Genomic DNA, 68,346 nt, shown 5'->3' with positions numbered 1-68,346 from the left:
GCCAGACAAGCGCGCTACCGCCAGAGCCACATTCCCAGCCCCAACTGGAAATATTCTTGATAAAAATATCTTTTATTGCCATCCTGTCACCTTTGTGACATTCCAAAAATATTCTTAGGATTCTGGTGAGAAGATGAGGTGTCTCATGTTTGGAACAGAACTTTGCACTCACGTTTGGATTTTTTTTTTTTAATTGTAGATGGACACAATACCTTTATTTTACTTTATTATTTATTTATTTGCAGTGCTGAGGATTGAACCCAGTGCCTTACACCTGCTAGGCAAACACTCTACCTCTGAGCTACAAACACAGTCCCTCATGTTTGGAATTTTCCAAGTGCTACTTCAGAGGCAAAGTCCCTAGGCATGGGCTGACATGGAGTTCTTTTAAGGACACTCATTTCTCACCTGAGACTTTTAAGTCTTGCTAAAATCAGCCAGGTCAGGCAGACTTGGTGGGTGGGTGGAGTGGTGTTGTGTAATTTAAAATTTTTGGTCTGCAAGGAAGATATTACAGAATGACAAGCCAGTCCCCTGTGGGGATGTTGCTTCTCTGTATGAAAACTTTTCCTCCCTCTTGTTTGCAAACAGTGAGCTGCACGGGATCTTGTGATTTCTGAGATCGCAGAAACAGACTTGCCATTTACGTCTGGGATTTTCTTTTTTTTGGGTGGTGTTATTCTCCATTTAAACTGATGCTCTATACCCTCAGTACACTGATCCACTTATTTTCCCCCTTTAATCCCTGTTTCATAACATTGGTAATGTTTTAAGATGCACTTTTGAAATTCATTAATGAACAACTGGGAGCTTGCTTTGCAATGACAAGAGTCAGACAAGGCAAGGGCTAAACCAGTGTGGGGAAAGCCCCTGTGGTTCACGTGTGGGGCACTGGTCCAAGAGTCTGGCACAGTTCAGCTCAGAGAGGGAAAAGGTCTGGCCTCCTGCGCTTCCTTTACTCTCCAAGCCGTTAGCAGGGCCTACTTCACTTTCCTTAGGGCTGCGCCTCCCAGGTGGCCCTTTGGCTGCCTCGAGGCCCGGGGCCCAGTCTCGCCAGGGACATCAAGAAGTTTCCTTTGTCAGCGGCGACCACGTGGCGCCATGGCGACCGCTGGAAAGTGAGGAGCAGCATGCCCACCACCGGGCACAGGCTCGGATTTACGCCGGCCCTGCCAAAGCCGGCTCGGGAAAACGCGGGCGCCGCGGGACAGCGAAGGGAGGCGTCCCACACCGGCCCGACCGGGGTGCGGGCGGAACCCGTGGAGGAGGGTGGGTCTGGAGGGCCGGGGTGGGGCCGCGCTCCGGGCGGAGACAGAGTGCTGGCCCAGGGGGCGGCGCTCCGGACAGGGCGGGGACTCAGCGCGGGTTCAGGGGGCGGTGCTCCGGGCTGGGAGGGTCCCCGAGCGGGCCCAGGGGGCGGTGCTCCGGCGGGGCGGTGACCCAGCGCGGGTCCGGGGGGCGGCGGGCGCTGGGCGGCGCTCCGGGCGGGGCGCGGCGCGGCGCGGCGGGCCGGGCATGGCGTCCATGGCGGCTGCGATCGCGGCCTCGCGCTCCGCGGTCATGAGCGGGAACCGGCCGCTGGACGAACGGGAGCGGAAACGCTTCACCTACTTCTCGTCGCTGAGCCCCATGGCCAGGAAGATCATGCAGGACAAGGAGAAGATCCGCGAGAAGTACGGGCCCGAGTGGGCGCGGCTGCCGCCCGCGCAGCAGGACGCGATCATCGACCGCTGCCTGGTGGGGCCGCGCGCCTCGGCGCCCGCGGACCCGGGGTACTCCGGCGACCCCGAAGACCCCGTGCGCTTCCCCGGCCTGCGCGGGCCCACGGGCCAGAAGGTGGTGCGCTTCGGCGACGAGGTGGGGCGCCGGACACGCCCCGCGCGAAGGGGAGTGGGTGGCGAGAGGGGCCCAGCGGGGACCGGGGCTCCAAGACACCCGCCCCGCGCGAGGGACGTGGGCAGCGCCGGGGCTGGGGGTGCCTCGGGGAGAAGGGAAGGGGGCTTTAAAAGCCACCCACTGAGCAAAGCGGACCAAAGTGGCGACAGCGGGAATTCGAAGGCCGGCTGACCTGGGTTCTGACCCAGCTCTGTCCCTTGGCAGCTGTGTGGCCCAGAGAGAGTCTTAGAGCCTCAGTTTCCTCGAATGAAACGGGTATGGAGCCCACCCGCGAGGCACTCGGCTCGCGGTGTCTGTTAACATTTGTGCCCGGCCGCGAGCTCCGTGGGGAATGAGCTTGAGAGGCGGGTCTCCGGGAGGAGGAGGCGCCTTCCAAGACAGGGGCCCACAGTCCCGAGCCCACCGTCCCGAGGTGCGACTGGGGGGCACGATGCGCCATGTGCGACCCTGTTTTTCTATGGAAAGACCCTGGGAGAGGAGTTTAGTTGCGCTCCACAGCCTCGCCCCTTCGGAGGGGAGGACAGGCTCAGCCGCAGATCTACCCCTGCTGTGCGCAGGGAGGACGGGTAGGGAGGCCCGGAGTCTGTGCGCTGGGAAGCTTGGTGCCCTTGGGAGTGAGTGTCCCAGAAGCCTTCCGTGCCCTGGGACCTCGCCGTGGCGGTTGCAGGCTGACTTCTGCTTGGAGGGGCGAAGTGAGAAGGAGCAGCAGTGGGGTCCACTCCGCTGAGGCTGCTGCTTAGGCTGCTGAGGGGAGGGGCCAGGGGAGGTTTTCCCTGGAAGTTGGGGACTGTGAAGGGACTCAAGTTCAGAATGAGGCTTAGAGCACACTTTCAGGCTTAGGTATGTGGAAATGTTCGTTAAAGCAGAATGTTTGTGGCCATAAACTCACTCTGACGTCAGGTCAGAAGTGTGAAGTATAGGACTGTGTTGCCAGCAGCGCCTGGATTCTCATGGAATTAATAGAAAATTCCCCCCTTGGACTTTCAACTCGAAGGCTTGCCAGGAAAAACAAGGGCGTGGTAAGCTGGGGAGAGAAAAATATAGGTTTTTAAAATGTCTTCCAGAGCCGAAACAGCCCAGGGGGAAGATGTGCACTTTTGTAGATGTGTAGGTTTGGGTGCCAGGTGGCCCTTGGAAGGCATAAGTAAATAAACCTGAGGGCAGTAAGCCTGTAATTCCTTGCAGATGTTGAAGAGTGGCTGGCCCTAGACCTGGTCTTGGGTTTGTCCAGCTGAGAGCAGTGGCATGACTGCTTGTCATCAAAAAAGCCAGGCCACGTTGTAGCTCAGGGTCGCTGGCAGGGACAGCCTTCCACTAGGCTGAAGTTCTACTCTGGGTCCCTATCTGTAGCTAGACTGATCTCTTTCTGGACTTGCAGACCCAGTGTGACATAAAAGCAAGGGAACTGTTGTGGCGGCCTGGGAGCTTCCCAGAGCCACCAGCCCTGTCTTTCAGAATTGAATCTCAGCCTCTCACACATGCTGAGAGTTTGCCCATGCCCTGGATTACCTCTGACAACCTCAGCACAGGTGGCCGTGGCAGGCAGAGCCTTGGTTTTAGGAGGGGTCTGCAGGAACATTGCCAGGGTGGCTGGGTGGTTTAAATGCCATCAGATGAGGCAAGGAGTTGGCACTGAAGTGGAGTTTGCATTCTTGTTGTTGCTCACAGGAGATCATTTGTGGAGGAGAGCAAGCTTCTGGGCATAAGGGATGATGGATAGGACAGAATGGGAGATGACCCCCAGCTTGGCGGCCCCAGGTTTGAGCAAAGGACTAGCTTGAGTAGGGCTGTCCCTTCCCATTTGACCTGTCTTCTCCTGTGGTCACAGGGGCCCCCGTGCCCTGTCAGCTTCCCTGAAGGGTGCTGCCTACTTCTTTGATACTCCCTCATTGCCAGTGACATTTTTGTGTCCCACATAGCAATATCCTAAGTCAGAGAATGCAGACATAATGACCATCATCTAGTTATTTGTATGTGTTACTGGAATAAATAGAAGTTTGATTACATGATGGTGGCCACAGATCTCAGTGGCTCTGAGTGTGGTCAGGGGCTCAGTTCATGCACTGAAGTTGCCTTGTGCAGGTGCAGCATATTATGTGTGTGTGTTTGTTTCCATGCCTGGTGAGGTGGAAAACTTGGGTTGGCTCAGGTCCCCATGCTCTGATGACTTAATCTGGCCCCTTGAAGAGAAGAAGGTGGCTATCCTTGTTGTTGAGGCCTTGAGGAACTTGCCAGGTTTTACATTCTTCCTTGGGAATCAATTGAGCAAGTATTCCTCACGTCCTATTGTATTTAGGAAGTAGTGGCATCTTAGCTTAGTCTTTACCAGCTCCTTTAAAAATCTGGCTCATAACCTCAGTAAATGTCTACAGAGTGGAATGTTGCCCAGGGCTGCCAGCTTTCCTGCCTCCCTGAGGCCCCAGGCCCTCCCGTAAATCTCGGCTGGTGCTGGAGGAAAGCTCAACACAAAGGAGGGGCCCCCACATCTGGGACCCAGGTCCTCACCACAGTCAGCAGCAGGTACTGCCTTCTGAGGGCCCTTAGCCCCCTGGAGTCGGCCTGGCTTGGAGCCGGCACACACAGCGTGCTCCCTCCTGGTTGAGGATCTCAGTGAGAAAGGCAAAGCCTGTCTGCAGGTGGAGGCTCTTCAAGGTCTGGCTTGTCCGCACTCCTGATGGCTGTGAGTGCTGGGAATGGCTGACCTGGGGAGAGGAAAGGTTCTTGCTTTTCAAGGGTTTAGGGAACACCCTGCATGCTTCTCCTGCTTCCTGTTATCGATAGAAAATTGAACTCTTGGGTTTGTGTTGCCTTCTGCTTCCTGTCCCCACCCCCAAACTCCGTGCCATCCATCCAGCAGGATCTGAGTAGGTGTGGGAGGCTGCAGAGTTGCTCACCCAGTGCCGCCCTCTTGGCTACAACAGGCCAGCAGATGACCAGGAGGCCTGAGCCCGGGCAGCTCCTTTGTGTGGATCTGCATGCTGCATCTACCTCTCCATGAAGCAGGCGGGGCTGGGCAGGAGTGGCGTTTCCTCGAACCCATCCTCAGAGACCTAATCTGGGTTTTGCATGGGCAGTGCCCCCACCCCCAGGACTGCGGTGAACCCAGGGTGCTCTACCACTGAGCTATATCACCACTCCTTTTTACTTTATTTTGGGACAAGGTCTAAGTTATCAAGGTAGGGCTTGAACTTGTTTTCTTCCTGCCTCAGCCTCCTGAGTGCTGGGATTCAGACCTGCAGTGTTGCTCCTGGCCATACCTGAGTTTTAAGACCCTAGGACTAGTTAGCTCTGCCTTTCCTCAGCAGCTGAGCATGATGCTGCTATCCTTGGACCCACATCCCTCTCCTGCTGCAGCCCTCTCCCTAGGGCTTTGCTGGCCACTCCTCATGGCTTTAGCCTCCTTTTCTGAGGCTAAGTCTTGGTCTCCTGGGCTCCCAGACATCTTTTGCACTATCCTAGGCCCTTTAAGGCCTGGTGGCTTTCCTAGTCCACAGCGGGAGGACCTGTAGGTGTCACAGGGGTGGAGTATCTGTCAGCAGGCCGCGCTCAGGGGCTGCCTGCCCAGGGCCTGCCTTGCCCGCTTTTGAGGGTCCAGGTTCTGGAGGGCCTGTGGGCCTGAGTCGTATACAGCCTAGATATTTGGTCAAGTAAACAGATTTATTATAACAAGTTACATAGTATGGTAGTTGTCTCAAGCCCCGCAGAAGCAGCCTTTGCTGGGGAGAGCAGGCAGCTGCAGGACCTGCGGCTCCTGAGGTCTCCCTTCTCATCTACTTTGGCACTTTGGCCTTTTCTTTTTTTTTTTTTTCTTTCAGATTTTGGTTAAAATTAAAAAGAAGGTAATTTGAGAGTTGCTGTCTCAGTATTTTGGACTTGCTTTTTCAGGAGGTGGAATGTGTGAATTGATCCCCTCTCTGTCTGGCCCACCCGTGCATGATCTTGAAAAGACAACAGGGTGGGTGTGGCTTTTTGTATCTCTGGCTGGGGCTCTGTATGGTCACTGGGCAGGTATTGAGAAATGCCAAAGCCAGTTCTGCAGCCTCTGCTAGGCACAAACTGTAGGCTGCCTGAAAGCACGTTGAGGGTTCTCCACCCTGATGAGCACCTGGCTGCATGCCCTGGTTGCACAGGCAGAGTGGCCTCCCTGCCTAGGTGCCTTTGCCTGCTGGTTCCAGTGACACCTGGGCACAGGTTTTGCAAAGAAATGAAATGACTTGTTCACAGTCATGCAGGGCAGGAGGAAGCGGAAGAAGCAGGCAGGTGACTAGAAATCGCTCACACCCTGACCAAGACATTCCCATAGTACTGAAAAAAACAGTTTCTTCAAAATAAATAAATAAGGATTGGGTGAGTGCAGGCCAGACCTGTCTCCTTAGACTCCTGCCCATGTTCTGTTCCTTCCTTGAAGCATGCTCCACCCACTCTGCACTCTGCCTGTTACCATAGTGGAGGCTCTTGGTGCTGTTTTTGCTGTGATCTGCTATGGAGCTGTCTCTGGATCCGCGTGCACAGTGGACGCACCCGGGACTACATCACAGCTGCTTTCTGTCTTCAGAGCTGCACTCATACCTCCAGTTATGGAAAGGCCCATTTCAGCAGAGTTAAATATATTCCAGTCAAAGGGAACAAACAGCCAGATACCATAAATGTGTACAGTAACTGTGAATAGGCATTGGGCAAAAAACATATTTTTATCATTCTTTGCTCCTCCTCTTTTTAATAGATTTAATTTTTTAGAGCAGTTTTAGATTTACAGCAAAACTGAGTGGAAAGTTCGGAGTTCCCACGTACCCTTGGTTCACAGGCAGCCTCGCTTACCTAGTGCACCCCAACGGGCAGTCCGTGGTCATGGCGGTCCGTGGTCACCACCCTGTGCTGATGTCTCATCACCCTAGGTCAGAGTTCATGTTTGGGTTCACTATGGCTGCTGCATGGTCTGTGGACCTCACCCAGTGTGCAAAGACAGGATCCACCACGATGTATCACACAGACCAGGTTCACTACTTGAGAACTCCCTGCCCACCCCCCTACTCACCCCTCTCTGCTCCATCCTGGCCCCTGGTCTCGCTGCCTTCTCCCAGCTCCTCCTTTCCCAGGGTGTCACAGCCAGGGTCGCTCAGGCTGTGGCCTCTTCAAAGGGGCTTCTTGCATTGGTGCTGTGTGTGAGGTCCCTCTGTGCCTCTCCTGGCTTAGTGCCAGGATGGGCCACAGCTTGTCCACTCCCTGCTGAGGATGCTTTGATGGCCTCCACTATTTGGCCGTTATGAGTAAAACTGCTGTAGACATCCTGGGTGCAGGTCTTTGTGCGGAGTAGGTTTTTAACTTCCAACACCAAGAAACAAGATTGCCTTAAAGACCTTGGTCTTTAGCAGGAGAAGTCAACACAAGTGTAGGTGTATTTGCCTGGAACTATGTGTTTTCAGTTGATTGACAGGCCCAGGGTGCTGTGCCGTTCAGTGGAGTCTGCAGAAGGATTCTTCTGTCTCTGCAGCTCAGACAACTCACCTGCATCCTTGTGCTCTGCCTGGTTGGGCTGAGAAGCACCTGGCCACCTGATATCTCCAGCCATGCCTGGGACCTGTCTTTCCCTTTCCTGCAGGTTCTGCTCTCTTGAGTCTCATCTCTCTAGCTTATAGCATTTCCCAGCTTAAGCCAAAATGCCATTGTGTACCTGCCAGAAGCTCAGAAGCTCCTCTAGTGTGAAAACTTGGGGAGGAAAGTAGCCATTCCTGGTCCCATGAGCTCCTTGCAGCCTTCTGAATGCTGCTTCTGAATCTCCCAAGACACCTTAGTCTGTGTGGGGCATTGGAAGTTGGGATTCTGATTCTTAGGAAGTTGGCACTCCTGGTAAGAGGTGGTGGTTGATAGTCTGTGCTGTTCCGCTTCTGGGCGAGGGCGAGCAGATAGTGAAACATTGTTGTTAAACGGGCACTTGCAGTTCTTTGTATGGAGTCTGCAAATGCCAGTTGGAACAGAAGCCTTTAGGAGGTGGCCTGAGTCCTGCGGCTCCTTGGGCGCTAGTTGGTGGCCTGAGTCCTGCGGCTCCTTGGGCGCCGTTATGCTGCCCTAGTTAGTTATTAGGATGTACAGCCGTAATTCTGCCTCAGAGGATGGTCAAGGCCTGGCCTGGACCCACATGAACCAGGGGTTTCAAGGGAGTCCACTGGAGGATTGTGAGAGCCTTGTGCAGGCTGTGGCTAGTATAGCTGGCCAGACAGATGTCCTCTGGGCACCAGCAGCTGTGCCGCGGCATGGCCAGGAGCTCCTGAGCTAAGGGTGTGGTCAGGGTCCATGGGTCCTGTGAGTGACTGAACCAGAGGGCTCCCTGGGGAGTAGCTGCACCAGAAACAGTTTCCTAGGAAGCTTCATTTTCCAAGTGGTGCTGGGGATAGAACCCAGGGCCTTGCTTGTGCAAAGCGTGTGCTCCACCACTGAGCTCCTTCCCCAGCCCCTGTTGTTGGTGTGATTGAGTTGGTTGGGACACAGAGATTCTGCTTATGAAAACGGCACCCTTGGTGGCTCTGATTTGTAGCCAAATCTGGGAACTGTGGGGCTAGGCCTCTCAGAGTCTTGAGTTCAGTGGGAACTTAGGGCTCTGGGGTCTTGGGGGTCATTCCTACTAGATCCCATGAGAGGTGGCTGGTTGCTGGCTGCTGGCTGTCGGGCCGTGTGCAGAGGTCAACAAGGAAGCCCCTTGCTCCTGCCCTGCTGCCTTTCTTGGAGCAGCTTGAGCAGGGGGCCTGGGGGACTTGTCCATTCTACAAGTTGGAAGCCCAGACATACTGGTCCTAAAATCAGAGAGAACATTACCAAAGACTAAATGCATAATGGTTTCTCATTAACTTCAATTAGAGGAAATGTTAATATTTATAAAATTTCACCACATTTGAAATGAATTTGAAGTCTAGAGTTTCCCATTCTAGAATAATTTTGCAACAGTCATGACTTTTACAGAGAAATCACAACCAACTCTAATTGAGTGTAGCTAGATAATCTCAAAAGCAATATTACCGGAGTCATTTTCAATTTTAATAGCAGAAATCACATTCACCATAGCCTGTGATGGACTTCAGTCGTTTGCTGCTGGGTGCAGCTATGGTGTGCGGGTAGATGTTTGACACCTGGCTCTGAGAGAGGCAGGGCCGACCCTGGTGTCTGGCATAGGCCCTTTGCACGTCAGCAGCTGTGGCAGAGTCTGCACAGCAGTACTGTGAGGCAGCTTGCAGGAGCCAGAGGCACAGCAGGCTCAAGAGCAGATGGTGGCACCGTGTGCTGACGTACCTGGGAAACAAGAGCCTGAGCATAGCCCTTTATGGAGGAGAAACACCTTTAAAAGTTAGGCTGTTTTTCAGTCCAGTTTTAGTTTCCCAGCAGAAATGAGCACACAGCCTTCCGCCCAGACCCCCTGGAGCAGACGTGCCTTCTCCATCATTAGCCTCCCCAATTAGCCTGCTGCGCTCATCAGAGAACCTGCAGGACGTGGTCAGCGTCTCCCCATGTCCCGCTCACCACAGGGCTGTGTTTTAGGGTCATGTGTGCTGGGCTCGCTGTCCCAGGCCCTCTGCACCCGCCTGTCCCCAGCCCCGACAGCTGCTGACCTTTCTGGCACCCCCCACACACACTGTCTCCCCAGGATGTGGTCAGTGGAGCCAGGCAGGCTTTTCAAAGGCTCCTCTCCCATGGCCACTGGTTCTTAAAATCCCTTCAGGTCTTCCCGTGGCCTTATTCTGACGAAGCACACAACCTTCAGCTGTGACTTTAACCATTCCTGGGTGTGCAGGGGCCTGTGTGCTCAGTGCCCGTGGCCATCACTGCCACCCATTTCCAGAGGTTGCCATTTTATGATGGAACTCTGCGCCCTGTAAAGAACAAAGCCCTGAGCGCCTTAGGCAGCAAGAGCTCATCCCCTGCCCCTAGAAGCTGGCTCTGCCTCTGCTTTCCTGCTGCTGTCTCATGAAGTAGTGCTGTGGTGTCCGCCTCTTGCCTGGCTCTCCTCTGGGCTCAGTGTCCTCAGGATCCATCCACCTTGGAGTGTGCACCAGCATTTCCTCCCTTTCTCAGACTGAACACTGTGCTGCTGCACCGAGGGACCATGCCGGTCAATCCTGCAGCTGTGACCATGGTGTGGAATTGCCCATGTGAGCCCCTGCTTTCAGCTCTTTGGGGGCACACACCTTGGGATGGAATTGCTGGGTGAATTGCTCACTCTGTGTCCCATGAGGTCCACGTTTCTGGTCGACACAGGCGTGTTGAGATAGGCTGATGTTGTCCTCCAGAGGTTAGGTGGTGTAATGCTTGTTACAACGTGATTATTGCATCGTTCCACTTCATACACTGTATTTAAGTTTTGTGGTGTGCCACCTCTGGGACAGTGGGACAGAAAGGTCATCTCCTTCAGGACGCCATCCTGTTTCATCTCCAGGGCGCTGTTCCTCTGCTCCGGCAGAGCCCCAGGCTTCATGGGCCTGCTGGGGTTCGCTGTTTCCCGTTTTGCGATGGTGGCCACCCTCACAGGCGTGGAGCATCTCACCTCTGTCTTAATGTGTTCAGCTGTGAGTGTGGATGGCTCAGCCTTTAATGACGGCTGTGCGGAACCACAGGAAGGAGAAGTGCCTCATGATCAGCTCTTGCAGGATGGGTGAGCCTGTGGCTGTTGTTTGTTTTCCCCCTTGGAGTTTGGTGACCTGAGCATGCTTCTGGACTGAGTTGGCCTGTGGAGTGGACGTCTTTCACAGAGAGGAATTGGACTCTGAGGATGACGCTTTCCAGAGCGAAGCCCACGGATCTTGTCCGTGGTCTGAGTAGCAGATGTCCCTCAGTGCAGTGTCAGCCCTGGGGCCCAGGGTACGTCCCTGAGCAGCCTGGGGGGGATGTGGACTGCACCACAGTGACAGGTCACTATTGTTAGGTATCCATCGGAAGTAAGAACGTGAGGAGCACAGGACAAGGGACAGCATTGCGCTGTGGTATGTGTCGGAGTGTGTGTCTGTGAGAGCACACACATGTGCACGTGAGGGTGGACATATGATGGGTGCTGTTCCTTTGGGAGTGGGCGCCATATTCATGTGGAGCCTGGGAGCCCATTCCTCCCGCCGGCGCTCCTGTGGCTGGAGTGTGCAGCTGGTGACTGACGTCACAGCCCCTGTCACATTTTTGTTTGGTGAATTTATTTTTGTTAAGTACTTTACTGTTTTCTTTTATGGACTCAGAATTGCAGAAATCCAAGGAATCTGCCCCTTGACTTAGTTTCTTGCTGGAGTAAACAAAATACTACTGACACCAAGCTGGGGAAAAATCTCAGCGTGACATGTCTCCGTCTGTGACCCCCATGGAATTTCACCTGGCCTGGTCTGCGACCACTGGGACCTGACCTCCCAAGCTCCGAGCTCCGGCTGACCCTGTGCTCCCCAGGGATCAGTCACATTCCAGAACCAAAAGCCTTCCTGGTCTAATCTTTCTAAGTCTCAAGGGACTTGAGTTACGTGACTTGTGAGAGTCCAGCTCCCACATGCACCGTCCTGTGCTGGTGGTCCCGCGTTGCCTCCACCCTGTACACCCCACATGCTTCTGTTCTTGGAGGCAGTGAGGCTGGCGGCCCAGTGCAAAAGGCTTTGTTTAGATGGTTCCTGTGCCGTCCCCAGGGTGACGTCCAGAAGGCAAGGCATCAGGGCTCTCTGTCTCTCCCTAAGAACAAAGATCTTGTTATGCTGTTACTTCTAAGAGGATTGCAGGGTCGCAACAGCACAGAATTTCAGAGACTTTCAGATCATTTAACGCATGATCCCCTCCCTCGACAGGCACCCAGAGACGTGGAAGGAACTCAGAGGCAGGCTGGCCCTGGACTCTGCCTGGAGCCTCTGTTCCAGGGTGTGGCAGCACACATCCCTCCAGATTGCCATTGGCATGTTTGGAGAAGCAGCAGGGCACTGGGAAGCAGTTTGGGTTGAGCTGAAATTCCAAAGGGGATGGCAGTGACCCTGTTCTTCTCATCTTGAAAGTCTTTGCTGGTGGCCAGGAGGCAAACAGACAGCGCAAGCCAGCTCTGAAGCCAGAACCACCCCCGAATGTGCTACGTGTGGTGACACTCCACTGTGGGGACCTGCCCTGGGCTCTAATGGGTCAGGCCTCAGGTGCACTCCTGCTGCTGGGGTCTGGTTCTCACGGCTTGCGCCTGGGCCAGAGCTTGTGCTCGTGGCTGTGCGATCCTTGTCCTGGCACACTTGTGGCTGGCTAAAGGCCTGAATGTGGAATCTCCCCATAGCTCCTCCTTGCCCTTGTCCCCAGGGTCCACAGAGGGGCCTAGTGCAGGGGACATGTCACTCCTAGGCCAGAGGCAAGAAGAGCTGGGCTCTATGTCCCACATTGGGATGAGATGTGGGAGGCTGTGGCTTGACCAGAGCTAGCATCACTGGGTGTGGACCCCATTGGGCAAGCACTGGGGCTACCGGAGGAACAGCCTTTGTGATCCTGGGAGGCCCAGTGCTAGCCACAGGTGGGGCCCGGGGACCATCACGGCTCCCCCTGCTGCTTCTAGGAGAGCAGACCTTCTATTGCTCAGGCCCAGCAGAGCCTTCATCATTGCAGTTCAGCAGTGGACCCTGCGCCGTTCATCTCAGAGAAGGCTAGCTGCAGGGACCCACCTGGGCATGGCATAGTGGCTGTGTTGAAGGCTCTGCCTGTGGGCCCTGGGGTTTGCCCCAGTCCCTGCCATGCGGGAGGCCAGGCTGGGATGTGGTGGGCTCTGCTGGAGGCTGAGTGGAGGGCCTTGGCAGGACCACGGAGGGGGGGCAGGTCCCTGGTGGCAGCGTAGGACTGCTCTGCGTGGAAGGAGACAGAATACACTGGGTTCTTCATGGAAAGACATAGTTACTTGGGTTTTTTTGGGGTGGTGAGATATGGATATAATTTTAATACCAGTTTCAATTAAAATTCCTTAACCTATTTTCAGTCTGTGTCAACCGTGGTGACCCACATTGGTCCAGAACCTGGGGCCCTAAATAGCAGGGTGCAGATAAGGCCTTTGTTAGCTCAGGAATGCTGCAGGGAGCAGAGGGGAGCCCAGGTGCCCCGCCTAGCTGTGGATTCAGGCCAGTGGACAAAACCTGCAGGTCCAAGGTCAGATCCCAAGGATCTGCCCTGTCCCCCCTGTCCTTGGCCCCAAGGCCAGATCCCAGGGACTGCCCGGGGGCTCTTCCTGCTTGTGAGGCCTGGGAGTGGTGCCAGAGACCTTGGAAGGAAGCCTTGCGTCTCAGGGCGTTCTCCACTTCCTTCTGACCCAGGCCTGCCTTCTCTGCTGGCCCTCGGGGAGAAGGGAGCCCCACTGTGCTGGTGCTGCTAGCAGGTTGTGCCTGGCATGATTTCCGTAGGTCGGTTAACGGGGGTGCGATTCTTCCTTCACTGGAGGAAACTGAGGCTGGGCAGTCTAAGGCATGGTCCATGAGTAGGCAGCTCCGTGCTGGTAGCCGAGACTGAAGGGCCAGCTCCTTTCCCAGCCAGCTTCCCTGCTCCTGGAAGTGGCTCAGCGTTTGGAGGTGTGGCAGCCCGGGTGGGAAAGGTGAGGGAGGAGCCCCAGGGAGGGGCTTCACCCTCCAGGGCAGGCTGGAGACCTGGGCTGCTCAGCAGAGTGGGGCTGTGCCTGGGTTGTGCCTGTCCCGGCTCCCAGAGTCCTGGGTAGCGTTTGTACAGGGGTGGCCCAGGTCTCAATTCATTCTTAAATTTCTGTTCCAGGACATCACCTGGCAGGACGAGCACTCTGCTCCTTTCTCCTGGGAAACTCGGGTAAGTTGGCTAAACTTAGATCGGTCCCTTGAAGCAGAACTGAGTAAGTTTACCTTTTTCTGCAACCTTGGATGGACAGGGGTAGCGGGGCCCACGCCGGCTGCAGGCGGCAGCCCATTGTGGTAGGGAGGAGGGGTTGTGGGAAGTCGGACATGTGTGCAGTGGCAGAGTGGTAGTCGGTCTGACAGCCTGAGCCCACGAGGCCTTGTGATACCCCTGATGCCCAGGCTCGGGTTGCCCTGTGGGGGCCCTTCTCTGCCCATCTCTCTGCCCACCAGCACTTGGCACCACAGTGGGGGGCTAGTGACATAGCTTTGAACCCGTGGTGGGGTGAACTTAGCCAGTTGGTGCGTGGCTGATAGAACCCAGTGTGGGAAGGGGCCTGGCCTCCAGGCACCGGGGTCTCCATTGTCAGAGTAGCTCAGGAGCAGGGGTCCAGATAGTCTCTGTGCCTTGCCTTCAGCTGTCTCGCTGCCCCGGAGGGACAGGGGTACAATGATTATGGGAACTGCCTTCATGCCAGGAAAAGAAGCGGCAGACAGGACTTGGCTGTGTGCCAGCAGGTAGTGGCCACAGCAGCATGTATGAGCAGAGGTGGCTGGGCCTGGGCAGGTCCCAGCTCATATTAGGGTTTTCAAGTGCTGCTACTTCAAGGGGCCTGTGTCACTTGTCCCCACAGCTTCTGATCAGAGCCTTGCCCTGGCATCCAGGAACAGCTGGGAGAATAGGTGGGGAGAAAGGAATGAGGAGTCCTCGAGCAGACTGCGAGGCTTCTGCTGGGAACTGTCCTGAAATGAAGCATTTCCCCAGGTGCTAGGGAGCTGGCAGTACACTGGTCAGTGTTTAGTGAGCAGCTGCTGACTGCTACAAATGCTGGCTGACCAGACCGTGCAAGCTGGGTGCCGCTGAGGTGGGTTTGCACTGAGTCACATCCCCAGCCCTTTACTTTTTAAATTTTGAGATAGAGTTTTACTAAGTTGCTGAGGCTGGCCTCAAAGTTGGGATCCTCCTGCCTCAGCCTCCTGAGTTGCTGGGATTATAGGTATGCGCCATGGTGTCCAGCCAACTGAGATTATTTTTAAACCTTAGAGATAGGTTTCGGGGTTGTATGACATGCACTCACTGGAGCATGTTCATTTGGAAAGTATAGATTCCCTATGCCATTGATACTACCGTACCAGGCCCCAAGCATCCTAAAGTTGCTGGCATCTGCACCCTGCGCATCTTTTTCAAAATTTCATTGCAGAGTAGTGTGGAACGTAGGTCTGTGCAGAGGGCAAGGAGTAGGAGCAGTCTGATGGGAGCCAGAGCCTGCGTAGGGACTGGGCACTGGTGGAGGGTGACCAGATTTGGGCTGGGTATCAGGGAGCAGCCTGGAATGACAGTAGCTGCCACCCACGTGGACCTGCCTCCCGAGGCCACAGAGCAGGCCGGGTGGCCAGGCAGCCCTTCCTCACCCAGGTACTCAGCCAGGCCCCCTTCTTCCTCTTCTGTGGCCACCAGAGTGGCAGAAGCATCTGCAGGGGAAGCCATTCTGGGCCCTCGGTCTGGTGACACCACAGGGTGAGGCAGACGAGGCCAAGCATCTAGAGGTGCTGGCCAAGGCCTCGTGGTCCTGTGGAGTCCTCCGCTGTGTGTCCTGGAGTCATCCGGGGGACAGCCACCTTCATTGCCCAGAATGACAGACATCCTAGGGCGCAGCGGCCGCTGACCTGGGCTATGCAGAGCTCTCCCCAGCCATCAGCCTGCTAGGTGAGCAGCCACCCCGCCGTCCACCTCTGGGACGTCTTATTGTAAACTGCATGTGTTGTGGGGTGCAGCGTGGGGTCCTGTGCCTTGTGGAGTGAGTTGAGCTAGTGGACATCCCCAGAGCTCTCCACCTTGCACAGCTGACACTGCCCTTTAAACAGCAAGTCCCCAGCTCCTCTCATCCCCACGGCCCCCTGGAAGGGTCATCTTTTCCTCCCGTCCATCGGCCTGGCCTGGCGGAGGGCTGGGGCGGCACCCCACCCGTGCATTCCTCTCTCATGCTACTGAAGTTTCAAGAGGGAAAAAAAAACAGCACCCAGTGCTCCTGGAGGAGGCCCCAGTGCAGGGGATTCCTTGCATTCCCAGGCCGTCTGGCCTGGAGGGTCTGGAGATGCCTTCGGGGGCTGGGCAGGCAGAGCTAGCCCCAGGTCCCTCAGCTCACCCAGGCTGCCTGGCTTCTTTGTGTCTGCCTGGGTGCTCAGCTCTCTTTCTGGGAGTGGTAAGCGGGCTGGGTGGGGATCCATTCCTTCATTCTGAGGGCCAGTTAGGGCATCCAGAGTAGGGAAGCCTTCCAGGGTCTCCGTGGGGCTGCAGGCTCATGTCCTCCATGATGTGTCCCAGCACAGGGATGTGTAGGCTGGGTTCAGTCACCTGTTCCTGCCGCAGTTAGCGCCACAGTTTAGGGGAGGCAGACAGGGTCTGTCTGAGGCTTGTGCCATCTGCTGCTGGCGGGGAGGGGGCCTTCCCTCCAGAGAGCAGGTTCCCTTGCTTTCCGGGGTCAGGAATACCCAGGTGCCACACATACTCAGAAGTTGTACTTCTGCAGAAGATGTCCCCAAAGGCAACCCGTGAGCAGGCACACCTGGGTGGGCAGTCCCCCAGAGTTTGTCCCTAACAAGCCTCTGCCCCTCGCTCTGACAGGAAGGGCTCAGGGATGGTCTATACAGTTAGCTGTGTATGGAAGGGTGGGTATGGAAGAGGGCCACAGCTGGGACTGGCTTGCGCCTATGAGGTTCCCACACAAGCTGGCAGAGGAGCCTGTGTCCTGTTGCAGGGTCAGCTTCAATAGGAGAGGTGATCTTGCACAGGTGGTGGCTTTGTTTGGCTGCACACCCCACCCCACCCCCTGTGGTGTGACCTTTTTCACCAACAGTTCCCATCTCTGCCCTACAGTCCTCTCCTCTGCCTGTCCCTCCCTCCTTCCGTCTGGGCTCTCCCTAATCCCTTCCTGAGGCCAGGGCCGAGCTCCCAGCTCCCAGCTCCCAGCTCCCAGCTCCCAGCTCCCAGCTCCCAGCTCCCAGCTCCCAGCCTGCGACCTCTCCCCAGGCTTCCTGGCCCCAGTGGTTCCACCTGCCCTCTAGCCCCAGAAACCACTGGTCTGTCCTGCAGCCCTCAGCCTGTGCTGCCCTCCTGTAGGCCAGTTCCTCCTTACCTGCCCCCAGTGCTGCCCAAATCTTGATCCTGGTCTCCGTGCTGGGGCTCCCCTGCCGTCCATCACCTGTGCTGACTCTCAGAGTCCCACCCTGCTCTGCCTGTTGAGCCCTGTGGGTGCGTGCCCAAGGCCCATGGACAAGGACAGGCAGTGCTCCTCCAGGGCTGTGTGCCCACCTACTGTGGCCCCCGCTGCCCCTCCTCCTGTTACCCCAGGAAGTGCCCAGGAGGGAGGCCAGGGCTGATGTGCCTCTGTCCCCGTGAGGCTCAGCCCCCAGGTGGGCACACTGTGCCCCAAGTTTAGCAGAGCTGTGTGGCCCCCAGTGAGGGCCTCTTCTGCCCTCTTGCACCCGCTTCCACACACCCCAGAAGCCTGTGCCCTTTGCCTGGTAAATACACAGGCATATGGTATTTACACCTGGACCCTGCCAGTCCCTGCCCGCCTGGGTCTGGCCTTGCTGGCCTGTCCCTGTTGGGCTGTGATTCTGAAGGTTTTCCTATGTGCCTCCTGTTCCTCCCGTCCTTCCTATGTAGAGAGGAGGTAGGAAGAATAACAGCTCAGTGAGGTTATAGGATCTGTCCAGTGCTGTGATACTGTCCAGCCGTACCCCTGTAACTTTGTCCCTATGAGCGAGGCCTGTCGGAGGCTGCCAAGCCCACTAGTTAGTTTTGGCAGTGGGCACACCCCTTGCTGGAATATCATGCATTCCTCTCCAGTGAGTGGGATGTAAAAATAGACACAGCGCTCTCTTGTGCCCTCGCTGTTTTTAGAAGGGACGTGGCCTGCTGAGCCCTGGTCCCCACATGGGCTGACTGCCGCCCTGCCCAGCTTGGCCAGACTCCTCAGGGTGTGGAAGGTGGGCTAAGAGTGGAGGGGCCTCCTGTTCACTCTCCCATCTCCCTGTGTGGAGGTAACAGGACCACTGTGTTGAGTCCCACCCTGCTCTGCCTGTAGCAGGTGCCATTGACCAGTGGTGTCCACTGGCCGCCAGCTCCTGCCGTTTTCCATGCAGTGTTGCCCATGCTGGAAGAGGCCGTCATGACCTCCTTTCCCCAGAGCCCAGCTCTTTTTCTTTGTCTGGAAAGGGACTTTTTCCAGAGATGAAGAACTTGTCTGTGGCTTCACGGTCTTCCCATTTCCCACCTCCTCTCCCAGCCTTGCGCTTGCCAGGGGCCTGTGGGTCCTCAGATGAGTGAGGGGCTGTTGCTCCAGCCCTACTTAAGTGAGTTAGAGTGGTGGTCCTGCTCCCTCCGTGTGAGTCAGTGTGTCTGGAGGCTCTACCTGTGCCTGGCACACAGTAGGTTCTCACTAAGCTGCTACCTGGGCTGTTCTTCACAGGTGTGCTTGGTCTGAGGTCAGCCAACCTCCCCCTCGGACCCCAAGTTGTGGGACAGCCCCCAGATCCCCACGGATCCCCATCAGGCCCTGGCTCCTCTCAGGCCTCACTCTGGTCCCCTGGGGGTGGTGCCTGTTGCCCCAAGCTGGCTTGGTGACCATAGGAGTGGGGAGGGGAGGGTGATCAGGGCCATGCAGGGACAGGGTAGGGTGCTGTGGGGTATACAGCCTCCTGAGGAGGAGCAGCTGGGTCTGGACTGGAGAGGGCGAGTTGCCTCGGCTCCTTGGTCGGCTCTGGGAGGCACTAAGATGGCAGCCCAGGATGGGCCTGGGTCTGGGAGGGAAGGGCACGCCCACACCCAGAGTCACAGAGCAAAAGCCCATGGGACTTGCTCTGAGATGGCTGGGGGGCTGCGTTCACCTGGCTGACGGCTACACTGCCTGCCTGGGTGTGAGGGCTGCTGTGGGTGTCCCCATGAGCAGGCCCCCAGGGGATCCTGGGCTGGGAGGGGCTGGAACGTGGCAGCCCAGAAGAGGGGACAGTGCCATGCATGCAGTGTCCCTGGCCCCCAACTCCTGGGGTGAGGACGCAGGAAAGCGTTGTCTGAGTGGGAAGTGCTGACTATGTGGCAGGCAGCTGGAGGGAAAGCTGGCAGCATGGAGGGCAATGGCAGGTGCACGGCAGCGTGGGTGGTGCCCAAGACTGAGAGAAACTACAGGCGGGAAGTCCCCTCCTAGCACATGTTACAGAGGGGCAGCATGCCCAAAGGTGTGGGAGGGCAGGGGCTACGAAGGAGTCTTCTGTTTTCCCTGCTCTCTGTGACATCGTTTTATTGCTTCTTTATTTATTCAGTCTTTTGCAGAACTGGGGATTGAACCCAGGGGCTCTCCACAATGAACCGCTATCCCCAGCCTTTTTTTTTTTTGAGACAAGGTCTTGCTTAGGTCCTCGCTAAATTGCTGAGGCTGGTTTTGAAACTCGTGATCCTCCTGCCTCAGCTTCCCGAGTTGCTGGGATCACAGGTGTGGGCCACTGCGCCTGGCTTGCCTACTTATGAAAGGGCAGGTACGAGGAAGTGGAGATGGGGGCAAGGGGAATTTTCAGAATTGATTTCAGAAATGATGGGATAGCAGGTGCCCTGTTCTGCAGAGCTAGGGACGTGATGGCCTCCAGTGGGCTCCCCTGGAGTGGCGGCCACTGAACATTTCTCTGGAGTGAAACACAGTCAACTCTGCTCAGCAGCACGTCCCAGGTGGCTCTGGTCAGTGGGAGGTTGGGTCTCAGATGTGGCTGGTGCCTACCCTGCCCCTTCCTCCCCTATAGTCACCATTGGAGGCTGGGTGGCAATATTCAACCTGGCCCTCTGCAGGCCGCATCCTTGCTCCTCATGTTCCTGGGACCTCACCTATGGGCAGCAACTCACGGGGCCTACAGGAGGCTTGTGCACTGCTGGCCCAGCAGAGAGCCCAGTCCTCAGCCAGATTCAGACTCGGGGTCTTGGAGCTGCTGGCAGGGCCGGACGTAGTAAGACTGTGCCTCGAGGTGGCTGTGTCTTGGATATGCAAGCACGGTCCTGCAGCCACTCAGGACACCGGCAGCGCACAGCCAGCAGCTCCTGAAGCATCTCTCCAGAGCAGGGGGCGGTGAGGAGCTGACCGCCTGCTCCTCGCTGAGCTTCCTCCTTCCTTCTCTTTGCAGAGCCAGATGGAGTTCAGCCTTTCCTCCTTGAGCATCCAGGAGCCAAGCAGCGGCGCTTCCACCAGTGAGCTGAGGCCACTGCCCAAGGCCTCCCAGGGCCCACAGGCCCTCAAGACCACCCAGGGCAGTAGGTCATCCAGCCTGGACGCCCTGGGTCCAGCCAGGAAGGAAGATGAGGCGCCCTTCTGGAAAATCAATGCAGAGAGATCCCGGGAGGGGCCTGAGGACGGATTCCAGTCTCTGACCCCCAGCCAGATCAAGTCCATGGAGAAGGGGGAGAAGGTCCTGCCTGCCTGTTACCGGCAGGAGCAGTGGGGTCTTCCCAGTGTGAGTGTGGACCGGGAGAGACCCCCGCCTGCTCAAGCCACCTCTGGCATGCTGCCCGAGGACCAACTCTCTGAGCCCTTGGGGAAGCCACTGTCCCTGGATACCTCACAGGACGAGGACAGCGCTCTGGGTTCAGAGCCCACGCCTGCACAGGTGGGCAGCCCGTGCCAAGGCCTCTTCTGGCCAGGCGCCTCTTCCAGAGGCAGCCAAGCGGAACCCCACAGGACGGCTGCCTGGTATCCACGTGGCCTTCCTCGCCCTGCTTGCCCTCTCGCTTGCCTTCACAGTGGGCTCCACCCCAGCCTGGTACCCTGACTGGTTTGCTGGCCGTGTGGCTCCAGCCCTCCCTGTGTGGACAGGTGGGGAGGGGCTAGGGGAGTCTGGGAGGAAGGGTCAGTGTGGGGAAGCTGGGAGGCCGTGGGGCCTGTGGCATTGGGAACAGCATCTCGAGGCTGGGAGAAGCAAGTAGGGAGGCTCCATGAGTGGCCTGGAGGCTTGTGGACCTGGGATAGGGACCAAGGTCACTGCCCTCCTGCCTGCAGCACAGGCTGGGATGTCCAGAGGAGGGATGGAAGAGGAGCTCTCCAGGGCATAGACAGATGCCAGGTCTGCTAAGCCCTCGGGGTGAGGTGCTTGGTATTGGAGAGGGATGAGTGGCTGATGGCTGGAGTGTCCCTGGCTCCTGGTAGGAGTGGCCCCTGTCATCTTCCCCGGGCAGTCGGTGTCACAAAGTGGAGACAGCAAAGAGAAGACGGAGCGTTTGTGGCAACTCTAAATGGCACTAGTGTTGGAGGGTTGCTCACAAAAGCAAGGAGCTAGGACACAGGAACAGGGGAGCCTTTCTCTCCAGAGGAGGCTGGCTTTGGGGCATTGTCTCACAAACAGCACTGTGTTGTGAGCGTCTGGGAGCTGGCTCTGGGCACCGGGGCGGCTGAGGACCCAACAGGGCTCTGTCGTCCCTCCTCGAGATGGCCCTGCTCACCCCCTGGTGCTGTGCTGCATAGTGATGTCTCCCTGGCTGTGACCTGCAGAGCCTCACTGGAAGAGTCCTGAGGGAGGGCGGGAACAGGTGGGCATGGCCAGAGCAGGAAACGAGGGTCCTGGCCTCCCAGGAGTGTCCACCCGTTGGTGCTGGCCGTACAATAGAACCTTATGGTGATGAGAAATGTCCTCAAATAGGTCAGCACTCCTGCACACTCTTCTTCGTGATCAGGCCTTTTCTCTGCGGCTGCCGACCAGCTGTCTGATGTACCTGTTGGTCAGGACGCAGGCACATGGAGAAGTCCACTGCACCCCAGCTGCTTTGCTGTGTGCCCCAAGGTGTGGTTGTTAGCAGTCAGGCCTCCTGGTCTTTGGGACCCTGTGGCCATCTGACGGTCACACTTCCTTTGGTTTTAAACATCTTTAAAACTTAAAACTCACACTGAAGTACACAGGACATGAGCACGTCATTCCTGCCCTTTCTGGGTGTAGGGTTCAGTGGCGCTAAGCAGTGTCAGCATCGTGCAAGCCCCTCCTCCTCTGCACCAGAGCTTTCCTCAGTGCCCTAGGCCAGCTCACAACCAGACAGACTTGCCATGACGCCCCCACACCCCTGGAGACGCGGGCTGGCATTGAGAAGCTGCCCGGCTAGGCGACCGGCTTGCTTCACTTAGCAAATGACATGGCCAGTAATGCCCTGCCGCTCTGGTCGCCGGGCATTTGTGGGCAAATGCTTGCTTCTTCCCTTTGCTGTTGTGACATGGGTGGGCAGATCTTTCTGAGCCCCTGTTCTGTGGGTGCCTCCCAGACGCAGAATGACTGTACCGAGGATTGAACCCGGGGCACTCAGCTACTGAGCCACATCCCCAGACCTTTCTTTTTCCTGACCCAGGGCCTTGCTAGTTGGCTAGGGTCTTGTTAAATTTCTGAGGCTGGCTTCAAGATTTTGATGCTCCTGCCTCATCCTCCTGAGGGCACTGCCTGGGCTATCAGTGGTATTTTTTTTTTTAATATTTTAGTTGCAGTTGGACACAATATCTTTATTTGTTTATTTTTATGTGGTGCTGAGGATCGAACCCAGGGCCTCACACATGCTAGGTGAGCGCTCTACCACTGAGCCGCGGCCCCAGCCCGCTATCAGTGTTTTTGAGGAGCCTCTCTGCTCTTTCCCACGGTGGATACACTGTCCCACTGTTCCCCCAGCACTTGTGAGGTTCTGCATCTGCCCTTCCTGACTGGCATGCGGCTCTCATCCCGGCCACTAACGTGTGAGTGTATTTCCTGAGCTTGGTGGCCGTCTCCTTGAAGAACACTAAGTTCCCTTGCTCACTTTTTACTTGGGTGTTTGTGGTTTGCTGTTGGATCAAGGTGGTCTCTGGTTACTCTGGGTTTCCTGGAGGAATCCCTGATCCTTTGTGCCTCTTGAGGAGGGGGAGCCCATGGTTCCAGCATCTTCTCCCTCCCACGGCTCCACAGCCACCTCTGCAGGCTGCTGTTCTCAGCCTGCCCCACCTGGTCCCTGTCTCCAGTCCTGCGGGCTTTGCAGGAATTGTTTGTGCCAAATGCCAACAGTTGGCTCTGAAGTAGGATGGCTCCATGAGTGGCCTGGAAGCTTGTGGACCTGGGACGGGGACCAAGGCACAAACTGTGGTGTACCACATCTAGGAGGCGGGAGGGAAGGGAGGTGATGGACCACACTGCTCCCTCCATGGCATCTCAGGTGAGCATACCTGGCCTGAGACACGTCCAGGAAGCCACCGACCTTGCCCAACCTTTCCTGTGTGCCGTAGCACATCAGGGTCACTGCCCAGCAGGCAGCTCCCTGCTGGCCTGAACTGGCCCTGAGAACGGCACAGTGGGGGCCTGGTCTGCTTGCCCAGGGGCCGCCCATGCAGTGCCGCATCCCTGGATTGTCCCTGCTCTTGGAGACCCACTCCATGACCTTCCACATACCCCACTCGCGCACGCTGGCCTTCACAGAGTTCTTGCCATCCTCTCTGTATGTGTAAGCGTCTCTGTTCTTGCCGAGTGATGCAGAGGATCATGTCATGCTGGTTGGCTCTGCGTACCTGTGCTGCACAGCCGCATGGGGCGCAGGTGCGAGGGCGGGGGGGGGGGTGGGCACTGGCACTGGACTTGCTGTGCTGTTCTCAATTCGAGGTCAGAGCCCAAGAGGGAAGCAGGCAGCAGCATCTGGGCCACTGTAAATGAGGTGCTGTTTTTAGCCCCATGTCCGGGGGCTGCGTCTCACTGTGCTCCTGTCTCTGCAGGCCGGCTCCAGTGTCATCCTGAAGACGGGCTTCGACTTTCTGGACAACTGGTAAACGGTGTTGGGCGCGGCGCAGCCGGGAGCCGAGGTGTCCAGGGTGCTGTGCCCAGGGAGGGCTTGTGGCCTGTTTCCTGGTTTCTCTACTATTGATTTTTTGGAAGCTGGTAAATTTGCCAGATTTTTTTTTCTCTTTGATAAAACCAGATATATATGCTATTTTCAACAATTTGCTAATGGAAGTTTTACATCTGGAATTTTTAAGGACCATTAGGAATTTAGTGGATCTTGTTAGTAAGCCCTTCCAGCTCTGCCCTTGACCCTCCTCTCAGGAGGCCTCCTCGCTGACGTCACCAAGTCACCACCAAATCCTGTCTCCTGTTTGTGCCCTCCCTATGCAGCTGGCCTCCTTGGTGGTGGCTGCCATGTCTTCAGTCCTGCACATTGGCCACTGCTGTTCCCACAGGAAGATCTGCCCTCAGGAACTCCCAGTGCTCACAGCCCCTTGCTGAAGGCACACCTGCACCGTGTGCCACCCGCCACCTCAGGTGGCTTCCAGGAAACAGACTGTCAGCATGCGGTGGACATGCGGTGAGCTGCCCCATGGTCACTGAAGTATCTATCCTATTTAACAAGAGCTGCGTGTCTGGAGTTGTGCGCCAACCTCCTGTTATCCATACCTAGCTTCAGCAGCTGTGGGCTACCACATTGCCTGGTTTTGTACCAGTTTCTTTTGGGAAGCTCCCAGCACTTATGTGACCTGTTGCTTGTCCCCGTGCTGCGCATGAGTGGTCGGGGTGGCAGTGCTGCTGGGGCAGAGGCCCCTCTGATTCACTATTGCTGCTTTCCAGAGGAGATGGGCTATGGCTGCCCACCCCCAACTCCTCAGGCTGCATCAAGATGGGCCCGCCCAGCCCTGACCACAGCAGAGTGGAAGAGGTGGCCAGTGGGCCCCAGCAGTACCCTGGGGGCCCCACAGCACCCCAGGAGGGCTTGTCTGGGGCTGGAGCAGATTCCCAGGCTGTGTGGCAGGAGGGTGGACCTCAGCTGGAGGCCACTGCCCTCACTGTGCCCTGCCCTGTGCTCTGGCAGGAGGCGCCTTCTCCTCTGCCGTGCACACACCACTGCCACTGTGTCCCCTCACCTGAGGCCTTATTCCCTCGGAGCCCTGCCAACAAGCTTCAGGACCAAAGGGTGGCTTTTTTAAAAAACACGCTTCTTAGGCCCTTCTGAAGTACTCTCCAGGACATCATCTGACTCCAACCGCCTCCACCCCCAGGAAAATCTTTGCCAAAGCCATGGCTAGCAACTCTGCTGGTCCCCACCCTTGCTGGGTGCCCCAGGGTGTGGGCTTCACCTCCCTCCTCTGGTCCCTCACTGCAGTGTGGCAGGTAGACATCCCTCTGTAACACGTGAGCATTCTTTTTTTTTTTTTAATATTTTTTTAGTGGTAGATGGGCACAGTATCTTTATTTTATTTCTTTATTTTTATGTAGTGCTGAGGATTGAACCCAGTGCCTCACACATGCTAGGCAAACGCTCTACCACTGAGCTACAATCCCAGCCCCCACATGAGCATTCTTGAAGCGTCCATGCCAGTTCATCCCAGCTGGGCGCCAGCCCCCCAGGGGCCAGCGCTGTCACACAGGGAATCCAGGGCCTCCCCGCTTGCCTGTATCTCCGCCTTAGGGTGGTGGCTGAGCTGGAGGCCAGGGTGCTCCTTGCCATGGGTTGGGCTCACTGGTGTGGGCAGCAGAGAGAGGGCTCCTGCTGGCACGCCTGGTCGGCAATCCCTCTCTCTCCTTGCCAGAAGTCCCCCTTTCTTTCCCACTTTCCTGTGAATCTCGACATTCCCTTCAGGTCGTTCTCAGAACTGAGGGGTGGAGCCACTGAGGACTCCATGCTCTTGATCCCTTTGTCCCAGCCTTGCAACCTCTAGTTACTCTTGGGGGCAGCCCCCCAGGAGTGAGTGGAAGCCAGAGCGGGGAGTCCTGAGGGGTCTCGCGCTGTTGGCTCTGCCTTCGGGAGAAGTGCAGTCCCCATCCTGCCTGATTGGTGACTGTCCCCCACATGGGTGGTTGGTGCAGAGGCGACTTTCCCTCCCCCGGGTTGAAGCTCCCCGTTTCCACGTGCTTCTCCCCCAGACTCCAGGTGGGTCTGTCAAAGCAGGAGCTTGTGAGCACACTCCCCAGTACACTGGCCCCACACCCGGGGCTCGGCTGAGGACCAGCGTCCTGCTCTCACTACTTCTGCAGAAGTCCTCCAGGACATCAGAACCAGGGTCAGTGTCATGGGCCTGCTCCTGGCCCTCCGACCTGGGTGTTGCCTGTGGAGCGGCCTCCCTTTGGTCCTCCTTCCTTTGATACACATTTTCAGAGATGATGAGTTCTTATAATGTGTAACTTGGTTATATTTTATACTAATTGCCTTTAATAAAGCCTTTTTAAAAATGCCAGCCTGTCTGTTTTGGCTTTTGCTGGATCCTGGAGGCCTGTTGGGGTGATGGCACTTGAACACAGGTAGGAGCCCAGAGCACAGTCTGGACACGGCCTCTGCAGCCTGCTAGAGCCAGGCGACGGCCACAGGGTGCCTGCCCGACAGGAGGGCAGCTCTGCCTGGGGGGCTCCGGCGCAGCCCTGGGTGATGTGGGAGCCACAGCAGGGCTCCCAGGACAAGCCCAGCGTATAGAGTCCCTGGGCCCCTGCAGAGCAAAGGCTGCCCCAGAAGCTTTCACCTGAGGGAGTCAAATCTGAGGGTGTTTGTTTAGCTTCATGGTTGAGGAGCTTCACCACCAAGCCTGGCCCCTCATCCTGTCCCATTCATTAGAGTGCAAGCGTGAAGTTTTCGCCACACATGAGAGAGAAGTGTAGATGTCACTTTCCTCTATCAAATCAACCTTGGAGTCAGAATGTGTAAGCGTGTTGGTGGGGTTGGCAGGCCTCTCCTGACCTCCTGGGGTTAGGGAGTGCCCTGCATTTGGAGAGAGGCTTCAGGGAGCCACCTGAGTGCTAGGGCTCTGTGCGGCCCCAAACCCGGGGCCTCTTTCCACTATCGCCAGGCCTCCTGGGCGGCTCCTGGGTTTGGGGCTTTGGGTCGCTCGGTGGGTGTGTGAGGTTAACATGCTCAACACATGTTGCTGTCCAGGGCGTCCTCCACATGGAGATAGCACCTGGCTTACCAGGCACTCTGCAGCCAGGGAGAGAGACCACACCTGAGGGACGTTGCTGCCTTTTGGAGGCACCTGAGGAGGTTCCTGGTGAGTTCTTTGTTCTGAATGATGTTCTAACCATCCTCTGATGAGCTGGCCAGTTCTCCAGGTGCCCTGATGCTGAGAGGGAGCCCCTCAGGATCCCGTGGTTCTGTGTCCACCCACACTCAGGCAGAGAGCAAGCAGTCCTGGGCATACACTTGCCCCTCCAGGAGCAGGGAGTTGTTTGCCACAGTAAAGCACACACCTCGGGGCCCAACTGGAAGTCTGTTCTGTCCCAGCCCTGGAGCTAAGGCCCCAGCTCAGTGTGCTCCAGCCTGGTCCCCAGCCCTCTCCTGGCTTGCAGACGCCCTCCTCCTGCTGTGTCCTCACATGGCCATCCCTTTGCATGTGTATCAGGACACCAGTCACTGGATCAGGGACCCCAACTTTACATCTTAATTACCCTTCAAAAAGCCCATCAGCGGTAGACGCCTAGCATGAGGGAGTGGTGGGGGCCGGGTTCGATCCTCAGCACCACATAAAAAAAGAAAATAAAGGAATTGTGTCCATCTACACCTAAAAAATAAATATTAAAAAAAAAAAGCCCATCTCTGCAGTCGCATTCTGAAGTCCTGGGAATCAGGGCTTCGACATGAATTTTGGGGCGGGGCATTTGATTGGCATCAAACAAAAAGTTATGTCTCATAACGGCAACCAAAAGTACAGGATTTCGAGGAGCCAACTTAAGCTAAGTATGCAAAGACTGGAACGTTCCAGATGAGTGTTTGGAGGGATTTGACAAGTTTACTTTGAACTGTGAACAGAACTCACTGAAGAAGCAATACGGTGGGGATCATACTGTTGGTTGTGAGAGGACCTTCCAGGCCCCAGAGGCCTGGCTTGTGGAAGGAGCGCAGGACAGACAACGTCATGATGGGGTCAGAGGTCAGGACAACCCAATAGAAAGGTGGGGAGGGTCTCTGGTATAGAAACGAAACTGTGGGTTCCTCCTTGGTGCTGGGGAGGGGGCTGTGCACACTTGAAGACCAGGTTGGAAAGGCCAAAGTGAGCAGGGAGGAGGACAGCCTGGGCCCCGAGTGAGGGGAACCTCAGGGAAGCCTCGGGGCCAAGTCGGAAGCAAAGCAGTGCCTGACACCCCTGCTGAAGGACGCATGGAGAACATCTAAAGACCAACGTGCCCTGGGCAGTGTGCTGGAGTCCCCACGTGGACATCTCCCGCAGGTCAGAGCTGCCCCCGGGAGGTTCTTGCCCTGCCTCCCCAGCCCAGCTCTGCCCCATGTGGCCACTGAGTTTAGGACAGGCCTGCGGCTGACGAAAAAGTGCCAGGAGCAAGAGACACACAGGGGATGTTGAAGACTTCACACAAAAATAAGGGAAGAGACTGGGCTGGGGCTCAGCGGGCGAGCGCTCGCCTGACACTTGCAAGGCACCAGGTTTGATTCTCGGCACAACATAAAAATGAATAAATAAAATAAAGATGTTGTGCCCAACTATAACTAAAAAAATATATATTAAAAAAATAAGGGAAGATATTTCCTGGATAATCTTGCCGTGTTGGTCACATGTTGAAGTAATAGTTTGGGTACATAAGGTTAAATAAAATGAAATATTAATTGAGATCAACTTTGCTTATTTCTTTTAAAATATGACCATCTGAAAAGTAAAAACCACCGAGTGGCTGGCCTTGTCTCTTGGGGGGGCAGCTTCAGCGTAGTCTGCTCACACGGGCCTTCCCTGCACTTTCCTGCCAGACTTGTGCACAGCACTGCTGGGGTCAGGGTGTGCGCTGGTCAGTGTGAGGCATGTGGACAGAAGGCTGAGTCCTCCTGGCTGACCCTGGCACTGTGAGCAGGAAGACAGTACCTGCCTGCCAGCACCACGCAGCTCTGGTAAAACAGACCCATGCTCGTGGCTGATGGGCCAGAGGGTTCTCACGGCCAGAGGAACGGCCTTTCCAGACAGGACCTGGGACCCAGGGGTCCTGCACATCATCCATCTCCTCTTCTGTTGGATTCCACCACTCACCTCAGGGGACACGCTCCCCGCCAACCCACGAACTCCAGTGAGTTGTCACATTGATATGACAGGAAGGACCCCTGGAAAGGGCAGGTCTGCCCTGTGGTCCAGCCCAGCCTTTGAGGCTGGTGAGCCAGAGGGATGAATACCGACCCGGAGCACATGCCAGGTCAGGCTTACACAGCAAGAAACAGTGGCCACAGCTTTTCTCCCAAGTCGCCCATGGATGGAGCTCCCTGGGCCATCACTGGGGGTGAGGGGCCCAGGAAGACAGAGACCACGGTTCTGTTTTCCTGTGGAAGAAGCAGAAGGACAGAGGCTGACTGCACATTCCTTCTACCACACGGTGGGGCCAAGAGCAGCCTCCAGGGCCGGGGAGCAGGTGAGGAGGCAGGAAGGGCCATCCCAGGCCTGGTGATGGTGGGCTTGGGCTGGCCACTGGGCCCAGTGCCCCCTTGGAGACCGTGTGCGTGGATGAGGGGCCGTGGCGGTTCAGACCAAGGTGTCTTCTAACTCCAAGGTGGCCATTCTATTTTGCTGGGAGCAGAAGTCTTTGTATTGGGTGAGGTCACTTCCCTTTCCTACCTCTGCTCTAGGGCATGTGGACCAGGGAGGGGGACTCCATTTGACTTTGGCTTGGCAGCTGGAGCTGCTGGAGCAGGTCTGCCCTGTGGTCCAGCCCAGCCTTTGAGGCTGGTGAGCCAGAGGGATGAATACCGACCTGGATGGGTGGCTCCAGCTGCCAACCCTGCTCATGGCGGGGTGTCGTTAGGGGGCAAAGCATCCTGAATCCCAACACTGCCCCCTGCAGCCTTGGCACAGCATGTCCACCCACAGTGGGCTCCTGCTCTTCTGGCCCACAGGGTCACCAACACGGAGTCTTTGGTCTTCAGCTCTGGACACCACCTGCAGTCTCAGTTCAGGGGTGAGCAAGCTGGAGGAAGCCGTGTGAGGTGGTGTCCCTCGCTTAAGGACAGGCGGCCTCACAGGGTCTCCGAGAAGGCTGACCCACCGCTGCAGACACACCCAAGGCACCGAGCAGCATGGATGCCGCATCCATAGCTGGTGTTGTCCTGCCGTCACACATGGCCGGGAGGCACCTGGAGAGGGTAGAGGTGCCCATGTGCTAGTGCCCAGTGAGTTCTACATAGCCGGTCACTTTCTTTCTGAGGTCCTCGCCTGTCTCCAAACCCATGCCATCCCTCACTAGGCCATGATGTCCTTTTATGAGTGTTCCCATTTCCAGTCCCTGGTGGCCCTGTCGCCTCTTGCCCCTGTGCCACCTTGCCCTGTGCCACCTTACCCCTATGCCACTTTGTCCCTATGCCACCTTGCTTGATGGCCTCTCTGCAGGAGGGGGCTGCCCCTTCCTGTTTGTGCTCCCCGAGCCTGATGTGCAGAGGGGTGTCTGGTGCTGGCTCTAGGCCTCACCAGGTCCCACCAAGTACCAGCTCCCAGCCTCCCATCCCTGGTCTGCCCAGCTCCTCCTCCAGGGTGTTCAGTGCCTGGCAGCACCTGGGTGGTACGAGTGTGTGTTGGTGGCCGAGAAGTCCAGATGACCTCAAGCAGCTGGAGGGCCCCAGCCTTACACCCAGCTCTGCTCAGCTGCTCCCTGGCTCTCTTGCTTCTGTTGTGCCAGGCAGACTGGGAGGCGCCATGGTCCCACGGGAGGAAGGTGAAGTAGCCGGTTCCTTGTGGAACCACTTACGTGGCATATGCTGCATCCAGCCCCAGAGCTGACTCTGCATTCTGCCTTCAGGGGGCTCTACAGTCTCCCTCCCCTTCCCCTCTGCCAGCGTCCCAGGTCCCATAGGACTCTGCAATGTCACTTAGGAGTGTGTGCCGTTCCACGACAACCTGCTTCTAGAACCAGACCCCACACAGAAAGCAAAGGACCCTCTTGGTGTGCAGGGCTGAGTCACTCCAGCCACCCTGCAGAGTTTCAGCACCCAGTTCCTTCTTGTCTCTGCTGCTCCCCAGGTTCCTGTCTGTGACCTGGGTGAAACAGTGACTCTGAGATGCAGGGCTGGGCGGGATGAGAGGAGCAAAGCTGGACACACTCACAGGACCCAGCCTAAGCACTACCCCAGGGGGGGGCACTCTGGACTCCATGAGCCCCCAAAACTTTGACTTCTTCATGAACAGCTTGGAGAGTCGTGTCGTCTCTGCCTTGAAGCTATCATCTGCAGCAGATGTGGGTGGACACATAGGTCCATGTCCAGGACACTGTGAGGTGCCCTGGGCTTGTGAGGTGCCCCTCCTAGCCCTGGGCCCTTGCTCAGCAAGTTGCTCTCTGTCCTGAAACACAACTCTGATGGTGACTCATGTGGCTATTTCTGAACACTCTGGATTCAGCTTTAACGGAAATCGACAGGAATAACGTTCTCTGCTCTCTGGGGTCTCAATGATCACGCCATATCACAATGCTGGGATGGGACAGGGCCAGGGCCAGTGAAAAGCCCCTTGGCTTGCAAGTCCACCTCCATGTGGGCTCCTGGGTGCTCTGTCAGCCCCTGGAGCAGTGCCCAGCATGGTGGGCATCTGTCCTCATGGTCTGGTCACTAACATGCTTCTCTAGCAACTCCTGTCCAACAGTGGGAGGGGGCTGTCTGGGGCCATGGCCCCCGATTCCACTGCCTGGGGTGAGAAGATGTGCAGGCTTCCCCAGCTTAGGGGAACATGCTGAAGCAGTTTGGCTGTGCTGGACATTCATGTCAGAGTGCCAGTCACTGCCCTTCCCCAGACCTTGGGAGATGGGTTGCATCCAGAGGGTACAGGTTCCATGTCAGTGGCCAGGGGGCACAATGATGTCTCCCGAGGGTTCCCAGGGAACTCGGTGACTTAATGACCAGGTGAGTCAGTCAGTTAGGCTACACTCGGGGCCTGGAAACACCTCACTCTTCACCTTGGGACTTCCTTAGGGCCTTGGGACCTGGCCTCACTGAGACCTAGGGGGTGAGCCCTGCCCTCCCTGCATGCCCAGCACGTGGGTGGAAGTCCAGCTGTCAGAGGAGTCTGCTCAGTTGATCTTCAGGGACTCTGAACACACACCACCAATGGAACACTGGAGCCGTGCTGGGGCTCCAGACCCAGGTTCTAGTAGGAGACACGGGGAGGTGGCAGTCCTCCATGGAAGACGCTGAACCACCAAGCAGCTAGGGACAGTGGGGGCTGGGAACACCGAAGTCCAGCCCTGCCCTGCAAACTGTCAGTAACAGCCCTGTCCACAGCTTGCACACAGGAGGCGGGGTCCCGAAGGCAGGGCCTATGGGCTGTGATACCAGCCAGTCTGCACTTCCCCATGGAAGGACCCGGTTCCCAAAGCGCCCCAACTCCATCACTCTGCAGGGGAGTCGCGGCCTGGCCAGGCTCTGAGTCACAGGCGCCTCAGGCCTCAGGTGTGTCTGTCTTGCCTGCCCTGGCAGAGTGACCCAGAGGGAAGCTTCCAGGAGGTCTGCAGCCCCACCCCCGTGTGCCACCCTGGCGTGGGAGGAAAGGCACATCCATGTTGCTCCTGGGTGATTGGACCATCTTCCTCCTTAGCACCATGTCCTTTGGCTCCTTGTCCACAGATCAGGAAGGTCACTGATGGGCCTCACAGGGAGAGAGCCCTGTCCAGCATGGCCAGTGTCCTGGTTCTGAGTGGGTCTGGCCTAGCCGTGGCATCACCCGGGCTGGTCTCACTGTCCACAGTTCCTAGATGCCCACAGATGGCCGCCTCAGTTTCCTTTAGGTCCTGCCTTTCCATGCTGCCTGCAGACCAGGTCAGAGGTCATGGTAGGCTACTGGGAATTCAGCCTCCCAAATGGGGCAGAGACAGCCAACTTCAGAATGGAATACTGTGCATCTCGTGGCCTCTTTTCTAAGTCTCTCTAGGCCTCTGGCTACAGGTTGCCACTGGGGCCTGGAATACAATACAGAGAAGCTGGACTCTGAGGGGCAGTGGGGTGGAGAAGAGCCCAGGGCTGGCTGGCCTGGCCCAGATTCTGGAGCCCAGGCAAGTGGGCCCTGGTCCCAGGCTGTGGCTGGCTGCCCAGGAAAGGAGCTCCTCAGGACGCACTGGGCCTCTCACTTTGGATGCACGTCTGCATTTTCCATGGAAGACGCTGAGCCAATGAGATGTGGACTGGCTTTTGTCCAGATCACCGGCTGTCAGCGTTACCACCAGGGTCTGGGGACCTGAGGGCACAAGACCTGAGGGCATCTGTGCTTCTTTCCTCTTGGTGAGAGCTATGCCGGACTCACGCCTGTAGGGCAGGCTCTCAGGAGCCCTGGCCTCCGCCCTCCACAGGCTCAAGGAGGAAGGCTCTTTCCAGAGCATGCTCTCTCTGGTTGGTGCAGGCTTGTCCTCAAAAGGCGCATTCGGTTCCATCCCGCTGCCTCAGCCTTCTTCTGTGGGATTTCACACCCGACGACCACGCGGCTCTGCGTGTCTCTGCAGAGCTCTGCTGTCTCCTCAGCACCACAGGGATGAAAACACACTGGCCACTTTGCCGTGGTTGGGTTTGTTTGGGGAAATTTTTAGTCTGGAAAGTTGAGACCTATGACTCAGGGACAGGGGCTGGGAAGGAGGCCATGCACAAATAGTTCTGTGCGTCCCTTTTGGAGAGTGTGTGGCATGAGCGACAGGGTGCAGATGTGCCCGGTGGGCATGCCAGGTGAGGGACGATATCAGGGAGAAGCTCTGCAGGACACTCGTGAGGGATGGTCTGGCAGGACCATCTCCTGGGCTTGGGGAGCACGATGGGGGTGTGCAGGGGGAGTGCGGGTCAGCTTCCATCCTGTGGCGGACACCTGAGGAGAGCAATGTGGAGCAGGAGGGTTTCTTCTGGCCACCGTTTCAGAGTTGCAGTGGGGTCAGCTGCTCTGATGCTCTGGCCTATGTGAGGCAGAGCCTCGTGGTAGGGGCAGAGCTGGAGCAGAGATTCTCGCCTCAGGGCAGCTGGGAAGCAAAGAGAAAGGGTCCAGGGAGAAGACAGACCCGGGGCCACTCCTCCAGGGACCCACATCTCCCAACCAGGCCCCACTTGGGCAGCTTCCACTGTCCCCCAGGAGTCCACTCAGCTGCATGTCCAGGAGTAGATTAATCCAGTCGGGAGGCCAGAGTCCTCACCACCCAGCTGCTTCACAAACCCCCATCTGGACACTGTTGCACTGGGGACCAAGCCTTCAGCACAGGAGCCTTGGGAACATTCAGGGAGAGATTTGGCTCAACTCTGAGTAAGACAAAAGAGAAGAGACTTACAGCCATAGAATAGAGGGAGTGGAGAACCCCTCTGAGGAGACCTCGGGTGAAGGGTGCTGGAGCGGGATGGCGGGGGAGGGGGACCTATCAGAGGCCAAGGGTGGGAGGCTCTTGTAAAGTGACGTCATGGGACGCCTACTGATGTGGCCATGGCTGCTCTGCACCTGATGTCCCACCGTGGAGGTCCAGCCAGCAGGGCCGGGGCTCCACACTCAGCCTCACACCCCCTGCTCAGTGGGGGGGGTTGTTCTCTGCCTGGCCAGCTGCTCCTATGAGGCCTGCAGGAGGGGCCTAGAGGGACAGGGGAGACTCAGGAGCGGCTCACCCCTGCTGCCCACCTGCCTCCTGTCCATACTACCCAGGGCCTCTGCCTAGCCGTGGGCCAGCTGCTGCAGTGGAGTCCACTCAAAGCCTCCCCAGCCCCTGCAGGGGGCCCAACCCAGAGACATCCCTCAGAAACCAGGTCTCTGTCAGCCTGGGTCCCTTAGCAGCACTCTAGGGCCTCCGGGGATGAGCTCCCTGACCCCTTACTCCCAGGGACTCCATAGGCTTGTTGGAAGACACGAGGGTGGGGAGGCAGAGGGGCCCTGGCTGTACTGTACACTGCTGGGCAAGCGTCCCAGCTGCGGGCACCCTGGCAACCTGCCCACTGTGGGTGCTGGCAATAGGAGGGCCCTGGAGGAGGTGAGGAGAGAAGCTAGGGTGCTCCTGCTCCTGGCCTGGCTGGAGGCTGAGAGCATAGAGCAGGTCCCGGCTCCAGGATCCTAGCCCACGGCAGTGATCTTGACATTCTAGTCCTGGTGACCTGGCAGAAGGGGCTGGCTCCCGGGCACCAGGCTGTTTTTGTGTAAGACAGACACAAGTTTTGGGCACTAGATAGTCACCTGTGTTTGGCCCAATAATAGTCCCCAAGGATGTCCATGCCCCAGAAAAGTGTGAGTGTCTCCTGAGCAAAGGGGTTTTGTGGCTGTAATCAAGACCCTAAGACAGGCAGCCTTCCCAGGTTTTCTGGGTGAACCCAGAAGTGGGGAAAATTAGCCCCAAACTACAAGCAACTGTGGTTCCACTTGACCAAACATACAGGAGCGACTCAGAAGAGTCAACCAACCTCAAGTAGCCAAGCTACGTCCCTGGACAGAGTTCGAAAATATTTATAGGGATACAGATGACATAGCCAGCCGGGCAAGACCCATCACGTCGGCAATCAATCAAAAGTACCTGATTTTGCAGAGCAGCAGGAAAACAGAGCCACAGTGAAGGGAAAGAAGCAATCGGCTGAAACAGACCCAGTGCGGATGCAGGGATAATTTAGTGGTCAGGAACAGAAAACTGCTACACAGACAGACTCCAGGCGCTCAGAGGGCTGGGTCTCTTGGGATCTGACCACGGGCCCTGATGGAGCCCAGACCTGGGAAGTCCTTGTGGGAGAGGTGCTGGGACCGTGGGTGCTTGGGCCTGAAGCGGCTGCGGGGCGACGACGCTGTCTGGGCTCTGCTTCGGGATTCCCCTCTTTGTGTTGCATTCATCACTTCACTTGGCTGCCGAGTGCTGTGAGTTTCAATTGGTCGTCCTTTGTACAGTGTCACACAGGGGTCAACGGCTGCTCCTATGCTGAGCCGGCCTGGTCCTCGTCTCCGAGCCTGGGACTCTGCCGGAGAATCTTTCCTGGAGCTTCAGGCTTTTGTCTGGCTTAAAAAATGTAAGCAGGGAAGACACTCAGGGCCAGGTGAGCCTCCCACGGCAGTCAGGTTGGTCCTCAGGAAACCTCCCCTCCACATCTCTGCCCAGGTCGCCCGAGCAGGGCCCATGGCAGTATGCCACTTCATTCCTCTGCCTCTTTGCCAGCCCCTTGGGCCCCAGTGCAGGGTTTAAAGACTGTTGTATGGAGCTGAGGACAGTGCAGCTAAGACCTAATATACTAAGACCGCTAAGTCTGAATGTTAACTGAGCCGCTCTGGAATTTCCCCAGGTGACTGCCGGGCCTCTGTCAGGAAGCACACTCAGCACCTCGACGAGCTCTTGCAGTAGAGCATGGGCATTCTAGACAGGTAGGGTCACCAAGAAGGAGCCCAGTATCACGCATGGTGACAGGGCAGCAATGAGGACATTCAGGAGTGTTCATTCCGTGTTGACGATGGTAGTGTGCTGGAAATGTTAGGCTTCAGAAGGACAGCATTAAAGTTAAACAAAACAAAACAAAACAAAAACAAAAACACTCTCAATTCAGTACTTAAGATGTTCTTCTGAGGTTCAGATGGACAACAGGGCCTAAATCCACTCAACACAGGGCTCAGTAGTGACCATGTGGCTGCCAAACATGGTGAACGTCCTCTCTGAGTTGGGGATGGAATCTGGGTGTGTAAGGATTTCCCATGACCCTGCTGGTGTCTGCCATCAAAACACTGAGAACTAGTGGCAGTGTAGTGACCGAGGACCAAGCTCAGCTCATTCTGCCTGTTGCTGGCCGCTGGGCCTGACCCCAAGCAAGCCCTCCTATCCCCCAGAAGAGGGTGTCCTTACACCCTCTTCTGGGGGATAGTGACAGTTCCTCACCAGGGGTGCGCTGCCATCCCAGCCGCCAGAGGCCGAGGCAGAGCAGTGTGAGGCCAGCCCGACCCCGTAGGGAGGCCCTGTCTTTAACAGAATTCCAGGAAGTTCCCTCCTGCTGTCCTCGGTCACCCAGCGCAGCCTCCAGCTGCTGTGCCCCGACCTGCTTTTAGTCTCTGCCATCTGACTTTCTGGAAGCCTCAGGTGAGTGGGGTAAGCGTGTGTCAGTAGCCGGCTCCTTGGCTGTGAAGCAATCCCACGGAAGGAGCCCTGTTCATCCGCTCCCTTCCGCCTACTTCCTCAGCCATGGGACACTTTTGGATGGTGGCTTCGTGAGTGAGGCTGTCAAGTCTTGGCACTGTGTGCATGGTTTCCATACGACCAGAATGGATGGTCTGGAGGTGGGGTCACTAAGCTCTGTATTGGGTGTGGCTTCATTTTAGGGAATGCACGCTGCGTTCACCCCTTCAGCTCCTTTGGGACTGGAGGAGGCCTTGCCTGGGCCCCGCCTGCCCGCGCACAGCGTCAGCCCTCCTCACAGCGGTTTGAGGTCTGTGGGGATCTGGGGGTGCATTTCTCTAGTGACTGACGATGCTAAGCATCCTTTATGTGCTTATTAGCCACTGTGTATCTTCTTTGGAGAAATATCTGTTCAAATATTTGCCCATTTGAAAAATTGGGTGGTTTCTCATCTTACTGACTACAATTGTTAGGTATTCTGGGTACAAAAAATTTGTCAGACATGATTTGTGACGATTTCCTTCCACTCTGTCACTTTTCTTTTTCTTTTTTATAATAATGACTTTTAAAAAGCAAAAGCAAATATTTTAATTGCAATGAAGTCCAATTTGCCAATTTTTTCTTCTATAAATGAGCTGTGCTTCTGGTGTCCTGTCTAAGAAATCTTTGCCTAATCCAAGGTAACAAAGACTGACTCCTGTATTTTGTTGCGGAAAATGGATAGTTTTAGTTCTTAAAAGTATGCTACATTTTGAGTTGACTATGTGTGGTGTGAGATAAATTCAGTCTTTGTTACGGTTTAGATGTGAGGTGAACCCCAAATCTCCTGCTAGCACAGGAATATTCAGAGGTGATTGGATTGTGAGAGCTGTGACCTAATCTGTCCATCCTAGTTTGAATGACTGGGTGGTAACTGTGGGCAGGTGGAGTGTGGCTGAGGAGGGGGTCACTGGGAATGGAGCATCTGGCCCTGGAGGGGAGCATCTGCCCTGTGGCCCTTTCCCCCAGCTCTCTCTCTGCCTCCTAACCCCGCCATGAGCTGAGCTACTCTTCTCTTCGGGGCCCTTCCCCAGTGATGTGCTGCCTCACTTGGGCCCAGAGCAATGGAGCAGCTGTCTGTGAACAGAGCCTCTGAAACTGCGAGCCCCAAATAAAGCTTTCCTCCTCTAGATTGTTTTGGTTGGGCGCTTGGGTCACAGTGGAAAATCAGTCGACTAACACAGTGCTTCTCTGTTTGTACCTCTGGGTACCAGGCGATCCAATTGTCCTCACATCATTTGCAGAAAGACCCTCTTTCCTCCACTGGAAGCTGACTGAGGCCGTGGTAAGCCGTTGACTGGCCTTGGTGGAAGATTTATCTATGGATTTCCATCCTGTTCGCTGAGCACATTCCCTTGATCACGGCTGCTTTGCAGGGAGTTCCCTCCCAGAGGGGCACCTGTGTGGGGACCCTCTTTCCCTCGAGTCCTCCTTGGTAGGGTCTCCAGGACTGTCTCGGGTGGCATCCTGCCAGGCCTTCCCTTCCAGCCTTCAGGCACAGCCTGCCGCTGCACTTTCTCACCCAGAGCTGTGGGCAAGCACAGCTGCCTTCTTCCTGCCTGTGGGGGAAGTGTCTGGTCCTTTGCTCTCCACAGATGCCCTTTATGAAGCTGGGACAGCTCCCTCCTATTCTACCATGGGAAGGACTTTTCTGTGTTGATTGAGACGCTCTTGTGGGCCCTGTCCTTTGTTCCATTTGTATGTTATAGTCACTGATTTGGGGACATAAATCACCCTTGCCTTCCTGGGACCCTCCCTTCTTTTCATGCTGCTGGGTTCTGCCTGCAGCATTCCATCAGCACTTTTGCCCGTGGCTGGGGGTGGCTCAGTGGTAGAGCACCGTCTAGCCTGCGTGCGGCCCTGAGAAAGAGCCGCTGCACTGTGAGGACCCGGTCTGGGCCCAGCTTCGCCAGGGCAGTGTGGACCCCCTGGATGATGTGGACGGTCGTCCCTCTCCCTGTCTGTCCTGACGGAGTCGAGTCAGACTGGCCTTCCTTTTCCTTCAAATGTAACCAAATTCACCAGGGAAGGCAGCCAGGCCTGTGCTTTTCTTCATGGGAACATTAAAGCTATGATTTCAATTTCCTTATTGTCTGGGTCTATTCAGGGTTCTGTCTCCTCAGGTCAGTGTGGTGATGGGTTCTTTTCTAGGGACTTTCCATGTCACCTGAGCTGCTAGTTGGTGGCATGAAGCTGTTCCTGACATGCACTTCTCCCCCTGGGGTCGGCATAATGCCTTTGTTAGTTTCTTTCTCTCTTTTTCCTTGGTTGGTTTAGTTAAAAAAAAAAAACAACAACAACAATTTTGTTGATATTTTTAAGGAACGAACTTTATCTCCTTGATTTTTTTCTGTTGTGTTCCATTTTCTAGTTGATTTCTGCTTTGACTTATGTCTTTTCCTTTTGCTTTCTTAGTTTTGATCTTTCTCCCCCTCTGTCGAGATGGAAGCTTATGCTGTTGGTTTGAGGACTTTCTGTATTTCTGAGTGCTACTCTAGCCCTGTATTGTTAAATTTGATGTGTTATATTTTTGTTTTGTTTAGTTCAAATTATTTCCAAACTTCATTGTGATTTTTTCCCATTTAACTCATGGATCTTTTAGAAGTTTCTTTTTCTAGTTCTAATTAAATTCTTTAGTGGCTGGGGAATGTATCCTGAATGATTTAAACTCTTTTAAATATATTGAAACTAGCTCTGAGGCCTCGAGTGTGTAGCTGTCTGGCCTGAGTGTGTAGCTCTCCGGCCTCAGTGTACACTCATTGCTTTGGGGCAGATGCTCCACCAATGTGAGGGGGCAAGTTGTTTGGGGGCCTGTGAGGCCTTCTGCATCCTTGCTGACCTTCTGTCCAGTGCTCTGCTAATAATTAAGAGTAGAGCTGGCCACGGTGGCCGTACCTGTAATCCCAGAGACTCAGGAGGCTGAGGCAAGAGGATTGTGTGTTCAAGGCCAGCCTCAGCAACTTAGTGAGGCCCTAAGCAATTTAGTGAGACCCTGTCTAAAAATAAAAAATGAAAAGGTCTGGGGTGTGGCTCAGTGGCGAGGCATCCCTGGGTATTCAACTCTAGCCATCATGAAGTTGTCTTCTTCTCCGTTTGATTATGTCCATTTTGCTCCTGTTGGTACTGGCACCTTTAGTCAGGAGTTGGGGGCGAGGCCTTCTTGAAGCCCCTCCTTAGACTCCATCTGCCCACCTTGTCCCCTTCCTTCTGGTCCACCTGACACACCCCACCTTCCACCTCCTCTGCCACCATTAAGTGCTCCATTAAGGAAGTGGTCCTGTGTCCCTTAAGGCAGTGTCTCATCTGCTACCTCCCACGGGGAGCCGTGGTCCCTCTCCTGTGCTAGGAGCCTGGGACCTCACTCATACTGGGGAGGGATAAAATCAGGTGCCACCAAAATTGGGCTCAGTAGAAATAACATAGGCATCGGCTTCTCCCGCCCCAGGCTTGGGGCACAGAGAGACTCTGCGTGGACAGGCTGACTCAGTCACCAGCTCCCAGAGGGGAGCCATCTCCACGTGGACCCGTTGGGGGCAGAGGGGGTGAGCTGATGTCACCCTGTAAGGAGACACCTTCCCTGGAGAGTCGTCCCACACACCCAGTATTGACACTGTTCTGTAAGGTGTCTGAGGGGTTGGCCACGGCACACTGGAGCCAGGACCCTGGTGTCAGGGCCATCTTGCGAATGGGAGGAGGGGGACATGGAGGGAGAAAATGCTAGCAGAGCCTGGTCCTGGTCATGGGCACAGGTGCTCTAAGAAGGCAGTGATCTTATGAAGAAGCAGCACAGAGTCCGAAAGAACAGCAGAGATTTCATTCTCTCAGGTGGGAGGGTGAGCGGGTGGGCAGGGGACAAGGGCAGGAGAGAGCCCCGGGCGAGACCATCCACCAGGAGCAGCGCTGTAGTTCACTGTCCGAAAGCCAACAGCTGGACAGGTGCCTCCCACCAGGGCAGCCTCAAATGTTCATTGTCAAGTTGATGAACTGGAAGCAGAGAGAGAGGGATGAGGGCTTGTCTCCCCATGTAACTCCAGAGAGCACGACGGAGACAGTGGAATATCCTCTCTCCTGTGGAGGAGCAGCCTCACTCAGGCCCCATGACCAGGGCAACAGAAAGAAGCTTCCCCTTTGCAGGGTCCCCTGCCTTCAGGAGGGAGGCAACCCTCCATCACAGCAGGGCTGTGGGAGCGACTGGGGCTCTTCAGCAGCCGGCTGGTGGGCAGGAGGTGGACTTCCTCTCACCCCTCTCCAGGGTCCCCGCCTTGCTTCCCACAGGGCTTGTCATGGCAGCATGATGCCTACGCACGGCTGTGGGGTGTTCTCTCTCCCTCTCTGGCAGGGAGCCTGCTTCAGTTCCCAAACCTCACATATGCAGGAATCACAGGATCCCATGAAACAAGATTCCTTCTGATGCCTTGATCTGGGCAGAGCCTGGACTCTATGTTTCCAACCCGCTTCCCAGGGCAGGGCTGGCCTCCCATGCCGCAGTAGGGCAGCTGGGAAAGGTCCTCTGAGGAGGTGCACTGAAACCCCAATGCTCCTTCCGAGACTTGGAAAGTGGCCCGTGCTCTCCTGGCCCAGCATCCCCCTGGGGACGCCTTGGGTCTGAAGTGCGGAGGTGCACACACAGAGGCGCGCCCAGGGCAGCCGTAGGACCACCTGCGCAGGGGGAGTGGAGGGAGGGAAGTTGGGAACAGGCCGGCCAGGAGCCCAGGCGGCAGGAGCCAGGGAGGGTGCCAGCATGCCAGGTGGTTCATCTCTTCGACCCAGTTTCCACTTCTGCAGAATGGGGTGCTATGGGCACTCAGCAGTGGATTTAACCTTGACAGTGACCCTGTGAGCCAAGTGAAGAGTATCTTGGAGCTGTCTGGCACTGTGTTATCTCAGCCACCCACAGGAATGCCAGGCCTCCCAGGAACTGTGCATTTGGCAAGTTTCAGGAGATGTGCTCTGCGGGGCCCTGGGCAGAAGGCTGTGTCGTACCTCATTTATGTTGAGGTGGATGAAGTCCTTGTTCTTCATTCGGAGAGCCTGGAAAACCCCTGCCAGGAGAGAGGAGGAGCACCATGGACATGGTCCCCGCTGAGTTTCCCAGCCCCAGGGCCAGCCTGGGCTGACTGTGGGGAGCTGCTCCCTCTAGTGGGAATCAGGGGTCTTCTGGCACAGCAGGCAGGACTGTGCTGGCCAGTGCTGGCCTCTACCCTATGCCAGTCTGCTGGCCAACCCCTGGGTCCAAAACATCTCCCTGTCCTAATCTTTGGGGTTACAGACCCCTTGAAATCCATGACCTCCCTCAGAAAACAAGTGCCTGTATCCAAGGTTTTACTGAGTCTGAAAGCTGTTCTGTGTCTGAATCCCTCGTGGGTAGGGGCACTTGGGGCTGTCACAGGACAGGCAGCAGGGGCAGCAGGGGGAGCAGGCTGAGCTGGTTGGGGTCATCATGTGTGTCCCTGGGCCTCAGCCTCCCACCTTAGAAAGAGCTGATGACTCCTGGCTTCACATGAGGACAGAGCAGGGAGAGGGGACTGACTGCTGCGGAGCAGAGGGACGTGGAGACCCAACAACCAAGTGACTCGAGTCCAGATCCCGGGTGGCCAATGAGCACTCAAGAGGCCTCCGGGGATTCGAGCATGGAGTGGCACTGGGTAAAGTCAAGAGTCCCTGAGAACTTGGTCAGGTATGCAAATGGCAGCTCCATCATGCAAGGCCAACTCTACTGGCTGGAAAAACCTCCAGAGGGGAGGGCAGGCCTGAGATGGGTTAGCAATCCACTTGGGGGGAAGGACGTATTAGGGACATGGGGGGAAGTCACAGGTGACGAGTGTTGAGGCTGAGTGTCGCACACAGGATGCAGACCTGCTGCTGTCCCCCCTCGTCTCTCCAAGGTGGCCGTGGCCACATATGGCCTGCTCCTGTGGCTTTCTTCCCCACTTCATGCTGGGGTCAGAGCCAGGGGCCTCGTGAGTGTGGGTAAGGGCTCTGCCTGGAGCCACACCCTGCCTCTGTCTGGATTGTCTGAGCTCCCACAGGGGCTGTAGCAGAGTTTGGGAAGCTCCGAGTGTGGGGCTTTATTCTTTCCATGCAGTGGATGTTGCAGCTGTCTGATGGGAAGTTGAAATGGCCTGGGAAGCCTTCAGGCCTGCTCCCTAGTGCTCCATCAGAACACGTTGTGTGCCCCGTGGCAGGGACGGTCAGGCTTGAGTGGGCCAAGAAAGGAGAAGCCATGCAACCCAGCCAGAGCAGCACTAGACTAAGCCTCCTGGCTGCAGCCAGGAGGAGGGGAGAAGGGGCAAATCTCCCATTTCTAGGTCAGCTCTGCCCACCCTGTGGGTCTATGCCATCTTTATAGGTGGTCCCTTCTCCACAGCTGCTGGTGACCTGGGCCAGCATTCAGGCCCAGCTGGCTTGGCCCCTCCAAACCTCCTGCATCATGCTTCAGCCCACCCTGAGCCTGTTTTTGGCCACAGAGACAAGCTTCAGGCGATCAGAACTGTCACCTGCCTAGCAGAGCTCTTGCACCGTGCCACAGAGACCACTCCTTGCTTTACTGGGTGCTGTGAGGTCACTCGTCGAGCTAGCAAATTCCGAGGAGTACCAGATACATAATTTGCAAGGCTCATGCAAAATGGAAGACTGGGGTCTCTGGTTCAAAAATCAAGACCTTCAGGATGGTGACTTCAGAGCATTTAACTCAGCACAAGGTGCCTTGTAGACATGGTCCCTTTGTGCTTGGATGGCATGCTTGAGATGCCCAGGACACATGCAACGTCCCTTCCTAACCATCCTGTAAAGGAGGTGGTTGCAGCCTAAAACATCACCTACATATAATATCTATCCCTTTTGGTGGGACAAGTCTCTTTTGAGGTAACTGGGTCCATGGGGGAGGGAAGAGGGGACGGAGACTCTGATTCTGTACATTGTTGGGACCTGACCTGAGGTGGGAGCTTCCCTGGGATGGTGGGGCACAAGCCCACCTTGGCATAGTGTCCTCGCACAGATAGGACAGGTGGGGAATAGGGATCTCTGGACAATGTACATGACACTGCACCTGCCCCAGGAAGCCATGTGGGTCATGTGTCCATAGCTCTCAATGGCCCTGCAAGTCTGTCTGCCATATTTGCTGGTTGCTTGTATGTGCTCATGGAGGGTGACCAGACCTGGGGTGGAGGACACTCACGGCTTGCATTCTCCAGCCGGACCAGGCAGTTGAGGAAGTCGTCCAGGTCCAGCTGAAGCCCCTCATCGGCGTACCTGAGGACGATGAGCTGCAGGAGGCGGCTGCTGAGCTGGAAGCCTTGGAGGAACAGGAGGCCCCGGGACAGGCTCAGCCCAGGGGTCCACACCGTGGGCCAAGGAGTCCCATGTGGCCAGGGAGAACTGGACAAAGGAGTGTGTTCTGCCTGGCAAGGTGAGAGCTTCCTCGTGGGGGCCTGGCTTGGTTTGGGTGGGCATAGAGGTGTCTGCCAGGAGGGGCAGGTGCTCACAGGCGCTCTGACACTGCGGGCTTAGTGAGCTCTCGGTGTTGGTTTTCCACCAACATTACCCCTGGGGTCTGATCGACCTTCCAGGAGGCTTCCTGAGGCACCTTCCCAGTGGTTGGTATCTGAGCCCTATGCTGGGTCCTGCCAGCCTCCCCTCTGGTTCTGTCTGAGCTCACTTCTGGTGGGTCCTGTTCTGAGGATTCCAGGGTGGCACCTGGTATGACTGACTCTCCAGGGCGTTTTAACCTGAGGGCAAGGGGGCTAGAAATGATCCTGAGAGGACATGCTGCTTGCTGATTCCTGCACACCCACACTGGAGGGACAGTGCCAGGCTGCAGCCAGGAGGCTTGGCTTAGTGCTGCTCTGGCTAGGGGTGCATGGCTTCAGTGTCTTCATTTGTCAAATGCAGGGTTCAAGACCTGGAGTGCTAGGTCTGTGACTTAAGCAGCATCAGATCAGCTCAGAGGCCCACCACTGGCCACCAGCTAGGGCCAGGGCCAGGGCCCAGGAGGCAGCACATTGGCCCCATCTCAGGCAGCCCCACGCCCCAGCAGGTCCTACCTGTAGCTCTCAGTGCAGTCCGCAGCTCATAGGACGACATGGTGCCAGACTTGTCTACATCATACTGAATGAACAGGTTCTGTGAGGGTGGGGCAGGCAGGGATGAGAGGAGTGGATAAAGGGTAGCTGGGCAGCAGCAGCTGGAGGGCAGCTGGCCCTGAGGGCCCTGAGAAGTGAGGCTGGCCACCCCTGTGTGAGCAGCACTGGAAATGGATCCCAGGACCTCCTACAGGCCAGACTTCCCCCAGGGCCTCCACAGGACAGGCTCCCCCCAGGGCCTCCCATAGGCCAGCCCCGCCCCCAGCTACCCCAGCCCAGCGCCTTGTCTTCCCTTCAGTTTAGGGGACTGCCGCAAGCATCAGGATTCCACCCTGGTGCCTCCCCTTGTCCCTGCCACCATCACTCAGCCTGTGGCCTTGGCCTTTGCCCCCCTGCCCTAGGCTTGGGGGTCTCGCCAGGACACATACGATCCACTGCTTCAGCCTGTCCCAGAACACTCGAAATTCACTGAACTCCAGTTTCCCGTTGCCGCTGGTCTGGCCGCATGGGTCAAGGAAGTTTGACCTTTCTACCCAGGGTCCTCAGGGGCCAGCGCTGGGGCACCCAGGATGGCCTGTGGGCTGGTCTGGTGGTGTGGGTGTCAGCGCTGTCCCTGAGGAGATGGCTTTAAGCACTGAACCATGGCTCTCTGAAGAGGGGATATGGAAGGTGAGATGTTTTCAAAAGCTTAGAAATAGCTCTTCTGTTTCCTGCGAAGGGACCTAAGTGCCAATGAGGTCCCAAGTCCCTGGATGGTCCCAGGCCACTTGATTCTGATGGACTTCAGCACCAGAGGTCCCCTAGCTGCTGAATTTGCCCATGGAGACTGTGCGCCTCACACCCTGGGCAGAGTGCTGCTGGAAGTTGCAGGACCTGAGCCTGCTGGGAAGGATACATCCATCAAGGAAATGATGTTTCTGCAGGAGATCAGGCTCAGCTTCTTGAACTTGAGGTCTTTCCCTGAAATCACATGTGAAAGTTGAATTTGGTTGACCCTCAGTCAAATGCACTGAAGCCCAGGGTGGCCAGAGGCAGGCTCTTGGACTGTGACATGGGCATTCTTATGATGCTGGTAAGAATAGGGGGAAATTTGCAATATATGGAAAAAAGCTTAAAAAATGGGAATGTCGGGCTGGTTGCAGCTAAGTGATAAAACGCCTGCCCAGCACCCACGAGGCTGTGGACCCAGCCCCCAGCACTGCAAAACTAGAACACAACACTCCCAACCCCAAAACCCAACAACTGAAACAGGGATAACTCTCTCATCATTTTTTTTTCTAATTCAATAATTCTAAATGACAGATCGCCCATGAAGGTTTCTCTCAGGTCATTTAAAGGCAGAAGCTTGAAAATGAATCGATGACTGAAGGAAAGGCCTTGCTAAGGACAAAGGCCACTCCCACACATGCATGACCCGTGGAAATTGTGTTCCTGGAGCACATTTGATGACCTGCTCACACAAAGTGTGCTTAAGGTGGGATTTAAACTTGTTGGAGGAACTTGAACATTGATACACTGCTGGTGGAAATGTCAAACGTCCCTTTGGAAAATGGCTGGGTGCTAAACATCAAGTGCAGAGTTCCGCCAGAAATTCTCCTCACTGTGGAGGGAAGAGAAAAGCAATACGCCCATTGGAAACCTGAGGTCCACCGCAGTGGCACCCAAATGCGTCAGTGGACAAATGAAGAGACAAAGGGACACGCCACACAGAGAATGCCAGTGGCTATGAAAAGGAGCAAAGCTCAGACACGCTGCAGCAGGCGTGAACATGGAAGTCACTGAGAGAAGGAAGCCAGGCCGGAAGGCCTCCTGCCAACTGCCCAGGATTGGCAGATCCAGAGAGAGCAGAGCAGTGGTGCCTGGAGCCACAGGGAGGATGGAGATGGGGAGGGCTGCGAGCGAGCACAGGGTCTCCCTCTGAGGGGAGAGAATGTCCTGAACGGAGCCCGTGCCCACACACTGGCTGAGAGCGTGATTTGTGGGTGGTGAGGGTTGGTGATCTTCACCTTGGCCAAAAGGTTTTGTGCATCTTTTAGATTTGTCCACCCTTAACTTGTGTCATTTTTTTGGAAGCAGGGAATAAACAATGACAGCTGTTTCTGAAGTCCTGGGAAGCCCGTCACAGGAGTCTTGAGGCTGGCGGTGTGGTTTCCCCCTCCATGGCCCCCAGGGGTTTACTCACTCTTCTGCAGCACAGCATTTAAGACATACTCCAGTTCCTCTGCGGTCACCTCCATGTCCTGTGAAGACATTGCTCCTTAGGCCCTCAGGACCCCTGTGAGTCTCTGTCAGCTCCAGCATGACTGGGCTCCAGAGACACACTGGCCCTTGGGACACAGCTATAAGCAGATCACTGGTCTCCTGGGTAGCTGCCACTGCCCAACAGCTCCTGGGGAAGGCCCAGCCGATCAGCAGAGGCCCTCCCAAGGCGGGCACAGAACACTGGGCTAGGTGTGCTGCCACCTTCCCGAGGATCAGAGACACCTGGAGCGGTTGGCAAAGTTCAGATGGCCCTGGAGGTGTTGCAGGGAGCTGGAGAGCAGGCCTCCTGCAGAGCTGCAACTAGGGAGCAGAGCGAGGACACGCCCTCCTGGACAGCTGCCTCTAGGAACCGCCCTTCCTGGGCTTGTCTCTTCCTGGACACGCCCTCCTGGACATGCTCCCTCCAGGGCACGCCCCTCAAGGGCACTCCTACTGGAAACGCCCCTGGACACGCCTCTTTGGACACGCCCCTCACAGGCACGCCCCCTTTGGACACGCCTCTCCTGAGCGCCCCAGGCAGAGTCAGGTCACCAGATCCAGGATTGTGGCTGCTGACTCTTTCCAAGTCCTCTAGGGGATCTAAGGGCACCCACCGCAGCATCCACAGAGCAGAAGCTCAGGGCAGATGCAGCCGGCCTGGGCCTACATCTACAGAAGGGGGTCTTCAGTCTTCCAGGGTCCCGGGGTGGCTTTATGTGCAGGGAAGTTTGGGTGGCACTGCTGTTGGGCTCATCTGTCCAGGATCTGGGCCAGCAAGGGGTACCCCCTGTACAATGGCTTTAACCAACAAATGCTGGTGAGAGGGGCCAAGGACAGGTGGCTGATTACCAAGGAAAAGGAAATGGGCAGATGACTCCTGACCACCAGCCTCTGGGGAGGGGAGAGTCAGACTCCAAACACAAGCAGGCGGCCTCTTCCTGCCTTTTGGTCAGTAGAAAGGAGAAGAAAGGAAACCTAAAATCCATAAAAGGGCAAGACACCGTTTTGCTCTTGCCTTGGCGTCTCTCCAGTGTTTAATCTTCAACATCTGGGGAATGAGGCCCAATCCTAATTTTCAGGACCAGTATCACTGGTTCTGCTTGGAGCTCCTGGGCCTGGGTTTGGATGATTGACCCTGTGAGAAGGGTGGGTGCTGCCTGCACCCACGCTGGGGGGTGGGGGTGAGCGGGGAACAGTCCTCCTGCCCACATCCCCCTCCCCCTCCACACACTCCACTTCTGATGACTTCTGCCCCTGCCCTTCACCTCAGTAGCTGAGAGGCCACCGTGCTGGCTCTGACCTGTCACCTCCTGAGATCTCCAGATAGCATTTGACCTGGAGATTGGCCTCCATCCTGTGTCCTGCCCAAGGGAAGTGGCCGCTCTTCCTGCTGCGCTTTGCACAAGGCCCAGACCCTGTGTCCCTCTCCTACCCTTGGCTACTGCAAGGCCCCAGTACAGCACTAGATACCCCAGCTTCAGGTCAGGTCTCCAGCCAGCTCCTTTCGCACCAGGGGTCCCAGGCAGGGGAAGCAGAGATTGCTGATGTCACACACATCAGTTCACCAGGCTACACAATGGGGCTGAGCCGTTTCCCCCAAGAGGAAGGACAATCCTGGGGCCAGGAAGCTTTTCCCAGGCCCCCAGAAGGCCATGAGCCCAGCAAGGAAGCTGAGCAACGGGGCTGAGGATGGGGGCAGCACTGGGGACAGGAGACAGGGAACAGATGTCCTGTCCTTCCTCGGTGGCCTAAGCCTGGCCCTGGCTGCCAATCCTGGACACCCTCTGGTGTTAATAGATGGAAATGCTTTGCACCGGGGAACTCTCTCCTGGGCACACAGTTTGCAGTGTCCCTCCCTGGACAGCACAGAGCAGAACACAGAGCGTTTTAATGGCAGTGATTTCAGGGCATAGTTCAGAGGCACCTCCTCTTCAAGGCTTCCCCAGTCTGCCACAAGAGGCCTCTGGGCCAATTCTGAGCCACCATGGGCCTTGCTGCCCCATCAACAGAGGGGCAATGGTGTCAGGTATGTGGACAGGCTGTTTCTGGGCATCTGCTGGGATCACTTTGCAACAAGCCCCACAAGGCCTCAGGGAGGCACCGCTGTCAAATCCCATGACCACCACCCTCTGCTGGGAAGAGGCCAGGCCTTGGTGAGGTGCACCTACCTCGCCGGCGATTCTTTGGAACAGGGCCCGGAATTGTTGCTCCTCCTCTGTCTCCTGCTCAGGTGGCTTTGGCTGTGAAGGCTGAAAAATAGTCAGAGGTGGGCACAGTAGGACCCACAGAAGAGAAACTTGGTATTGCTCTCCCAAAGAAACACAGGAAAGAAAAGCCCTGGAATGGACACGGTGCTGCCCCACGGGATAAGCCAGAACCTCGAGCCACCATGGACACAGTGTGCACCAGCTGCTGCCGACGGAACAGCAGCCTCAAGGGCTCATGGAGTCTCTAGAGGAGGTCCTCAAGATGAGGACGAGGAGTCTGGGAGAACCTGGTTAGCTAGACTCATCGCATCCTTCTGTCTCAGACTCCAGGAAGCAGAACATCCCGAATGGAGTCTAAAGATCCACTGGCTTTTAGGAATGGTCTCTAGCACTCTGTGGACAGATCCCTAGCACCCTGTGGACAGATCCTTAGCACCCTGTGGACCAGAGCGGCTCTGCATGGTGTGGCAGCTTGAGCAGGAATAGGAATCAGCAGAGCACAAAGCAACCGGTCAGCGCCCTGCCTGTCCAGGTGACTTTCCTCAGGGTGCTCATCTCAGCCCTGGCCCCGACTCCTGCTGCCTGTGTCTGTTCCCAGCATGGAGCTGCAGGTCCCCTCTTAGAGCATCACACCCTGGTGCCTTCTGAAGGTCTCATGGCCCTTGGATGGGATGAAATGGACCCTCCACCCAACACTCAGAGAGTGGGAGGACTCGTGTCCCTGAGCCCACAGAAAGGACCTACCCCTTGCTCTGTTCCTTTTTATTATTTTTCTTAAAATGCATTCACTTTGCCCCCTCACAGGAGGCAGGTACCTCTCCATGGAGGTGGAAGCCCAGAGAAGGAGGATACCCCACAACCTGCTTCACCTTGGCAGTCCTGTCTGTGTAAGGGACAGAGGCCCCAGGCTCAGCCTGCAGGTCAGTCAAGCACAGGCGCTTACCCCACTGCCTGGACATGAGCTCAAGGTGGCACCATGGTCAGAGGAAGGCCCTCAGCCTCCCGCTGAGTCCCATCCTCCCTGGCCAGGGGTGCACTCACCTCAGGAAGATCGATGTCCACAGTGCCATCTAGGTCCCTGTAGGGACAGAGAGCACAGTGCCTCAACTGTGTGTCTCATGGGGGACCCTCATGTGCCATCTGCTGAGCTGCAGGAAGCCCTCCTGGCTCATTGCCCTTATGTCCCACAGGATTTGCAGACCCCATGCATGGACATGCCACCCCCAGCACTCAGACCCTCCCCTTGGCTACCCTCATTCAAGGACACTCTGCAAATTCTGGGCTCTGCAGATAAGAGAGTTAACCCTGACCTGCTCCCTGATCCCCTGGTGCCCTCCAACGAGGGTGGTGGAGGTGGCATGTGGGGCGGAGCAGGCTCTCTGCACACTATGCGGCAAACTCCGCATCTCCAGAGGAGAGACACTGAGACCTGTCACTTGGCTGGGGAGGACTTCAAGAGGACGAGTCCTGGAGTCAGGATCAAGAGTCACCTGAGACTGCAAGCCACACTCCCTGTCCTGGTCATGTGTGTCACTTGTGTTTAGGGAAAAGAGGAAGAAGGGTAGCAACTGTCACTCTTGCTGTTCTCATCCTGGGCCCTCAGTGTTTGGACAGCTGTGATACTAAGAGGAGGGGCAGCCTTGTCCTGGCTCCTGCCAATGCCGGGACATTTGGAGGAATCAGATCTTACACATCCAGATCTGCAGCACTCCCAGGGACACACCAGCCATCCCAGGAGAACACAGGCCTCAGAGCTGGGAGAGAGCCCACTAGTCGGCCCTTGGTTTTGGCCTCACTGTGCCCAAGGCCAGGGCAGCCCAGCGTCCACTGCCTTTTCTCTACCTCTGCACAGGTTGGTCCCTTCCTGGGGATTTTTCCAGCTTAAATATGGAGGCAGACTTTGCTACAATCTCTAGAATAGCTTCGCTGGTTCAGAAAATGGGTCATTGCCTCTCGAGCCACTTCCCCTCTTCCATAGAGCAACCAGCACAGGACGGTCATGGGAAGCTTATCCCTAGAAGTAACAGATACAAGCTTCACCAGGATACTGTGGAGACGCGTGGCGGAGTGTAAGACAGTTCAGACTGGCCAGTGTCTTTAAACTGGAGCTGAGGGAACACGCCAGTCTGGTAAGGGGACAGTCCCCTTCATTGTGGGTACCTAAGTGTGCCTCGACCCCAGGATCTGAGAAAACCAAGGTCTCACCAAGAGGGCATTGGGGGCAGGACCCTGGGAGCAGCTGGGAGGGAGACTGGCAGGTCTGCCTGGTGAGGGAAGAGAAGGGCTGAAAAGCCTCGATTCCCAGGATGGAAAGGGCCTGGCTCCGCAGTCCTGATGGCCCTAGTGCCTGGATGCTAGAGGAAGGGGCCTGGGGTCCGCCTCTGCTCCTCACCGGCTAATGGCTTTCTTCTCCGAAAAGATTCTCAGACAGAAGTCAGCCTCCTGATGGGGCTCAAAGGTGCTGGGGACCAGGATGTACTCCCCCGGGGGCAGCTGGAAGCGGTCAGAGACTTCCCTCAGGTTGATGAACGTCTTGCTTCTAGCCAGGGAGGCATGGTACCTGAAGAAGTCTTTGTCCAAGTGTCCGTCCTTGCTGGGGCTCTGCAGGAGGAGGAGGGGGCTCTCTGAGGCTGGCCCTTGGCCTTGCACCTCAGGCAGAGTTTGGTATGGGTTACAATCTCTGGCACAAAACTTCTCTTTCTCAAGAGCTGGGAATGCAGAAGCCTAATGGGACCTGAGTGTGGCTTTGCTCCCCACCTGGTAAATGGCGTAGCCGATGGTCAGCATGTCAGCGCCAAACCTCTTGAGCTTCCTTCGATCTTTCTGCATCAGGGCTACGAGCAAAGTACATTCCTCCTGCCCCTCATCTTTCTCGGTCAGGGACAGTTTTATCTGTGGATTGGTCCAAAAGGTATCTGCCATTTGAAAAAGAAGGATTACTGCCCCTTCCTTAAGGGGACATAATAGAAAAGCAAAGTGCACTCCACTCCCCTCCCTACCCAGGTCCTCCCAACTGGAGGTTCTCCCATCAGCCCTCCTGCCCTGCTTCCTGGGGCCTCCCTTTCCTGCCCCCTTCTGAGCCACTTCTCAGCCTTCCAGGGTCCTCCTACGGGTCTAGCCTGCTGAAGTTTGCTCCACCCTGTGTTTCCCACTCGGAATTTTAAGGGGGCCTGCGTTGGCCTGGGGTCATCCTCCTGCCTCTTTTTACTGATTGTGCAATTTGGGTGGGACTGACCTCGTCCCCAACCCAGGGATGAACTCCAGTCTCTGGCAATCCCTTTTGCTACAAAGAATTGGAGTAAAGCCGAACAGTGCTCAGCACCCCGTCACCATGGGGCTGAGGAGTTAGGGGGTCAGGGCTCTGAGGCCACCTCGTGGAGTGTATGAGGCCTGTGGAAGGCCTGACACTGAGGCAAGCCCTTGCCCCTGCTCACGACCACGGCCAGACAGAGAGAAGCAGCCCAGGGGAAAAGGCAGAGCTGAGTCGCACCCCAAGCCCATCCTGCTGCTGCCCGGTGCTGTCAGGCCGCATGGTGGTGAGCCCTCTTTACAGCCAACCTGGCCAGCGGTGATCTCTGTCTCTTATACTGGAAAATGGCCCGAGTGGCAGAACAGGCTGCTTCTGTGAGTACTTCTTGTCCAGCTTTCTACCAACCCTCAGCAGCCTTCATGCCCCGGCCTCCCTGGGGTCCTGTAGACCAACTACCCACTTCTAGTTTTCTCTGGGGTCCTGCCCTGGCCCTTTGATGTCGCTGGGATGGACTGGACTCTTGGAAATGGAAGAGAGAATGACAGGGAGGCCACGCACCCAGAAAGTTGCGGCAGCCCCCTGCAGTAGAGCCTCGGACCCAGCTGCCCTGGTGCACGGCCACTTCCCACCTGTGCAGCGCATCCTCCTGCAGCGCGTCGGGGCTGAGGTTGCAGACCTCCACCTTGTCGAAGTGGGCCCTGAAGTCCTGGAAGGCCATCCTGCACACAGAGGGTCAGGTTGGTGAGGGAGGGCAGTGGCAGCCCACTATCCTTCCCTCCAACCATCCAGCTCCTGTCCTCCAGGGTGGGGAGGTTCAGCTGGGGACTGAACACAGACAAAGGCGAAGTAAATATTCAAAATGGAGAAAAAGACAATCACACGGCATGATGGGCCATGGTGGGGCCACATGCAGCACGGGGTGGGGTGTCCCTTCTTGGGAGCCAGGAGCCTTCAGGATCAGGTGACCTTCAAGAGGAGATGGGAAGTAGGCCCATGAGGAGCAGCTGCTGGGATCCAGGCAGGCAAAGAGCAAGGTCGTGGGCATTGGGTGGGCAGTGGGCGTGGCTTTGACTCTGGGAAGGGGGCAGCCTTTGGAGGGTGCAGAGCAGAGTGACCTGGTCCACAGGTACTGTGTGGAGCAGACCTTAGGGACACAGGTGAAGCTGACCGGCCAGCTGGGAAGTCACAGTGAGAGAAGTGGGTGCCCAGTCTGGCTGGTGGTCACAGGGAGGCATGATCTGAAGGCAGAGCCCAGAGGTGCTGATGGTTGGACTCGGGATGGGGAAGGTGGGAGGGAGGCTCTGGAGGGCAGGCCGAGTGGCCTCTCTGAGAGGCTCAGCCCAGGGAGTTAGGGACAGCAGAGCAGGGAGGAGGGGACAAGACAGGACCTTGCCAAGGAGCCCACAAGAGGGCCTCAGGTCCTAGAGCACTGTGCTCACACCTCAGGCTACTGAGTGGAGAGGCCATGTCCTGCCCAGATCACCAGGCAAGCTGGAGGCCACTCTAGTGCAAGAACCACCTGGCGAGGCTGCCGCCCAAGACAACTGCAAACACAGGAGGTAGGACAGGGCCCACACGCCTGGGCAGGAAAGGAGGGAAGCTGGGGGTTTGTCGTCGTGATCTTGGCTTGGGGTTCACAAGGTGTGAGAAGAGGGATGAGTTCATGCAAGGGCCCATGCGGGAGCATGCAGGGAGCAGGCCGGAAGCCATAGGTGGGCTTCCAGACCCCACACAGGAGGATGTGGGGCCAGAGAGGGTCCATTGCCAGGCAATAGAGCTGCGGAGGCTGCCAGGAGGAAGGGCCTCCCTCTTGGCCTGGATTCCAGAGGTGAGCTGGGGGCGGCCTCGAGGCTCGAGTCTCAGCTGGCAGGGTGCTGGGCCACGCTGCCTGTCTTCAAACTCAGCCAAGCCGTTCGGGGTGGCAGAGGTCAGAGGAGGGCGCTGGCTGCACACCAGAGGCTCTGCCTGGCTTTCTGGATGACATCGACTCTCCAGAGACTCATAAAGAGACCTGGAGGTGGGAGGGTCCCCACCCAAACGTCACTGAGATTAGATTCCCTGCCAGCCTGGGGGCCATGGTGTGTGTGTGTGTGTGTGTTTGTGTGTGTGTGTATGTGTGTGTGTATGTGTGTGTGTGTGAGAGAGAGAGAGAGAGAGAAAGAGAGAGAGAGAGAGAAGGGAGAGGTGGCGGTCCTCGCCCAGGCCATGGCCACACTCAACACCTGTCACACACTCAACAGAAATGGAAGCTGTACCAGAACTCCCCGTCGTCCAGAGCAGCATGACACAGGCGCTTCTGGTCAGCCAGGCCCACAGACTGCCACTCAGGGGAGCTAGGAGCAACAGGATGGAGTCAGCCAGGAGGGTCCTCCCAGGAGCCATGCTGCCCATGCGGCTACCCTGCCAAATGAATTCTCACTGGCCCCAAAAATGCACCCAGGATGCGGAGGCTCACTGGCCTCAGGTCCCCAAATGTGGAAGTGCATGTCCAAAGGCTGCTGAGTGAAGGACCTGGCCACTGGGGCCTGCTCTGTAGACCACCGTGGAAAACGGCAAGGAGGTGAGCGGCAGTGGGGGGCAGAGGAGCCCACAGAAGCCCCAGCTCAGCATGGCCTCCAGCCTGCTGGTGCCGGGAGCAAGAGTGGCCTCTACTCCTCCCTTGCTCATGGCTGCCATTCATAGCAAGCCCTCCTTTGCATGGCCTTGGAGAGGTCGGCCAGGTTCTGTGAGGCGGGCACGCCTGACCCATGGGCAGGAGGACTCGGGAGAGTTGATGGGGAGCATCTGCCCACACCCTCAAACTCAGGCTGCAGCTCCGAGTGGCCTGTGGGATCTGTGACTCCAAACACAGCAGCCTCCTCCTTGTAGTGCCCAGTTCACAGCAGCCCAAGCTGCCCGTGCTGTGTCTGACCTGTCACTCCACGGCCCGTTCCACTCGACCTGGCCCCAGGGATTCCGGACTCGGATGAGCTCGATTTTCTGGCCCCGGAAGTCTACCTAGAAGGGAGAAGCATCAGGGAGGTAGGAAGTGAGAAGACTGGAGCTTGGCTGTGTTCATCGTGGGCTCGGGCTCCTCTCCACAGACTCATCCATCCGTAACCAGCCCGTGGAATTTCCAAATTCCTATTGAAAACAGGTGGTAGCCTCTACAGTGAGGGCTTAGTAGCCCCCGCAAATGGCCACGCCTCCTCTGGACAGTGACTCCCTATCAACACGAAGCTGGAGAGCTTCCTCTGGCACAGAACCCTGCGTCATGGTTTTCTGGGTCCTCTCAGCACCTGAGAGGTATAGAGCATCCTCAGATGGGCTCGCAGAGCCCCAGGGGGTGACAGGACCACAGGGCCACAGGCTGGGAATGCAGCAATGGCAGCAAAGGAAGGCCAGATTCCTTTTCCTGGGCTCTGTCCTTGGTCACAGGAAGGAACCTGCTGTTCCAGGAGACTTTTGCACCAGGCCCTCCAGCACTGCTACAGCAAGGACTGGGGCCAAGTCCTTGGGGAAAGGACTAGGAGGGAGAGCATGGCGGACGGACCTCCGTTCATCCACAGTGGAGACACCAGCCACCAGAGCTGTCCTGCTCTGGTCAATATCTCTCAGCAATATCAGCTCTCAGAGCATCCGGTGCAGCCTATGGGGAGCACTCAGGAGCTCCCTGATCTGAGGTGCTTTGGGGCCAGCAGGCCCCTTGTTGGTGGAGAGGAAGTAGACCCTGTGAGCAGGACAAGGGAGGCCTCTGCTTGGAATAATGCGTAGAACAACCACTTGCCTACTTAAAGGGCAGGTGGACACAAGGACCAGCTCCAGCTACAAGTCAGCAGAGGACCCCCTGGGGTCTCCCGCAGCTCACATCACAGAAGGGCCTTCCTCCGCGCTCCAGCCACACATTTGGGGCGTGTTACAGGATGTGACAGCCCCAGGAGGGAGCAGAGGTGCCTAGCTGCAGGGGTAGGCCAGGCAGGACCCTGGGTGGGCTTTGCTGCACTGAGCTGGGGGTGGAGCCCTTGGTTTCCCCTCTTTCGTTTCCTCCCTCTCTTCCCCCTTGAGCCCCTTGAGGACCCTCCTGCTGGCCAGCTGCTCACCCAAAGTGGGGTGGTACTGTGTAGGGGCTGGGTAAATTCCACCCTGCCCAGGATGGGACTTAGGATGATTTCATGTCTTACTCAACTGCTTTAGGAGATTGTCCTGGTTGTGCCTGTGAGGGTGTCCCTGGATGAGTGGAATTTAATTGGTAGATTGAGCAGAGCAGGCCCCGGTCGGGGCCTCAGGCCTCAGCAGAAGCCCTGAGCAGGGCAGAGGAGGGGCAGAGCAGGGAGCACTCACAGGCTGTGGGGCCAGGACACTGCCTCCTGCCTGGGGTCTGGGAGGTCGAGCGGCTTCCCTGTGCCAGGCCCCATTCTGACTGCCCAGGAGCCAGGGGGTGGCCTCCCGGCATCTCCTGTTTAGATGGCTAATTGTGGGACTCTGCGGCGGGTGACCAGCTGACCACGCGTGGTGCCATGGGGGATTCGCTGCTTTGACCTTGTCTGCCTCCTCTGGGTGCGGAAACTTGGGAGGCCTGGAAGGTGACTGAACTGCGGTGCACTAAGGAAGGGCTGAGGCGCTGCCCAGTCCTGCCCACCTGGTCCAGCCCCGTGATGGTGTAGGCATGACCTTTAATGAGACCAAAAGGTGTCGGGGCTTCGGATTCTGCAGCATTTCTGATCTGAAACGAGAAGAACAGCGTCAGACCCTCATCTGCGCTGAGGCTTCCCCACCAGTCCTGCCCGCCCTGCTCCCCTTGCTGCATGAACTGGGTGTGCAGACCCCGCTAACCAGGGCATAGCCAGGTGCACTCTCCCAGGGCACAGAGGCCCTCCTCCCCAGAAAGGAGAAGCTCACTTTCCTGCCCCTAGGGAGAAGGTGGCCATGAGTCCTGACCACGAGTCCTGAGGCAGTAGGCACCATTGCACATACCAAAGAGATGCTGCCAGGTACAGGAAACGTGTGTCCCTGTGCCCCAAACATGAATGTGTAGAAGAAATGACTAGTTCATTAGGAAAAAAAATTCCCGAGTTTAATCCAAGAGAGAAGGGATGAATTCCCAGAAACCGTCAGACGACATTGCCCTGTGTGTGCGTCTGTGCGTACAGAGAAATTAGAAAAGTGCTACTAGGCGTCTTCCTGTCAGTGCAAAGGGCTCTCTTCCTAGTGTGTGCAGGAGGCAGCAAGCTTCAGAAAGCTGTACGGGCAGATGCCCCGTTAGTGAAATCAAGCCAGCCTGTGTGTGTGGGTGTGCACCCGTCTGCAGGGGCAGAGGGCTGAGGGGTGGGCTGGCCAGGGCCGGGAGGCCAAGTAGGAGGTACAGGCTGCTCACGATGCCTCGACAGCCAAATGCTTGTAACCTAATCAGGAAAGCTAAGCAGCAGCCTGAGTATCACTGAAGAGATAAGCACCAGCACCCCCACCATGGTTGCACACCCTCTTGAGGGACCAGGGCCCCTGGTGAGGACCCCGTGCCCTGAGTAGGGGCAGCCCCCACTCACATCCATGGAGCAGCCGAGCAGGGAGCCACGCTTCAGGGCCTTCCCCAGGATGGCGTAGAAATCCTGTGGGGCCTCTCTGGTCAGGAAGGTCTCCGCCACACCCCCGGTGAAGTCTTCCATGGCCTCCAGAGTACTGCCCCCCTTCAGTGCCTCGTAGCTCCCGTTCAGCCTGCGAGGGCAGCAGGGCCAGGCAGTTGTGGGCAGGTGGACGGGGACAAGGGTGGGTGGGAGCAGTTTTGCTGGGCTGGAAGAGGCCGCTATCGTGGTCCCTGGAGCAGCAGTGGGAGGTAGCACAGGACTCCCCTAGCAGGCGGGGCTCCAGACCTAGCTCCCCAACAGGCAGAATGACCACGGCCAGCTGCCCAGGCCTCTCCTGAAGCTGTGCTTGCTTTTTCTCTGCGTGAAGGCCGAGATGACCCCAGCAGAGCAGTTCTGGTTCATAGAAAGGCCAGCAGGGTCACATCCCTACACCCTGCCCCCAGGTTTCCTCTGGGTGGCATCCTGCACTGGCATGGGCACACCTATGCCAGCGACTGAGCTCACGCTGGCCTTAGGTTCCAGGGCCCTGCACCTTCACCCCATGTCTGTTTCCTATGTCAGGCTCCCTGAAGGACCCATGGCCACTGTCCTCACCTCTCTTTAGGCTCCTCTGGGCCATGACTCCCTGATGCACAGAACTGCGCTGCAAAGACTGGGCCTTGCTCTTGGTGTCCAATCCACTTTGCAAAGCAATGCAGCGCTTGACCCCTGAGTGACTCCATGTGGACAGAGCCCAGGGGCCAACTGAAATCTTACCAGGAACATCAGATGTGGGAGCTTATCGAGCTCACCAGATGGAACTCCCTCCTAAGACCCTCACAGGGAGGACCCCCAAGACTGGACACAGTGGCACCCTGACCCCGTGACCTGATCACATGTCACGAGCCATCTCCAGAGAAATCAGCACAGCAAAGAGCCTCCAGCCCTACCATTTTTAACAAGTAAAGGAAAAGCACATCCTGTAGTGGACGCTGGGTCCCTGACCAGGTGGGAAGCAGCCCAGGCGTGTCTGGGGGGCTCTGAAGAGCCTCAAGCATCAGCACAGCCTGACGTTCCCCCAGCTTTCCCAGGTCCTCTCCTTCCAGCTCTCTTGAAGGCCACCTCCACCCCTTAGGGAGACCCAGGGGCAGGTGTGGCCACATGCCCAGAGTGGACCTGGACCCAGGTACATCGGGCCTCTGCGGGAAGCCTGCTCTGGTGACTCCTCATCCAGCCCCATCCCATCCCGAGCCTCACACATGGCCCCTCCGCTGGTCTTCCTACAGGGACTCACTTTGCGTAGGCCTTCTCCAGCAGGGCACTCCAGAACTCTCTGTGGTCAGCAGAGTGGAGGAAGACCAGGCGGCCACGGAAGGTGGGCAGGCGGTCGTCGATCACCACGTCCAGCCACTCACTGTGCTGCCAGAACTGGGGCCCAGAGCAGAGCCAGGAGCAGCAGGGGAGTCAGGGGGCCACCAGCAAATGCTCGCCTGCAGCCCCCTCTGAGCAAGCTGCACACTCATTTCGAGAGTTCCAAGGTTCCAGGAGGGGCCATCTGAGTCCAAAGATCACATGCTGGGCCTTCAACCCCACATGGACACCAGCAGCAGGACCAGTGTCACCCCCAGCAGTGGCTGGCAGTTGCTGGTGGCCTCTGGCAGCCTCTGTGCTCTGAACTCTCCTGCGCAGTCTGCTTTGGCAGGAGAGGGCAGCACTCTGCTCCTGCCCAGGCAGCCTCTGCCCTCCCACCCAGCTTGGGGTCTAGCTCCACATCCCTCGCTCCTCAGTTCCCCGCTGGCCCATTGGTGGAGCCCAAGACTGTGCCTTGGTGGAGCCCAGAGCAGAGCCAAGAGCAGCAGGGGAGTCAGGGGGCCAGGTGTGTATGTGGAGGTGTGGGTGTGGTGGACGTGGATCCGAGTGTGAGGGGTGTGCATGTGTGCACACGGTGCTTGTTTAAGTGCATCTGTGCTGGCCTGTGTGCTCACAGGGGACAGAGAGGTGGGAGCAAGTCAAGGCTGGGCACTGCTGTCCCTCTGTGCTTCCTAGTGTGCACAGGGACCTCCTCCTCCGGCTCCTTTTGGTGCACCGGGCTGCGCCCCTCAGGCTGGCAGCGAGTGTCGGGGAGATGATAGGGAGCACAGGCAGTGGCCTGGGAGCCATGTCCCAGGGCACTTTTCCAGGGCACTCTGGACTTGGCTGGCCCGGTGTCTGGCTGAGGCCACGTGTGTGTGTCTTAAGGGACTGTCCTGCCACCTGCCAAGCAGGACTCATTCCCAGTCCCTTCTCTCTGTGGGCTCTCAGGTATTTGTGGCTTTGGGTGCAATGCTGCTGATGTCCAGGCCAGCTCCTTGAGCCTCCTGGGCTGGGGGATGGGAGAGGAGTGCTCAGGGGTGACCATGCACAGAGAGGGCTTTGAGGGCCTGTAGGTGACAGAGGCCAGCTCTGTTGTACTACTGGTCCCCTCATCCACAGTGTGGCTGTGCTGAGGGACAGAGGAACACTGAAGGAGGACAGGAAGGTGGAGGCCCAGGGGTCATAGGGAACAGGAGGAGTGAAGGAGGACAGGGAGAGGGAGATCCAGAGACCACAGGCACACACAGGGTGTCAGAGGCGGCAGGTGGCGCCCAGGGCCCAGGGCCAGGCTCAGGGCTGTTCTGCTTATGCTTGTTGCTTTGTGACCTTGGTCAGTCACTTCCCTCCTTGGCCTCAGAGTCCCCAGGGGAAGACGGGGGCCCTGCCGACTGTGGAGTTCTGGGAGACGGGGAGGACGCTGTTCCCTGGGGGAGTGGCTTAGATGCTGGTGTTGGGAGCAGGGCCTGGCTGGGTTCAAGCAGCCCGCTGCCACCCTGATGGGCTGTAGGGTCTGCAGGGCCAGGCGCGGGCACCGCGAAGCCAGCATAGTGGTGTACAGAAGTGGGAGAGAGGAGACTGCCAGTGTGAGGGGTCTGTGGAGGAGGGGAGGGCTCCCCAGGCCCAGAGTAGCTGTGCCCCAGGCTTGGGGAGCCTGCCACTGCCACAGTGGAAGACCTGCTGTCCACACTGCTGCCACTCTGCCTTAAACCCTGCTGGGTTTCTGTCACCAGGCCCAAGAGTGCCTCAGAGAGCAGGCCTCCGGGTGGAGGGCGGGGTTGCAGGAGCCACCGCACTGTGAGGCACCCTGCCTTGCACCTGGGCTCCTGGTGGCTATCTCCCCAGGGACACCTGCAGAGGCTGGCCTCACTGGAAAGGCTGCCTGAGTGCCCGGCCCATGACATACTAGCATGGGGCTGGACACTGGGCAAGGACCCTGGGCAGAGGACAGTGGAGAGGGCCGGGAGCAGGCCAGGACAGGCCTGGCGACAGGCTGCACTGTAGGTCGCAGGTGCTCCTGTGGGCACCTCGGTGGAAATCTCAGGTTTATATTTAAACTCACTCAAGGTCTCCAAATTTACATTTCCAAACCTCCGTTCAGGGGAAATAATCCTGCTCCACAGAGGTTGATGTGTCTCTGGCCTCTATGCTCAAACCTCAAGGAATTCCCAGCAGTGACACCTCTGGGACCCCCTGACCTGTGGCCCAGGTCTGTAGCCACCAGAGTTTCCCTGGGTGCTTTCCCTGAGGGCCACCAGGCCATGCCCCCAAGGATGCTCTAGGCTGCTGTTCCTGCCTGCAGCTGTGCAGCGGGGCAGCAGCACCCTGCTGGCCTGAGAAGGCACCCACTGACCCGGCTGCTCTCACCTGGAAGTGGAATATCCCGGCATAGCCAGGGCCAAAGTTCTGGTCCTGGGGAACCACTCTGGCCAGCGCCTTCTCATTGAGCGTGAGGGAGGCGATGGCAGCCAGCAGCCAGCAGTCCCCTGTGGAGGAGGGCCACAGTCAGCCTGCATCCTCCTCCGCAGCTGGCAAGATGCAATGCCAGAGAGGCTGTGGGGAGTCCCTCAGGCCACAGCTCTGTGCTTCTGAATGAGGACAGAGGCCAGCAAGTGCCTCTGGCCCCTCCCTACCCCAGCCCGCCCCTCTCTTCCAGGGTGGGGGTGCTCCCTGGGGTTCCAGGCACCAGCCCCATGACTCCAAGACCCACCTTTTCTAAGCCCATGGCTGCGTGCATGTGTGCAGTGTCCATGTGGGCAGTGTGCGGTGGCCATGTGGGCAGCATGGGCAGACACCCCACGCCGCAGCCATACAGGCCCAGTGGTACTTGTGGGGAGAGGGGCTCAGGATGGGCCAGCGAGACACTGTGGCAGGAGCCAGGTCTCCATAGTCAGACTGCCCACCTGCCACTTCCAGGATGGGGCCAGTGGCTTGTTCCCTTGGCCCTGATTTTCTTCTGTGTCGTGAAGGGAGCTGTGTTCCTAGGGCAGGACAGGTCAGGTGCAGGAGGAGCTGCTCTCTGGGAACTCCTGGGTGGGGCCCAGGGATAGCAGGTGTGCCTAACGAGAGGGGCCTAGAGCTCAGGGAGTGAGCTCAGGGGGAAGGCAGAGGGGAGCAGAGATCCTGGGGACCCTTGTTGCTCCTGCCCTGGAGGTCCCTCAGGTTGTGACCCCACTTACCCAGCTCCCCCTGGCAGATGTCAGTCCTAGTGGCCCCTCCCAGGATGAATTCAGGCTTCTCCACAATTTCCTGGAGGAGTGAGAGTGAGGTAAGGCCCACTGCTGTGGGCAACAAGAGAGAGCGGGCACCACAGTGTGAACCCCACAGAGGGGTGGGCCCGAGGAAGGCTCCAAGTCCCTTCCCTGGGCTTCTCTCTGGTATGTCCTGTCCCCAGGGAAAGCAGCCTCTTGCCACAGTCCCCTCTGCCAGAGACTCCTACATGGATGACCCCAAGTGGAGGCTGGAGGGTCTGTAGTGAGCACTGTTTACTGTGAACTTCGCCACATTTGAGCGCCCAGGACTCCTGGTCTTGCCCAGAGGCGACAGGTTTAACTGCACAGGCCAGTGTCCAGAACCAAGCTCAGCCCTGCCAGCTGCTCTCTTCAGACCAGCATTTAGGTCGAATTCAAATCTGTGCATAGAGGGACGTGCAGCCTCGCATACGATCTCACCCAAGTGCACTGTATTTTTATTGCATATTACACATTATTATATTTTATAATTTTTAATTATGTCCATATTGATATGATCATTCATGTATGTTTAAATAATATAAAAGATAAACATAAAACATTAAACAAAAACAGCACTGGAAAGCATTTATGTAAAATCCATATAGTTGAGAAACTATTTTAAATGTCATGCTAAATGAAATAAGCCAGTCCCCAAAAGTCAAAGGCCAAATGCTTTCTCCAATTTGCAGAAGCTGACCCAAAATAAGGTCAGGTGGGTGGAGTGGGGGATAGAAGAAACATCAGTGGAGGAGAGGAAGAGGGATGAAGGGAAGGGGTGGGATAGGGAGAGTAGAGGGTGGGACGGCACCTTCCTGGGTACACACATGGACAGCGATCCCACCATTGGTATGTCCACAGACTCTAAAGACTAAAGACAGATGTAAGTGAAAAGCCTCAAGGTCATAGAGCAGGGGATGGGAACGGGGCAGGGGGAGGAAGGGCAGGGGGAGCTCTGGGGACTGAACTAGGGGAAATCATGGTCCATGCTTTTGCCATTATGTCAAAATGAATCCTAATGTTATGTGTAACTAAAAGGAACCAATAAAAAAAGGCCACAAGAATGAGGTCCTGAGACTGGAGCTCAGAAGCAGGAGCGATAGATGGACTCATCCAGCACCCTGGCGGTCCTGGCCCCCAGGGTGGGCACCCACCAGGCCCCTCCGCCCACTGCGACTCTTTTTGGGGTGAACAAGGGACGCTGGGCAGCAGACCTGGTGGCTCTGCAGACCTGATGGTGCAGACCTGATGGTTCTGCAGACCTGGGTGGTTCTGCAGACCTGGTGGTCCTTTAGACTTGGGTGGTTCTGCAGACCTGGTGGTCCTGCAGACTTGGGTGGTTCTGCAGACCTGACGGTTCTGCAGACCTGGGTGGTTCTGCTTGGCTGGTGCGGCCAGTGCGTGGTACCTCCTGGTACTGCTCTCTGGGCCAGGAGGGCTCCCACTTCTCCCCAGCTGAAGCCCATGCCTCGACGCTCAGCCTGCCTCGACTTCCCATCTTTCGCACAGTGCCAGGATCTGTCCCTAGCACCAGACTGCAACATAGACAAGAGAGAGTCCCTGCCCTCGCAGGGACAGACCACGAACCTGGGGCAAGTGCCTGGGTGGAGCGGGTGGGAGGGCCGAGGGGCTCTGGGGAGCTGACAGCACGGAGGCTCAAGTAATTGCCGTGGGTGCTGTGCAGAGATGGGGACTGCAAAGAGCACGTCCTAGACCCCGTGGCGACAAGAGCAGGGTGGTGCTGGTGACGAAGGGACCGTCCACCTCCTTCCAGACTCCAGGGCTGAGGAGGACTAGGCCTGGAGGCCAGGAGTGCCAGGAGCCCCTCGGCCCATCCAGCAGGAGCCCCAGGTGCTGCTGCTTGGAGACCGCCCTGAGCCCACAGCCTCGGGCCTGCCAAGACCCTGCTTCTTCTCTGTTCATGGGTCCCAGGGAATCAGAGGGTGGGGATCTTGCTAAGCTTAGGGCATTCCCAGCAGAATGGAGGTCTAAACTGGTGGTGCTCTGTGTAGGCCTGCTGCCGTGGTGGGCCCAGAGCGGCCCAGGAAGGCTGTATGGGCTTATTCATTTCCAAAATGCCCATACAAGCTTACCAAGAGGACTTTTAAAAAAGACTGAGCTATGCCCCAGAAACTCAAGGCCTGGCAGGGGCACACGGGCCTGGGGCCAGCGCCTTCTCCGTGAGTTCCCGCACGTCCTTGCATTCCTCCCACGGCTCCAGGCAGTCCTGCAGTCTTTTCATCAAAGGACCATATTCTCCAATGTGGGAGGACTGGCCCCAAAGGCAGTGGGGCAGCTCTTAGCGTCTGTGTCCTGGCTGGCCAGGGTGGCCCTCTGCATCTGTACAAGGCACGCCATGTCCCCGCCACTGCTGCTGCCTCCTGGCTCACTGCTTCCCTCCAAGTTGAGGCTGGAAGCTCCCTGGTCCCTGCGTCCCCAGGCCCTGCTGAGGGCAAGCCTGCCTGCCATTGCCCTCCGGTGCTGCCCTGGCCAGGTGCTCACCCTCCTTGCAGCGCAGCTCTGTTTGACAAGAAGGCATGCTGGGGTGGGGGACCAGTGTCGCCTGGAGAGTTTGCACCACATGAGGCTGCGCAATAGGTAGGGCCCAGCAGCCTTCTGGGGAACCGGGCACTCAGGGCCGCCCCCTCAGGATGGAGGAGTTGCCTGGCTCCTGATCCCACAGCCATCTGTAAGGTAGACTGCAGAGCCCCAGACAGAAAGCAGGTGTTTGTGGGAACAGGAGCAGACAGTGGGGTCAGTCACTGGAGCTGACGGTGGATACAGTCTCAGGTGCACACATAGGAGAGGCCTGCAGGCCCCACTGAGAAGTGGGGCCACAGGCAGGCAGCCAACAGGAGGCCTGAACATGCACGGGGACAATTGTCAGCCCCAATGGAGAGGGCAAGGGTTCGTGGAGGGGCTGCAAGCACTGGAGTCCTGGTTGTAGAGCAAGGCCTCCCCAGATCTGGGGACAGAACCGGGAGGACATCAGGGCTGAGACTGAGACTCCAGTCCCTGGGTGGGACCATGGCCCTGCTATAGGGGTGGAGCAGAAGGTGGCAGTTCCAGAGGTAACCCAGCTCCTCTGCTGGCTGCAAGGTGAGGCCTCTGGTGGGGGAGGAAGGAAGATGGCGTGAACTGGCAATAGTGACAGTGGCACTAAACCTACTGGTCCCCTGTGGAGTAGAGGCTCAGCACTCTGCCACACTGACTGGCGTCCTCACAGTAACCCCAGAGGTGGAGCCATCATTGTCCCCCTTCATGGAGAGAAAGCTGTGGTCTGCAGTGGCTGCTCATCCCACGCCCCACTCCCCGGCCTGCACCATGTCTGTAGACAACACTGGTAACTGCTGGGCACCGGGGAGAAAGGGCTGCAGTGGCCACACCAGACTCTAGTCTCTTGGGCTGGGATGTCACCTTCCCTGGGGATCCTGACTCCAAGGACTCCCACCCCTCGGTTAAAGATGCACCCACCCTGCAGTCTGGGGCAGCCCCGTGCCCAGCTGTTCAGGGGCCACGGGCTGGAAACAGGAGATCACAGACTGGCAAGGCCCTCAGGGCCATTTTCGTCTTCCGGTCACTCTGGAAGTGTCCTTCCTCCTGCACAGCAATGGGTGGTCTAACCCTACCCACACATGCACACACATGACCTAATGCATGATGCACATGAACCCCACGCTGCCCACAACAGGAAGTGGCCGCACAGGCCACCCCTTCAGGAATAACAGCTGTGCATGTGGGTCCCGCCCTGAGGAGCCCAGCTGTTTCCAGCGTGTGCTTTTTAGAACTGCTGCGTTTACTAGAGGTGTGGCCGTTCCTGTTGGAGACAGGGAGGGATGTGCGGGGGCCCTTCGCTCCCCCATCCGGGTGTGCTCCAGATCTGTAGATGGCAATGGGGTAAACTTGACCGCAGCTGCCCTTTACTGAAAATGTCTGGATGCTGGGCAGGGTGCCATCTGGGCCAGGCCACTCCATTTCACAGGTGCACAGACTGAGGCTCAGGGACACAGGGTAGTATGGGACTGGCATTTGGGGCTCACGATCAGGCCTTGCACCCTTGCACTGATTCTCCTCACTCACAGGAGCTGCTCCCAGAGCAGGACCCGCCCAGGGGAGCCTCAGCCCTGGCGCCAGGTCGGGAGGTGGGCCCTGACTAACCCGCACTGCAAATATTGACGTGGCGCCCAGCCCCAGCTGGTGCCTCTTGAGACCTGTCATGCCTGGACTTGCAAGGTGGGGTGGCCCCCGCTCTGGCCCCTCTGGGAAGGGGCGACAGCTCTGGAAGTCTGCATGTGCTGAACGTGAATATCTATCCACATGGAGGGTCCGAGGCCCACAGGTACGCCACATCCGCAGCACCACCCTCTGAATGCCCTGGCCTTGGTTGCTCGCTTCCCCTGGATTCTGGGGGAAACATCACACAGATGTATCATATATATATATATATATAGTTGTTTAGTTGTAGAAAGACACTTAATATCTTTGTTTATTAATTTATTGCTACATAGTGCTGAGGACGGAACCAGTGCCTCACACCTGCTAAGCAAGTGCTCTGCCACTGAGCCCCAGCCCAGTCCCCAGAGATTGTCCTTTTTGATAAAGCTTCAATAGCCCCACACACATAGACCCTCTGTCTGGGTCCCCAGCCTCCATGGGAATGAAGAGCAGGAGGTGAGAGGTGCACCCAGACACCCGGGGTGCCCAGGCAGAGCAACCCCGGCCCACATACCATCTCCTGCCCGCACGCCACAGAACCCTAGGCCACAGGCGTGCAGGGAGCCCTCCCTCCCGTTTCTTCCTCCCCTGGAGCTTGACATCCTCCCTCTGGGCCGCTGAGCCACAAAACCCTGCACCCGCTCCTCACCCCACTCACCCCTGGCCGTTTCCACTCAAAGGGGACCTGGGGCCTCTCGCTGTAGAACAGGGAGGTGTTGTTGGCAGGGAAGTCCACGTCCTCAAATAGGCTGCCCGTCTGCAGGGAGCCCTGCCTCAGCTGCTCAAAGCTCTGGCCTGAGGAGTGAATGGTCCGGGCATCCTGGGGGACGGGATGGGCCTGTGGCCCTGGGGCCCCATGCAGGTAAGGCATGGCTGCTTTCTGGCAGGCGGGGGTGGGAGGCAGAGGCAAAGAAGGGCAGAGGCTAGCTGTGCAGCTTTGTGTGCTGGTCAGCTAGGAGCAGCCCAGGCCCTGGTTGGGCCGCCCACCTCCACCTGCTTGCTGGTTGCCTCCCTGTTAGACAGACATGGAACACACCCTGATGGCAAATAGAGAGCACCCCAGGCCAGCTCGGGGCTCCATGGAGGCAGCACCTGAGCTTCTCGCACTGGGGAGCCCTGGGGGGAGGAGGACTTCCCCATGGGAAGAGGAGGAGAAGAGGCTGGTGTAGGAGTCGGCAGTGGGGATGGGCAGCCTGTTGTCTGAGCTCGTCTCTGGCATCTGACGGTACGCTGTAGCAACAGCTGCAGGCTCTAAGTCCGTCTCAGTGACCTGGAGTGGGCTCGGAAGGCTTTTCCTGTGAGTGGACGAGGGAGCCAAGGAAGCCTTCCTATACATGCAGGCAGGCCAGTGTCACCCTGTGACCAGAGGCAGTGAGCTCAGAGGACGTCACAGCCCCACCTGTCTGGGCCTCTTCCTCAGCTATCAGCCCGGTGTCCCTGGTAGGGTAAAACCCCACACAGGTCTCGCATT

At 57.1% G+C, this 68,346-nt stretch overlaps 2 protein-coding genes across 2 annotated transcripts; one reads left to right on the top strand and one right to left on the bottom strand.

The window, feature by feature from the left end:
* The first annotated feature begins 1,463 nt into the window (after positions 1-1,463).
* On the top strand, positions 1,464-25,918 carry C10H1orf198 (chromosome 10 C1orf198 homolog). Its single transcript, XM_005320377.4, has 4 exons — positions 1,464-1,857; positions 13,624-13,674; positions 19,890-20,369; positions 23,468-25,918. The coding sequence occupies exons 1-4, from the start codon at positions 1,516-1,518 to the stop codon at positions 23,519-23,521; spliced, it is 927 nt and encodes a 308-aa protein (XP_005320434.2). The 5' UTR covers positions 1,464-1,515; the 3' UTR covers positions 23,522-25,918.
* Positions 25,919-40,553: 14,635 nt separating this feature from the next.
* Capn9 (calpain 9) lies at positions 40,554-67,810 on the bottom strand. The gene is made up of 20 exons (XM_005320378.4): positions 67,534-67,810; positions 62,610-62,679; positions 61,798-61,916; positions 59,375-59,508; positions 58,063-58,231; positions 57,159-57,242; positions 55,452-55,537; positions 54,796-54,873; positions 53,099-53,259; positions 52,048-52,205; positions 51,683-51,891; positions 50,332-50,368; positions 49,252-49,332; positions 47,025-47,082; positions 45,738-45,802; positions 45,271-45,339; positions 44,804-44,882; positions 43,939-44,055; positions 41,745-41,803; positions 40,554-40,745 (listed from the first exon to the last, which is right to left on the bottom strand). Exons 1-20 carry the CDS (start codon positions 67,744-67,746, stop codon positions 40,719-40,721), a joined length of 2,073 nt encoding a protein of 690 aa, XP_005320435.2. The 5' UTR covers positions 67,747-67,810; the 3' UTR covers positions 40,554-40,718.
* Positions 67,811-68,346: the final 536 nt, after the last annotated feature.

This window comes from Ictidomys tridecemlineatus, chromosome 10 (genome assembly GCF_052094955.1).
Source record: "Ictidomys tridecemlineatus isolate mIctTri1 chromosome 10, mIctTri1.hap1, whole genome shotgun sequence".
NCBI lineage: Eukaryota > Metazoa > Chordata > Mammalia > Rodentia > Sciuridae > Ictidomys > Ictidomys tridecemlineatus.
This window is presented reverse-complemented; position numbering and strand designations above follow the sequence as displayed.

What these genes read in the sequence shown, in the direction of transcription:
- C10H1orf198 (XM_005320377.4), top strand. Translation starts at nt 1,516, where the DNA reads ATGGCGTCCATGGCGGCTGCGATCGCGGCCTCGCGCTCCGCGGTCATG. An exon ending in CTTTCTCCTGGGAAACTCGG is followed by an intron (nt 13,675 to 19,889) that starts GTAAGTTGGCTA and finishes TTCTCTTTGCAG; the next exon opens with AGCCAGATGGAGTTCAGCCT. An exon ending in CAGAGCCCACGCCTGCACAG is followed by an intron (nt 20,370 to 23,467) that starts GTGGGCAGCCCG and finishes CTGTCTCTGCAG; the next exon opens with GCCGGCTCCAGTGTCATCCT.
- Capn9 (XM_005320378.4), bottom strand. Translation starts at nt 67,746, where the DNA reads ATGCCTTACCTGCATGGGGCCCCAGGGCCACAGGCCCATCCCGTCCCC. An exon ending in CCATCACGGGGCTGGACCAG is followed by an intron (nt 55,538 to 57,158) that starts GTGGGCAGGACT and finishes TCTCCCTTCTAG; the next exon opens with GTAGACTTCCGGGGCCAGAA. An exon ending in GACTGCACTGAGAGCTACAG is followed by an intron (nt 44,056 to 44,803) that starts GTAGGACCTGCT and finishes TGTTCCTCCAAG; the next exon opens with GCTTCCAGCTCAGCAGCCGC.